Source organism: Anser anser (assembly GCF_964211835.1).
Source record: "Anser anser genome assembly, chromosome: 3".
Taxonomy (NCBI): Eukaryota; Metazoa; Chordata; class Aves; order Anseriformes; family Anatidae; genus Anser; species Anser anser.
The window spans coordinates 41612405-41684493 of NC_139722.1; the positions used below are offsets into that span (position 1 = coordinate 41612405).

Below are 72089 nucleotides of genomic sequence, written 5' to 3' on the forward strand. Positions count from 1 at the left end.
AGCCTCTGAACTGCCTAAGTCTACACTTTCAGACTTTGCCACATACCTAAATACATATTAATGGGAATATGCACAACTGTTTCTGACAGTGCTGAGAAGATGAGGCAGCTCTGTACTGCCCTTCCTATTTCCAGCATGACAATATTACGATAGCATTTTTTTTTCAGTGTTTAATTAATTAATTGTGCTGAAGGAGGTTATTGGCCAACAGATGACCCAAACACTCTTGAGATTGCAATTTAATAAACATTAGTATGGCTACAGATGTACAGTATAGATATATGGAAGAATCATATAATGTTACATTAAGACCATTAAGCACAAGAAGCCAAACACCTGAGGGATGAATTCAGCAACGATAAAGGGAAAGGAGATGCAGCTAAGCCTATAACCATGACTTACCTCATTATATTCATATAATTGGTATTTCATTTTATAATTGTTATTTTAAAATTGTGTAGAAGGCAAAACTTGTAAAATCTGTTATGTTAATTGCAGACTATAATGGCTTTCTTGCCATGATTTTTGTTTGATTTCATGTTATTAACAGAGTTATATCCTACATAGACATCAGGTTAAATTCTGCAGTCATAAATTTACTAACTATACAGAAGCACTATTAGATGTGAGTCAACACAAAGTTTATACCACTTTGTAAAAATAATTTGAACTTCATAGGCATTTATTAAGGTAATTTTAAAACATATATGTAAGAGGAATAACATGGGAATTCATGACTAGTTTCAGAAAGTGCTAGAATCAAAATTAAAAGTAACATTTGGACTTCTGAGTGAATCCAAATAATAATAATAATAATAATAATAATAATAATAATAATAATAGTGAGTATACATATGAAGATTAACAAGAGCAAGTGTAGAGTCCTGCACCCACAAAGGAACAACCGCATGTATCAGTACAGGCTGGGGGACAACCTGCTGGAGAAGAGCTCTGTGGAGAAGGACCTGGGGGTCCTGGTGGACGGCAGGTTGACCATGAATGAGGCAGTGGGCCCTGGTGGCCAAGAAGGCCAATGGGATCCTGGCATGCATTAAAAGGAGCGTGGCCAGCAGGTCAAGGGAGGTGATCCTCCCTCCTCCTCTACTCTACCCTGGTCAGGCCTCACCTGGAGTACTGTGTCCAGTTCTGGGATCCCCAGTACAAAAAAAAACCAAACCAAACCAAACCAAAACAAAACAAAACAAAACAAAAACAGAAAAAAAACAGGAATCTCCTGAAAAGAGCCCAGCGGAGGGCAACAAAAATGATACGGAGCCTGGAGCATCTTCCCTATGAGGAAAGGCTGAGAGACCTGGGTCTATTCAGCCTTGAGAAGAGAAGACCGAGAGGGGATCTTATCAATGTTTACAAATATCTTAAGTGTGGGAGACAGAGGGATTTGGCCAACCTCCTTTCAGTGGTTTGTGGGGACAGGACAAGGGGTAATGGCCATGGATCACAGGAAGTTCCATACCAACATGCGAAAGAACTTCTTCAAGGTAAGGGTGACGGAGCACTGGAACAGGCTGCCCAGGGAGGTTGTTGAGTCTCCTTCTCTGGAGATATTTCAAGGCCTGTCTGGACGCCTACCTGGGCAGCCTGCTCTAAGGAACCTGCTTTGGCAGGGGGTTTGGACCCAATGATCTCTTGAGGTCCCTTCCAACCCCTACAATTCTGTGACTCTGTGATATCACAACTCTGGCTTATTAAAATGTTTTCTGACATTTGCGGCTCATTTGATTACCTCATAGCTTCTATCTTTGATGAACCAAAATAGTTAGACAATATGTGTCAGTTCTGCAATGTGACTAGTACCTGTACTAAAAGCCTGGTGGACTCAGGGTTTGGGTCTCTACCATTCTATATCAAAGTCCTCCAATTTAGGTATTTGTTCAGTTCAGCTGATGCTGCTGAAGACATGTCTCCAAATGAAGTTCTAACAGGAAGCATAAAATAATGAAATACTCATTATTTTAACACATTCCATTCAAGTTACATAATTGCCCTAAGTATACATGACTGAATGAGGATTTTGGTAAGGATCTCAATATTAATCTTATTTTGCTTTTAGTGTGTTGAGTATTTTAAATGAGCCACCTTGTTAAATTCCTTATATTTAACACACTTTAGTCCTATTCCTTCTATTTTTGTACTGGGTTTTCTAAATTCAATGTTTAAGGCTTGATTCTGTTGCCTAAACATAGGGGGCTTGAGGATATCCTATGTAGTTTCCTTTGCTATTCTTGAATCAGCCCCTTTGTGGACTTCTCAGATGTCCTTAGCATCTCAAATGGCTTATTTTTAAGCAACCTGATTGAGCCATTGGAGTGAGATTTAAAGTTTGTATTTTTGTCCAAGTCTAAAGAAACAGTTTAGTTAATTTCATAGTCAGTATAAAAAGATAGGGACTTCTTATATTAGGATGCCAAAGCATATGGAATAGATTGTATTCTCAACATATTTATCTCTCTTTATTGGCTATTCAGTGTGCCCTAATGTTTATCTCAGAGTATGCATGAAATCAATTTGACCAAACAGCCACATATATCTGTATAGAAAGAAATTTATAGTCCCTTTACTACTGATGAAATAGCATGGGATCTTTGAATATGCAGGTGGTCACATCCTAATTTAGACAGTGACAGCTCACTGTATTAAATATAAAGAGAAAAAACAGCACTTTTTATATGTCAATTTTGTGTTGCAGAAGAATAACTTTAGTTGAGTTCTGAAGTGTCTAAATTTTAGATTCCTTCAGTAAGTTGTAGCAGTTCCCACTCTAAACCAGTGTTTTATTTTTGGTAGTACTGAGCTCACTAAGTATTAAGAGAGAATGTTGATAAAGGTAATATTATATTCAGCAGCAATCTGAAGATTTGGACATTCTTGTCCCAGTTTGCTCAAGATTAAGTTTAATGAATTTTCAACGTGTAGAAGTACATGGAAAATCAAATTTTCTTTTATAACCATCATAATAATTGCATAATGTTCTGACCTAAGCAGGTTTTTAAAAAGAAGCAGAGACTGGAGACCAGCCACATATTGTAATGATGCCTAAAGAGAAAAAAAAAAAAATAAATCCTAACTGTAGATGCTATTTGACTAGCATCTGCCAACAAACAAACCAACCAAACAAAAACAACAGTAAAACCTATATGGTTTTCTTTAGTAACATTGCAACTGGTAAAAATAGAGAAAAGCATAAAATATTGAAACTCCCGTTCTGCAGCTCTGATCTTTTAGAGACATTATTAAATTGTCCTATTATTATTCATAAATACTTGATTTTGTAATGTTTGCTTTTCAAATTTCTGTCTTTCATATTTCCATTAATTTTGAGGGAACTGTAAAGATATTATCTCAGAGGCAGCAGTTTAAAGGAAGAAGAAAGAATAGTAAAAAGAAGAATCAATCTAAAACCTCCCCTCCCAGCCCCCTTTTATTTATTTATTTTTACTTAATCTGGAAAGTGGATATGAGCTATATGGCTCTTCCAGATTCCAAATCATTTAGCCTAGTTCTCGTTATTTACTATCCCTAAGATTACTGACCGATTACCATTTGATACCATGGGTATCAAATAAATGAAGGTGACCTTAGAATCATGTCAGATATACCTGGGATAGCTAATAATTGTCAAAATACAGTTTTGTAAAGTTTAACTGAGCTCATACTTGAACATATTTAAGCTAACATGCAATATTGATAATTTTACAATTTTATCTTTCTACTGCACAAAATTGGAATAATAATTTTAAAAGGTGTTTAATTTTGACTCATCTTTCATTGTGACACATCATACAGTATTACAGAAGTGAAGTGAATTTTTCTTATATCAAAGAAAATGATAAAATTCCACAGATATTTTCAAATGGAATTTGCCTGTATTAAAAAAAAAAAAAAAAAAAAAAAAAGTAAATATCAGGGTTTCCTTTCACTATCCACAGTATGTGAATCAGCAGTGAAACTTTCTTGTTCCACTGCCGTGGCAGGTTTTCTGATCTGGAAAATTATTTTGAGCCAATAACTATGAACCATTACTAAGATTTACATCACAACTAGAAATGATCAGTAAAGTATTGTACTGCCAGGATTCATTTCTTAATTAAGTCCTGTCAGACACTTCTCAAAAATAATCTTACCTCATACTTTGATAAAAGTTGACATGGGGGAAACAGGAACAACTATGTAAATAATTCAAATAAGTATTCATTTTATAAAAACAAAACAGATTTTTAAGGAAAAAAATAATTTATTTGAGATAATTTCTTTGTGGCATTGACTTTTGAGAATGGTACTCAAAAATGAGTAATGGCAAACAATGTATACGAATATTAATCCCAGTTAAAGTCACAAATTGTATCCAAAGTGTGTTTTGTTTGAAAGAGTGATTTAATGTAAATATCTTTATTTTATAGTTATAACTGTTTCAGGAAGAGGAATATCAACTGGAATTTCAGCCTTCAAGAACAATAAAGGCTGCACAATGAATTGATACAGAGTCATAACAGGAGATGATTTTGTTGATTTTGATTGACAACTAAGGATAGAAGCTAACCTAATAGATCATTACTAAAGGGTGTACAGTGGATCTTAGGAAAAATGGGGGGAAAGGTTTTTATTTAATGTACATTAACATTTTACTAAGTGGTCAAACCTTTCAAAGAGTAATTAATACATGAAGAAGACTGTTTCTAGATATATTAAATGAAATAAGGAAGCGTTTCTTTTACCAGTTTCTCTATTAATGCTATTATTATTTACTTCTAACAGTTACCTGATTTGTTTGGAAATAATTGTATTTGAATTTTATTTTTAGTACCATAGCATATGTTAATATCTGAAAGCACTTGAACTATATATGTGGTATCACCAACAGGTAGACCTCTCTAGATGTGATGTGGGTATGTAACAGGACATAGAAATAAACTTTACACAGTGTTTTGAAGGGGAAAAACAAAACAGAACAAAACAAAACACAAATTTAAGCAATGGCACATGGAGCACATAACCTTTGTACTTTATTTTTCCTTATTAGGTATCCTATTGTTGTGGTTTAACCCGGCTGGCAGCTAAACACCACACAGCCGTTCGCTCACCCTCCCCCCTCCCTCTCTGGGATGGGGGAGAGAAACGGGAAAGTGAAGCCTGTGAGTTGAGATAAAGACAGTTTATTAAGACAGGAAAATAATAATAACAATAATAATAATAATAGTGATAATGGTAATAGTATTAACAATAATAATGTGTAAGAAAACAAGTGATGCACAATGCAATTGCTCACCACCCGCTGACCGATGCCCAGCCTATTCCCGAGCAGCCGGCCCCCCCACCCCGGCCAGCCACCCCTATATATTGTTTAGCATGACGTCAGATGGTATGGAATACCCCTTTGGCCAGTTTGGGTCAGCTGTCCTGGGTCTGTCCCCTCCCAGCTCCTGCTGCACCCCCAGCCTGCTCGCTGGCAGGACAGAGCAAGAAGCCGAAAAGTCCTTGGCCTGGTGTAAACACTGCTCTGCAACAATTAAAACATCAGCATGTTATCAGCGCTCTTCTCATCCTAATCCAAAACACAGCACCCTACCAGCTACTATGAGCTACTTAACTCTGTCCTAACTGGAACCAGGACACCTATGTAAGCTAGTTCTCAGTTTAACAGCTAGCTAAACATCTAGCCTTAACTAAATACCTAATTTTATAGGATAAAGATAAGATCAATACCATCCTTAAAATATGTAAAGGATGGACAACAAGAATTCAGTCCATAACATCTCAGCTAGCACACACACACAATGAATTTAGGACCTGTTCCCAGAATCAGACTTCTGATAATCTGAACCTCAGATTTTTAGAAATCTTTCTTACAGATAAGCAATCCTAATCAAAAGGGTCCACAACTGATTTCTCCATAAGCAAATAAAACAGCCAGGGAAGGGTTGAAAGAAACTGTGGATGGACATCAGTACCAGTGTACAGATTCTCCTCAAAGACATAGAAAACACCATGAACCACTATTCTGGAAGTGTTTCTGAAAGCAGAAGTGCACGTGTAGTAAATGCAAAAATGTCTTCTCAGACGCTGGGCAGTGGAGCCAGCTTGCTTCAGAGTTGAGTGCATACAAAATACATTTTTCAGAGTTATTTTTTTTTTTTTTTCCTGAACACTAGTCATCAATGGTCAATTAATGGTCAAATTCTGTCTCGTATCATATACAAATGTTCTTCAATCGGTGATACTGGAAAATTTTGGAGTTCTTTCCAGACCACTGTTAAATAAACCTATTGCCTGTTTGGTACTATGGCCAAAATATATTAATAAAATAAATGAATAAGCTCTGTATAAATCAGAAATCAATTAGAAATTGTAGTTTCCATGGACAGATTTTGTGGTCACAGACCTCTAGCACAGACAGTCAAGCGTCAGCAAACAAGTATTGTTTATGTCCACAGCATGAGAACATCTGAAGCTCATAAATAGCTTTACAAAAGCTACTACAGATTTTCATGTTAGTGCCATAATTAAAGTGATTCACATTTAATTTTTATCTCATTGTTTATTTTATTCCGTTTGGGCTAGATTCTGTCGTTCTTATTTGGAATGAACAGTAAACTACATCCTGAATCATCTCTGTTAAGTCACTAACACTAGTCAATGAATAAAGCATTACTTGGAGAGAACATGATCCACAGACAAAGGAACATTAGTATACTCAATATGTTATTGATATTTTTATATATTTGATATTCCTGCTACCCATAATATTTCTTTTGGTGAAGAATATGGGAAGACCAGTTTGAAGTTTTGGACCACTTTTATTTTTGTGTGTCAACTGGTCTTAATGACAAAGCCCTGGAGCACCCCACAATTCTCCAAGCAGTGGAGCTTTTCATTCTCATTTGAAGACAGTTGGCCTCATGATGTGAACAACTGCTCTGCAGAGTAAATTGTGGCAACACACTCTAGGCTGCTGCTGTATCACAAAAATATTTGAAAGGAAATTAACATTTTTAAAAGACCCTTGCAAGTAAGAAATATCAGAACACCAGACTCTCACATTGATGAACATACAGTCTTTACACGTATCAAGTAGTAGTAAAGATATAAAGTTTCAATTTATATATTTTATTCCATTTTCTCCCTGCAATGGCAAACACCATCTCTGTAGTACTGTCATGTTGCCTGACCTCACCTCCAATGGCCATACACTTTCTTTTTTCACTGAAGTTCTAGAGAATCCCTGCTCAGCCAATCTGGCCTTCTTCCCCTCCTGCTTGACTTCTGATATTTTGGAATTACCTGCTCCTGTGTTCTTAAGAGGTGGTACTTAAAAAGTGACCAACACTGATGAACCCTAATGTCTTCAAAAGCAGTTTCTCAGGGGACCTTACTAACTAGCTCCAGCTCCCTGAGCAGCCTAAGATCTGTTCTCCCCATATCCAGGGTTGATGTTTTTCTGGCAGTTTTCCTTCTGCCACCAAACATTTGAAACTTGACTCTTTCATGGTCATTACGGTCAAGATGGCCACCAATTAGCACTTAACCCATGAGATCCTATCTGTTTACAAGCAACAAATCTGTCTGGGAGGGCACCTTTATTGGTCAGCTCCCTTAGCACCTGTACCAGAAGTTATGTTCAATGTGTTTTAAGAATTTCTTGGACTTGTTTGTATCAGCTGTGTGGTAATAGTTAACATCTGGCAAGTCAAGTCGCCAATAAGGTCAAGGTATCTAGAGACATCTTTTAGCTCCTTAAAGAGTAATTTATCCATGTTATTATCCTGGCTGGGTGACCTATCGTAGACTCCCACAACAACAACCACATTACTTGCTTTTCCCTTAACTCTTACCCATGCTCTCAACCATGTCATCACCATCTGCAAGCTCTGTACAGTCCAGTCCCTCCATTATATACAGCATCCCCCACCTTGCCTGCCCTGCCTATCCCTTCTGAAGAGCCTATAACTGTCCATCATAACTTACATTTATATAATATATAACCACTACAAAACCATTACAAGCTTTTTGCCTGATATGTACCTCATTTATTAGGAATTAAATCTCCTTAATCATAAGGAAAAACCTTTTTACAAATAAGTAATCATCTTCTTGTATCTATATATGACATATATAGACTTGCCAAAGACTTACAGAGGTGATTGGCTCTGGGGCAGATGCATTATGCAGCAGAGCAGGGGATCATGGTGTGCACAGTGTTTCCTGCATGGAGGCAACTCGAGGCAGCCAAGGGAGCCACCAACATCCAGCATCCCTTGCAAGAGCAGCTGATGAGGCTTGGGCAGAGCCAGGAGTCCCCTTCCTTCAGCACGTTCAAAGGCAGCCCCTAGGAAGCACAAGCGACCAGGAGCACAACGAACAGAGCAGGCACACAAGGTGTGTCATGGCAGTTTGCATAGCAGTTAGCACAGGGAGGGTGTGAAGAAAGGACAGGAGGCAGACCTCTCTCTACTTTCTATTCTGGGAGCAACATGGAGCTTCTTTCTAGTGAGGCAAAAGTGGTGCCCACCCCCTGCACCTGCCAGGCTGAGACTGAAACCCAGATGGAGGGACCATCACTCCCACAGCAGACACCTCTACCCCGACAGACCTCCCAGGGACTGAAAGAGCTGCTCAGACTTTCAGTTGCAGAGAACTCCAGAATCTGGAGGTCCACCCAGGGCCTGAAGGCAGAACTGGGTGTTGTGGGTGCAAGTGTGACCAGATAGACACATGCTTTGAAGAAGTTGCTGTGTTGTGAGAGGAGCTCATCAGGCTGTGATGCATTCAGGAATCTGAGTGAGAGATTGATGTGTGGTATCATGCACTGGTGCAGGCTGAGCAACAGCCCTGCCTTAAGTCCTGGCAAGGGGGTGGTAAGGTGGCTTCCAACCCAAAACCAGCAGAATTGATGGACTCACAAGACAAGGGAGGCTAAACCCTCATTTCTGCTTGGAGCAGGGTGAGGAATCTCCCCCTTGTCCCTGAAGTGGCCCTACACAACAGATATGATGCTCTGGGGCTCAAAAATGGAGAGGGTGTCAATAACAACAATGGTAATGGTCAAGACCTAGAAAAAGGCAACTGTATAAAGGTGGACAGGTAAACCACTTGTATAAGAACCAGTGCCATAAAAAAAAAAAAAAAAAAAAAAAAAAAAGGTATGAGGGTGTTGGTAATAGGAAATTCTTCTCTGAGGGACACTGAGGCATTCGTTTGCTGCCCAGACAATCTCTCAAGACAGGTTTGCTACCTGCCCAGGGCCCATATTCGTGACATCACAAAGAGGCTACTGAATTTGGTCAAGCTGGAGGACTATCACCCATAGCCCAGCTGAAGAGCCTCTCTACACCAATGCATGCAACGGGAAACAAGCAAGAGGAGTTGGAAGCCATGTTGCAATTAGAAAACTACGATCTAATTGCTATCATGGAAACATGGTGGGATAAATCACACAACTGGAACATTGGAATGGAGGGCTACAAGATTTACAGGAGAAACAGGCAGGGAAGGAACGGTGGGGTTGCCCTCCATGTTAAGAAATGAATATATTGTGAAGAATTCCCTCTAAGAAACAGCCAAGAGAAGGCTGAGAGCCTGTGGGTAAAACTTAAGGACCAAACAACCAAAGGACATCTTGTGGCTGAGGTCTACTATAGGCTGCCCAATCAAGGGCGAGCCTGTTGATGAGGCCTTCTTGCTCCAATTACAAGAAGCATCACTCTCACAGGCTCTCATTCTCCTAGGGGATTTCAACCACACGGATGTCTGCTGGGAAAGCTACGCAGCAGGAAGTAAGCAATGCAGAAGAATCCTGGAGTCCATTGAGAACTTCCTCGTCTAGGTATTAGACAAACCAACCAGATGAGAAGCGTTACTGGACTTGATGCTCACCAGTGAAGAAGAGCTCATTAAAAAAGTTAAGATTGGAGGAAACCTGGGTTGCAGTGACCACACCCTGGTTGCATTTGTGATCTCAAAGAATATGGGCCTGAGAAAAGTCAGGACTCTGAACTTTAGAAGAGCAAACTGCCAGCTGTTTTTTCTTAGACAGGATATTTTCTTCGTTTTTCTTTCCAGGATATTTTTCTTAGAGCACAAGAGTTCTCTATTCCCATATGTAATAAATCAAGCAGGGAAGGTAGGAAACCTGCATGACCCAGAGAGTAGTGGTCAATGGTTCTATGTCTAGGTGAAGGCTGGTGATGAGCAGTGTCCCTCAAGGGTCTATCTTGGAACACGTGCTTATCAATATCATCATCAATGATATAGACAATGGGATTGAATGCACCTTCAGCAAGCTTGCAGATGCCAACAAGCTGAGTGCTGCAGCTGATACAACAGAAAGAAGGGATGCCATCCAAAGGGACCTGGACAAGCTAGATAAGTGGGCCCAAATGAACTGCATGAAATTCAACAAGTCCAAGTGCAAGGTGCTGTACCTGGGTTGGGACAATCCCAGACATGAGTACAGACTGAGAGAAGAACACATTGAGAGCAGCCCTGTGGAGAAAGACTTGGGTGTTCTGGGGGACAAAAGGCTCGACATGAACCAGCAGTGCGTGCTTGCCGCGCTTGCAGCCCGGAAGGCCAGCTGCATCCTGGGCTTCATCAACAGAGGAGTGGCCAGCAGGTCAAGGGAAGTGATTGTCCCCTTCTACTCTGCCCTCATGAGACCCCATCTAGAGTACTGCAATCAGGTTTGGGGCCCCCAGCAAAAGAAAGATGTGGACCTGTTAGAGAGAGTCCAGAGGAGGGCCACAAAGATGATCAGATTTTTTTCTCCTGTGAAGAAAGGCTGAGAGAACTGGGGAAGTTCAGCCTGGAGAAGAGCAGGCCCCGGGGAGACCTCATTGCAGCCTTTCAATATTTAAAGGTAAACTAAAAGGAACTAAATTAAATAATATTATGATGCCAGGCTTAAAAAGAAATGAAAAAGAACAATACAAGCATTGCCACAAGACATGATTACTCATATGTTTTCCTGAGTTCAAAAATCAATTAGACAAATGAATAGAAGAAAAAAAAAATCACTGTTTTTAAAGGATGTTCATGAGATGCAGGTTGTTTGAAGCTAGGGAGCTTCTCCATGTGCCTAACCTGTGCTCTTTCCCAAGACATTTACTTAGCAACTGGCGGATACTACAGACAGGCTGCTGAGCTAACGGGGTTTTCTGACTAATCAAGGATAGTCATTTTTATATTCTCATAAAAATAATACATGAGGTTGAAGCAGAGGTTAAATGTTTTTAAGCTTCAAAAAACTTACGGTACATCTGTGTTTTCTACTTAAGAAAAATCATAAAACCTACCAAGCAAAAGAAATATATATCTAAATTTGAGAAACCCTCATACAGAAGACTAAAATAATAGGTAGCCCCATATTTATGAATGGTTTAATGACATCTAAAAGTTTGTGACTATGTTTTTTGATTTTTCTTGAGTAGTTAGTTTCAACAGCTGTGAGCATATTATGCATTTATTATATAAGTTACTCTTACTTAACTTCAGCATTCATAATAGCAGCAAACAGCTGAGCATAACTAAAATTAATTCAAGATTAAAACAAAAACAAAAACAAAAACAAACTTGGCCTTTAATAAAAATGGAAAAATATAATAATTTTTAAATTAAAAACAAAACAAAATAAAACATTATGTTGGGATGGAGAAAGTGAAAAATTGAAATAAACGTTTGAAAAATGATGGCATAATTAGTACTTGAAATAATTGTTTGAAAATATGGAAAACAAAAAGGAATTCATTGTGCTATTTCTTGATTTATTTTTTCTGTCCCCCTGTCTCCCCCCCCGCCCCCCCCCCCCCCGCAAAGATTGATTTTTTATGGCTCTTCTTTCCCTTGAGAAAACTCAGAAATCTAAAAGACATTCCGTACCTACAGAAGATATGAGAATGAACAAGATGTCTAATAGTATTGAGTAAAAACAGTTTCTAGCATGAAAGAATATGACTCTTGAGGGAAACCAGAAGGAAAAAAAAAAAAAAAAAAAAGCTGTAAGAATTAAAAAGGCTCTTCCACTCATGCCACTCATGAAACAGGAACATTTTAATGAAATGTTGACTGTATCTTCATATCTCAAGTATTGAAAAAGAAAAATCACAAAACACTGAAAATAAATAATGCTGTCAGGAAGGAGATAAAATAATTGCAATTGAGTGGCCAGAAACTTCAAAGTAACCAATGCAGGGGCCTCAGCTGAACAATTTTACATTAGCTCAAAACAAAACAAAACAGATAAATGTCTGAGTCAAACAATTATGTCAAAAATTGACAAGTGAAAGGTAGATGATATGCATTACATATCTTCAAATTAGTTTAAGTCACACTCTTTTGTCCAAGATAATTGGATGCATCATCATCATTCATGCTTGTAATAAGATACATACAAATTAGAAATAATGTGACGAATCATCTGCTGGTGAATATCAACATAACTCCATTTACTGAAATGGAGATGTATTGAATTCAGTTAATTGCATGTCCTGGTTTATACCAGCTGAAATCACTATATATTAATGATTTCACTAATATATCTTAACTATTATTACTGCATTAGTAGTATTATCTGAGAATCCACCAGTTGGGATAAAATGATAGACAACATATAATATTCTACATTTGAACACTGTACTTATTAAAGGAAACAGATGTTTTACTACAAAATTTTCATGGAATGTAATCATTCAATAATTCATTACAATTGTTTCTTCCTCATGGCATATTTCATATTCTATTGGAATTCTCATGGAGTATAATACACAGTCAGAAAAATCACATCATTTTAAATATATAAAAAAAATTAAGACAAGATAAAATATTTGATCACAATTTTAACAGACAAATAATAAGGATCTAACAATATATAAAGTGGGAATATTTTTACAACAAAATATCAAGAATGAAGTGATTTTAAATAATCTTTTTGTGTGTGTATTCTGATTTTACTAGAAATTGTGTCTTAGTATCATTTACTTCAAGTACTTAAAGTGGTTGTTAAATTTAGATGTTGACAAAGATTTAGAAGATCTAAGTTAAAGAGTAATCAGGTTTTTAATCTGGGTATGCTGAATCGCCTTCTGGAAGATTCCCACAATGTTAAAAAAGAGCCTCAAAATTACATAACCTGTAGTGGGTTTATGTGGCAAGGTTTTGGTAACTGGGGGGGGGGGGGGGCGCTCGGGGGGGGGGGGCGCTTTTGGGGGGGGGGGCGGGCATTGGGGTGGGTTCTGCGAGAAGAATCCAGAAGCTGACCCATGTTAGATAAGGGTCCTGATGCTGGCCAGAGCCCAGCCAATAAGTGATGTTGTTTTGTGCCTCTGTGAGAGCATATTTAAGAAAGGAAAAAAACCTTCTGTGGAACAGCAGCTGGGAGAGAGAGAGGAGTGAGAAACAGCCCTGAAGACCCCAAGGTCAGTGCAGCAGGAGGGCAGGAGGTGCTCCAGGCACACAGCAGCAGTTCCCCTGCGGCCTGTGGAGAGGCCCCTGGTGGAGCAGGCTGTCCCCCTGCAGCCCATGGGTCCCACACGGAGCAGATCTCCACGCTGCAGCCCGTGGAGGAGCCCCCGGTGGAGCAGGTGGATGTGGCCTGGAGGAGGCTGCGGCCCATGGAGAGCCCCCGCAGGAGCAGGCCCCGGGCCGGAGCTGCAGCCCGTGGAGAGGAGCCCACGCAGGAGCAGGGGGTCTGGGGGGAGCTGCTGCCCGTGGGGGACCCGTGCTGGAGCAGTTTGCTCCTGGGGGATGGATGGACCCTGTGGTACGGGGCCGTGTGGGAGCAGTTCTTGAAGAGCTGCTGCCTGTGGGCAGCCCCCGCAGGCTCAGTTCGGGCAGGATGGCATCCCGTGGGCGGGACCCCATGTGGAGCAGGGGCAGAGAGTGACCGTGAAGGAAGGGCAGGGATGAAGTACGATAGACTGACTGCAACCCCTATTTCCCTGTTCACCTGTGCCGCTCGGGGGGGGGGGGGGGAGCATATGGAAGAGGGTGGATGGGGGAAGGCGTTTTTCATTTCTTTCGTTTCTCACTTCTTTAACTTGTTAGTGATAGCCAATAAATCTTGTTGTCTCCCTACTCTTAGCCTATTTTCCCTGTTGCGATCTCCCTGTCCTTATCTCAACCCTTGAGCCCTTTGCATTGTATTTTCTCCCCCTTCCCCTTTGAGGAGAGGGAGTGAGAGTGCAGCCATGGTGGAAATCGGCTGCCCACCTGAGTAAAACCACCACATAACCTTACCCAAAGAAGTATTCTAGTTAGTGCTAGGCACCTCACCTCACTAAGGAGGCTAGGAGCTTCATACTTACTTATTTCTTACTTATTTTATATGTCTCTATATCTGTGCAGAAAAAAATAAAAATAAGAATTAATAATAATAATAATAAAACAAAACCAACCAACCAACAAACCAAAAAAAAGCATGTTCAGAAACTGATTAAGACAAGCCTGAATTATGTATTATGAAGTTATCAAATCTGAAAGTGCTTCCCAATTGCTATGTGAGGGCATATCCCATTTACATTCAAATTTCATAACATGAGTTCCCAGATATACAGGAGTTTACCAGTTGTTTCTTTGCATGCCATCATTTTGTAGGCTTCTACATGGTATGTAAACCTGTAGTACACTTCAGCTGGCAATTCTGGAAGTAACCTGAATCTGTGTGAGTATAAACAGACTAGTTGGATGTGGAGTTTAAATGGGCTAGTTTGTCTCGTGTAATAGGTTGCAACCTATTTTAATTACATACATAAAAATCTGAGCTTTATTGTGCATTTACCAAAAAAAAAAAAAAAGGAAAAAAAAAAAGAAAAAAGGAAAAAAAATTCCCAGATTTCACTTGAGTGAATTGAGTCCCACTGTGTTCAGGATTAATTTTTACTCCCTTATGTAGAGTGAGTCTCAGGTTTTTGTGCAGCCTTAGTGCCACAGGCCATCTCAGGGTGTGAAAGGTGCATATGTTTTTTTTCTTTTTTCTGGAACTTCAGTTCAAGGGAAACTACAGCTTCCAGATAATTCTGGCTTAGCGTTCAAAACACTGCAATTCACTTTCCTGGTTGTTTTGCATGCAGTATTTGAGACAGCAAGATCTATCATTTTAAATAAATTAACAACTAACATAAACAAGGAAAAGGAATGGAAGAAAAGCTGCATTGTCCACCACCGAATTTTATATCTTAAAAACAACAGTGACAACAAAAACGACCCTTAACACACAGTGTTTGAGGATTTAGGGATCCTAACAGGATTGACAGGATCCTAACAGGAATCAAGACAGGAATTTACCAAGGTCTTTCTAATACTTTGATAAAACACTGTGTGAGCAGTGTGTACATTTGAAAGGTGTGTGGAGGAGAGAAAAGAGTGAAAAGAGAAGAATGTGAACACAGGAACACAAGAGTTCTCATGCTGCTCAAACTGAGAAAACATCAATGAGAATTTGTGCCACTGAAAGCGGCAATGGCAGCTAGTAGCAGTATCAGATAACTACTTCTTGTTAAGCAATACAACAGTGGAGAGTTTGTAGATTTCTGAAATCTTTATTAGCAATGATCCTTCACAAGCAAACCACTTGCTGATAACTTTGTAGAACCTTAAATAACTTGTAAGACCAAGAATAGACTGCAGACTCAGTCAGAAGCTCTTAATGAAAGCAGTTTAGATCAAAAGCAGAAGAATTTTGCTATTTCATTGTCACTGTATTTCTTTTGCTTCTGCTGCTTTCAACAAAAGTTTATGAAGTGTTTTTATTTAGGTGAGAAATGTTCAATTGTAATCTTAAGCATTCTATTCTATTCTATTCTATTCATTCCATTCCATTCCATTCCATTCCATTCCATTTGCACTTGCAGCCTAGGAAGCCAACCATATTTTGGGCTGCATCAGAAGAATAGTGGCCAGCAGGTCAAGGAAGATAACTTTATTTAGGAAAATATTGAGAAGGTAATTTTATTTTGGAAAATTAATTAGGAAAAAAAGATATCTGAACATTTGACAGCTTAACCTGGGATGTTTTCATTTTAGTTCAGATAGTGAAATGTTATTTCATCACATAGCATCAATGTTATAGATGTTGATGAAGGTCCTTAAGGAAGTACAAGAGTACAAGTTGATGAAGTTTCAAGATCATTAAATTGTGTACTAATATAGTACAGCTGACTATAAGAGCTCTAGGAGAAAATGTGCTTAATTTGAAGCCAGGAAGGAAATCAGAAGTCATATCAACATCTTGGTAACAAGGAAAATGTCCAGTGATCTCACCTGGAGTCATTGCATATTTCTACAGAAATGAAAAGAAATATTGGAAAACAAAAGTACCTTTTTAATTACTCTATCAGTGTATATATATATATATTTGTATTATAGTTCACAGTGTTCATATAGTTCGTGAGTTCTGAACTTTTCCCTTCTTTAATGTGTCTGCAGCACTGTTTCAGAAGGGATAGGTCCAGAAAATGTCATAGTGCCCTTCTCACATTATTTAGTTTCATATTTGTGGAAAGATTTTATAGTATTTGTGAGCTGAGATGCATATGATCCATTCAAATAACAGGAAATACCTTCTCATGTTTTTGAGAGTACTGTTGAGTTGGGGGCACTTCTTAATGATTACATTAGGAGCAATAGTTGTGTTTAGTCCAGAAAATATGGTTATGATTAGAAAATGGAAGTTGATACTGAAACTGATTCCTTTCACTTTGACTCATCCAGCTGTGATAACATCACTAGTGAAAGAAGGGGAATTGCACTCCCACTGCTCAGTAATTCTAGTCATGTCTCCGCTATTTGTTCTCTTGGGGTTATTTTCACCATTTCATTATGATTTGGGGAACAGAAAGTTTGTTCCTTAGCTGTTGCTTCTGCAATTGTTGCTAATCCTTCTGACTGTAAACTTCAGCTGACAGGTGAAATATTATTTTCCTGTTTCAGAAAAATTTCAAAATATAAAATTGGTATGAAAAAATCAAAATCTCTTTCATGCATTCAAAAGAGAAAAAAAAAAAAAGCTCAGCTCAGCTGAGTGAATACATTTTGTTTACAGTAGATTCATGATGTTTCCACTTATTTTGACTGTTTTAAATGATCCATACAGAGCTTAACATTCAAAATGAAAAGTCGTGGTGAAGAGAAAAAACATATTTTTGTATATTTATTGACATCATTCATATTCATTTTTTAATTGAATGTTTTTTTTAAGGCATGAAATCTTCTGAAGTACATCCTTCAGGAAAAAAAGTATAAACTAGACTTTTTAAAAAATAATTTTATCGCTTTAAAGCTTGAAAAGAGATTTGCCAATTTAGTTTTAATGTTGCCTTCATTTTTTCTACTAATCTTTTTATGATGAACTGTAATCTGTATTCCAGTACTTTCTGTTACTTTTTTTCTTACTCAATCTGAGTGTAACTTCTGAAGGAAGTCAGAAATTCAAGAAGAGAAATGTTAGGAGAAACTAGGTAAACTAATTTTAAAACAGAATGGAAGGAGATTAGGGTTGCAAACAACAGAGCTTTGTGTCCTTCCTTGCAGACTCCATCAGTCATTAATGCTTCTGAGGGAGTTCAATTCAGAGTCCTACAGCTAAACAAATGGATACAGAGTGCACTTCAAAAGTTTCATTAGAAACAATTACAGCATCTAGTTAGTCTCACCAATCGACATTTTAATGCTGTATAAAAAAGCTGTACTTAATTCAACAACAACAACAACAACAAGATAGAAATGGGACAAAACTAAAATTCCTGGAAGAAAGCAGAAGTGAAACTTTTGAAAGGCTATCTTAACTGTAGAATTAGCTTTTGATCAGCTGAAGTATTTTGAAGCTATTCAGAATTACTCATAACTCCTGTGTGATTTCACCTTTTTTTTTTGTGTGTGTAATTTTCCACCCTAAATGAGGTGGAACTATATATAGTCAATAAAGAAGTGTAAAGGAGATGCAAGGTTTTAGAGATGGCAAGGTAGGTGCAGGAAACGGCTAGGTATGGGAAATGTAGCTGAACATAATGTTGGAAAGCAATTTCGATACATTCTGAGTGGTATGCCAAAACTAGTTGATATTAACGACAGATAGCTACAAAATATACAGTGTATTTATGTATATATGGGTATACACCCATCTTCTAACTGATCTTTTTTTTTTTTTTTTAGAGGGAACTAAAAATGATTCTATAACAGGGTTGCATGTGTGATTATGTTGTATTAATAAAGAATGAGATAGGCAACTTGAAGGCTGTCTAAGTCAAGCAATGAACTAGGCATCCCCAAATATGCAAGAACAGGATGATGTCATAGGCCTTGAAAGTGCAAGGATAGGGCAATACCAGATATCCCAGACCTATAAACACTGTTAAAAAATGGCCAATTACTGTTTAATAAAGGAATGCAGCTTTGAGAATAGAGCAGAACCAACTTTATGAATAACATAGAGAGCAATGAAATGTATCCAGCCTATGTAATACTTAGATGTAATGTAAAATTTTAAGATAAAGAATAGAAAAAAAAAATATGAAAGAAGAAAGCTAACCGTTAGTAAATTTAAGAACTAAACTCAAGGACACCTAAGAGCAAAGAACAAGACCCCATCACCAAAACATTGGGATGCTTATGACTTGCCATAACAACACACTAAAAATATTAGGCATAACCTCAGGAAAGATAGTAGATACTATAACTTTATGTGTCAGTTGTAACTGTAACTTAATTTGGAAGGGCTGTAATTGGATACTTTGGACTATAAGTGTTAGTACAATTGTAAGGAGACTAATGTTAACTCTGATTAGACTGTTAAGATTTTAATTAGAAGTCTTAGTTTCAAATATAAGATGTGCATCATAAGATGTGCCCACATAAATGCATAAGGTGTTTCATCTAATTGCTCACTGTTTAATTGTAAATTGAATGGAAGAATAACTTAGGAAAAAAGAAAGAAAGAAAGAAAGAAATATCACATTGTTAAGATTCTGATCTTTTTGCTTTGTTTTTATCTTTGCACACTTTTTAGAAATATTAAATAAAAGTGTGATTTATATATGCCACATCATGTATATGTTTCATGCTTTAAAATTTTGAATTTATTTAGGATATTACTATAGAGACAACTGTGTTTTAATTTACACAGTAGTAATGCTTAGTTTTTTCAACTGTACATCTTTTCCTCTGACACCTGATTTTGGCTAAGTGTCCTTGTTTTTAGCATGAATAGTTTGTCAGACTTTACACTAAAAACCTGAAAAAAAAATGAAAAAAAAAAAGTTGGATGAAAATTCATGTGGCTTTTATAAAGACTGACTGTACAAGTAGTTGCAGGTATTTACCTTTGAGGAATTAGTTCATTATATATAATATTGGTTATAAAAATATTGTTTAGAAGGAAGTGCTCAAAGCATTCCAAGTCTTGACAGAAAAATGTTAATACTAATTTGTTAATTTGTTAACGTTTGTTAACTAAATGTTAATAGTAATAACTAATAAGATCTAAGTTGAAATACATCCGGTTCTGAGCATGAACATTTCCAGAAACATAAACTCAGACTGGAGTCTTAGAATTCATATCACTAGTATAAAGTACATTCTATAATTTATATAATATTTATATATATGAGAGAAAGAAAAGAGATCAGTGAAGATATGATTTCTCTCTATGACCACACCGGGGAAATAAAACTCAGAGATGTTCCGATCCACTGAAACATTCATCTATCTATCTCTATCTATCTATCTATCTATCTATCTAATTAGAATTCCATTAAAAGAGAGAGAAAGGTCCTAAACAGCTTTTTGGAAGAGTTGTTTAATGACAGTAGTCAGAAATACACAGATAATTTAATGATATAAATTGATATATTTTTGAGTTAAATAATGTGACAAAAGTTAGAGTTTGAAATCAGAGGGTTTCACCAGACCATCCATGCTAGCACCTACTCAGTTAATTTCCACTTGTAAGTCAGAGAATCACACAGAAAATTTCCCATCCATAAGAAAAAGTAAAATTATCAATGCATTATCATATTAAACATCCATTTTGACTCTAACAGAAGAATTGAATACCATCTTTTTCTGCTCCCATTGTACTGAAGCTCATGAGACCAGATCTGCTGACTCTGTTCTAGAAGAAAAAGTAGGCCAGTACAGAAGTAAGGAAAAATAAAAGGGAGATATAAAATGATAAGGTCAAGCACAGAGTAGAGACGGACAAATGCAGAGCCTTCTTAATAAGAGGAAAGACTTCAGAAGAAACTAAAATGGTATGGAAATGGTCTGGAGGATGAGCAATATATTATCGATCTATTATTATGATTTTTTATCAGCTGTTTTTTTTTGGTGTTTTATTTATTTATTTATTTATTTGTTGTTGTTGTTGTTGTTCTCCTGATTCAGGTTAGGAAGCTGAGCAGCACGATGCCATCTTCTTAGAGATATTCAGTTATCTTAATAATGAATATTCCAAAAGACGTATTTTGGAATAGATTTTTCTAATCTGGCTATGAAGAGTTAACATCTTTCTTGAATGTTTACTACTTTTTATTTATGTTAAATATAAAAGGTCTCTTTAGCTTTGTCTGAGATGTCTTCTGTGACCAAGTTTTACTTTTATTAGGAAACTAAATCCTTTTTGTTTGTTTGTTTGTTTGTTTTTCAATCAAACATATTTGAAACAAATATATTTTGATTTTTTGATTACAATAGTCAGAAGCACATTTTCCAAATTAAATAAATAAAAAAATAAAGCAAGTAAGTAATTCTGTGAAAAAATATTGAGTTGAAAATTCCATTCTCTTTGGAAACTTTACCATGCAACTGTGATCAACTTTATCTTGAATTGCCCGGGATTTAAGCTTCAGCCTTTAAAAGTTTTTCTTAAAAGTACAAAAGTTCTTTTAGCATTCATGAGAAAATTAAGTTAATTTTGTTAAAATGAAAAAAATATTTCATCACTTTCTCCTACTAAGTGCATAAATACAAACTAAAATAATAGAAAAATAGATTAAAAAAAACATAATAAAAAGAGAAAAATACAGATTTTAAAATTAAGCTTGAATGACAACAGCAGCAGCTCTTGAGTAAGGAATGTATATTGTCTTTTATCGCTGAACTGGAGTTTCATTTGGAATTAAGGAAGTATATATCCATTAAGTAATTAAGAAAGTATATGGCTATTACAAAAAGAGATATGAAGGGATTTTTTAGACACTCTCGGTCAGGATGAGCTTTGAATATATAATCAATGTAAAAAATGAAACTGAAAACTAGATACTTTCCCCTAACTAAAATACTGTTATAAATTGCTATAATCGTGTAAGATCTTATAACTGAAGATTATCTGTTACTTTTTAGTTTCTGTGTTGCAAACATACTCTGTCCATAGCAATCTCCATCTACTACCCAGTACCTCCTCAGTATTATTTAGTTTTTAACACAATAGTTGCTTATTTGAGGTCTGACTGTCTGCCATCAGAGCACTAAATATAGGTTTGTTGTTGTTGTTGTTTTATTTACTAAATGATGAGTGATATTTGTTACTATGTCAAATGGTGCATTCTTACTTCTGCCTTGAAGGATATTTATACCAATACTGAATATTTCAGTTAATTAGAAGTCATGTGAATCCATAAAATTTGAATATAATTTTACTGTAGTCCTGTTATAACCGCTAATAAACGGTTTAGCTAACTATTCTGTCTGAATTTGTTTAGACTGTGTAAAGATTCACTAGAACTATGGAAGCACTATTGAATGTCTTTTAGAAAATCCACACCAAATATTGGCTGGATGAAAGTGATATGGTGATATCAATTGGTACTGTCCATGATCCCTTGCCAGCTTTCTTGTGTGGCCCCATAGAATGCATCAGTAGCGTGCAGTACCCAGGCAATATTATGTTGAACAGTTCCATCTGAAGAAAATGCAGGAAGCCACAGAACTTTGAATGCAATAGGAAAAAAATGTTATTTAAGTACTAATAAATTTCCTTAAATGAAAGAAAGAAAGAAAGAAAGGCAGAAAGAAAGGCAGAAAGAAAGAAAGAAAGAAAGAAAGAAAAAAACTGATGGTTTTATGACAGTTGCTTTTTATTCATGATTAAAAAATATGATCTAGACAGCAATACTGACATGTTGATTTCAAAATTCCATCTTGTGTTGACATAAACTGAGGAAGTGAATTTGTATGACCACTGTCCAAAAGAAGTAAGGAAATAATTTCCTGGAAACATTTGAAAGAAGAACATTGGCAACTGCATGTTTGGAAATGTGGCAATAATGATTCAGCACAAGTAACTGGATATTGATGTTGCTAAGCACCCACCTGCAGGTGCAGGAATAGGTTGGCCAACATGGAGTTATTTGAATCATTTCTAAATACAATTTGGCAAAAGAAAAGATGGTATGAGGAAATCAGGATTTCTAAAGATACATATACACCATGGAAAAAAAGGCAAACAAATAAAACCAAAAAAAAGAAGAAAATAAATAAAAAATAAAAAACAACAGCAGGATACTAAGTGCCACATTATAAACTGATTTCTGTTCAAATGATAGACAGATTTTGAAAATGTTAGCATAAAGATATCTTTGACTATTAAACTGTTCTAAGATATGTATATATATTTAAGTTTTCCAAAAAAGTTCTAAACAAAACATGAGGTTTGTAATGAGACAGTATTTTTTTTTCATTTTTTTCTTCATAAAACACTAATTTGAAAGAAAATATTACTATACCATAAGAACAAAGTATTATTAATAAATTTATTCTATTTTTAAATAAATATGTATTCAAAAATATACACTGCAAACATGAAAAATGGAGGAATTATACTGAGTCCATGAAATGTCAATAATTGAAAACATTTACAAAACAACTTCTATACTAGAAACAATATTTAAAAATAAATCATGAAGTTGATGTCCTAGAAGTCAGCAAACACTATTAAGAAGCAAGTTGGTTTAAGAACTATGAGTCATAACAATAGAGCAATAACATCCTGTCAGATAATATTTCAAGTCGTGACTATACTGCTCTTCTCCAGGTCTTCCTTTCCACAGTATATTTTGCATTTCTTAGATATGTTTTGGCATGGTACTCTCAGTCACAGATTTTCCCTTCTGCTTCTGCTTTCTCTTCTCTAGTCTGGCCTTTGGCTCCACTATTGTTCTCTTGGACATGATTTTGGTCCCTTGGTCTCCCTGATCCACTTTCTTAGCCTCTTTATATCTTTCTACATTATTGGCTTTTTTTTCTTTCTTTTGTGATGTTGCACAGTTTCCCACATGGCTTTGATTAATGCACTCTTCCTTGTGTTTGCATAAGTAGGAGTAAGCTAAAGAATTCCACAAAATGTTTTTAGAAAGAACTTAAAAAGAAATGTTTTATCTCCTCAAGAACTCTTTAATTTCTGATGGATTTGGTTTTAAAATGTTGGTCCAGATTCACAGTGAAGACAAAATGTTCTCCCTGCCCCCAATCCCCAAGAGCCTGTGCTGTGTTGCACTTGAAGAATTTAACACAATGAAACACAATTGAGTTGGTTATTTATCTTGCCCTACAGAATCTCCTCTTCCAATGCCATGATGCAATCTGCTTTAACCTGTGTCTGGGCACTAATAGATTTCTACTATATGAAGACTACTGTCAGCCTGACTCCAGTAACTAACCTCTGAAAGGGTGGGAGCTATTCTTCTTTTCTCACTATGCTGCTTATTTTTTGGACTGTAGAAATTGTATCTAAGTCACAACAAAGAGGATCATTTGTCTCTAGCGTGTGTATAAAATGTTCTCTACTTCCCACATTTCTTTTCACCTTTAAGGCTTAATCTTCTAGTGTAGATTAGGTGAAATGATAATTAGCAATGAGAAAAGTTAGTACCTCTGACTGAATATATTTTCATGGAGGAAAGAGGTAGGAGAGCTAAAATAAAGTCTTCCAAATGTGTGTGTTCTTATTTATGAAATTAGCAATTGCATTATCTAATTGTAGTATATTTTTTTCTTTTTCAGGATCACAGTCAGTTGGAAAAGAGTAAAAAGATCCATCCCAGCATGAACATGGCATCTCCTCAGAGCTGAACTTTCAGAACTTCATGAGAAGAGGCACAAAAGGGTCAGTAAGACACACAAAAAGAAGTGCATCCTTGTGGAAGGAAACAGACAGTAACTTGCTAATTCGTCCCATCTGATTTGAGGCATCTAACTGATATACTTAGGAGTATAGTCAATCTTGTAAGGTTAAAAGATGGAGATATTTGAAGGAGACACCTAGATACTCTGAGAGGAAAGTTCAGATCTTAGACTAAAATGCTTTCTAGAGGGCTGTGTGTCTCCCTTTGATCAAGGAAAACAGAAATGTTAGAACCTTACCTTGGGCACCTTCCTCATTTTAAAGTTCAGTGGACTGAATATTGTTCGAAAAGTCCATGCAATCAATTGGCACACATGCAGAGGATATACTTTTGCATGCTCTTGAGCAATTCATTCAGAAATTTGGTAAATCATTTTATCATTAAAATAAATAAACAATTTTTTTTTAATCACTATTAAAAGCAGTATGCCTACCTCCAAAATCATTAGAAGAGGCAGGTTGATTCAGTATTGGGTGAAAAAGGAAAGGAGTGAGTGTCTTACACATAAGAAAATGCTTATACGTATTGAGAAAGACACAGAAGTAAGTGTGGAATGTGAATCTGGGTTTTTAGGTGCAAGAAGAGAGCATTAGAAATGATTTAATGTTTGCCATTTGTTTAAAGTATTGAAAGATAAATCAAAATGTTTATACTGAAGAAACGCTAAATAGAGATTCAGTAGTTCCACTCTGAGAGATAAGTATGTTGTGGACTAAATCTTCCATATCATCTTAAGAACTATCATGGGACACAGTTTAAAAACTTGTCCAAGGTCTTTCAAAACCTGGCTGCTGCCCAGACTTTTGAGGTGTTTTACGGACAGTGGTGAATATTGTCAGCTTCTTTATATCGTTGTCTGGAAGTGATTGCTGTACTCAGAATAGATAAGGTAATTGGCACCATGCTAAAGTAAGATTAGAAAAGGCAGACCCATAGTGCTCTGGGTGATGTTGTGAGGGCAATAATTCTGAAAGAATACAAACAATCAAACAAAATAACAACAACAACAACAAGTTCACGTAAATGCAGGCTGTTTATCATTTAAGGCAGTGACAGTAAAAAACCTCCAAGTAAGCAAACACAGAATCATTGAATCATTAAAGTTGGAAAAGACCTCCAAGATCATCTGGTCCAACCTTTAACCTAGTACTGACAAGTCCACCACTAAACCATGCTACTAAGTTCAACAAGTCACAAAGGCATTTCAAGTGTAGAGGCAGTTCTCCAGAAAAAAAAAGAGAGAGACATTGTTTTCCCACCACCAAAGGACTGCTCCTGAGAAACAGTAAACAGTTTCTTTATAAGCAAGTTTTCGCTTGACATTATGTCTTTCCTCACAAGGTTCTACGATCACTTTATAGTTCCCTCATTTTGGTTTCTCAACTCTGTTCTATGCAAATCTGCTGACAAATATCTAGAATTAACCTGTATTTTTACACAGATAGGATTGCAGACATTAGACAAACTTTTCCAATGAGAGGAGAAAGTTTGTGATCTACTGGGAGAATCAGCCATGCTTATAGTACCAGTCATCCTGTTCAGATTTGGGTTGAAACATGAAGCCTGTTTCCTCAAAGGAGCTTTTTTACGCTGTTCAGACTTAATCTTTGAAGTCAGTTTCCAGTCATTGAGTGTAGAGGAGGACTGGAGCACTCCAGACAGTGTGAAAACTTCCATAATACTACTGCTCATAAACCTGAGATGAATCTTGAAAAACACATTGAGATAGATATGATATTCTTTATTAATGATTGCATTTCAGGAATGATTGTTCAGCAAAAGTGTGGAGTATGAAAGCATGTCACCAGCTTAGGTCCCAAATTAGGATGTCTGTGTTCATTTAAGTTTGTGCCTTTACTGAGAACGGTAGTCCTGAGCTTGCTTTTGTGAATCCAGTTTTGGTATCAAGGTATCACAGGATTTTAAAACTATACAAATTATCCATGAACAACAGAGCTGACTGTCTAAAGCTGTCAGGCAAATGAACTTAACAGGCAATCAGTAATTTAAAAATGGAATTTAAATCTGTAAAGTAGATAGAAATTAGAAGAAATACATATAAAAATCTACCAAGAGATTGTATCTTATGTTTAGCAATTAATGCTCAGGGAGAAAATAAATTCAGTTGTTTTTTGTTTGTTTGTTTTTGTTTTGTTTTCTTTCAGACATTACAAGTTTTATATGTATATATATTTGTATATATTGGAGTTTAATGTTTAATTAGAAAAGCAAGAAACTCCTCAAATAAATTCCTCACCAGCAGGTCCAGAGAATTGATCCTTCCCCTCTGCTGGACATTGGTGAGGCTGCACTTTTGGCGTATTGTGTCCAGTTCTGGGCTCCCCAGTACAAGAGAGAAAGAGAGACACGGACATACTGGAAAAAGTTAATGTAATGACACCGAGATGGTGAAGGGACTGGAGCCTTTCTCCTATGAGGAGAGGCTGAGAACAGAGCTGGGATTGTTCAGTCTGGAGAAGAGGAGGCTCAGGGGAATCTTATGTCTATAAATACCTGAAGGGAAGATATAATGAAGACAGAGCCATGCTCTTTTCAGCAGTGCCCAGTGGCAGGACAAGAGGCAATGGGCACAAACTGGAACACAAAAGGTTCAGTCTAAACTTCCAAAAGCACTTCCAAAAAGTGTGGGTTATGGAGCACTGGAACAGGTAGTGCAGAGAGGTTATGGAGTTTCCTTCCTTGGAGATCTTCCAAAGCCGTCCAGTTGCCCGTGGTACTGGGCAACCCGCTCTAGGTGTCCCTGCTTGATTAGAAGGTTGGACCAGATGACCTCCAAAGTTTCCTTCCAATCATAAACCTTCAATGACTGTGAAAGCTTTAACATTTTTCCTTTTTCTATATAAAGCATGTTTGGAGGAGTAGCTCAGATAAAAGTGTACACTGTCAACATGCCTCTGGGCAGATGAATCCTATCTGAAATAACTGTTATAGAGGTCATGATAGAATGAGAAAAGATTATTAGTCAGATGTGCCAGTGGTGAGTTGTTGATAATCTAGGAAGAACTTTCTTTTTAGTGACACTGTCAGTGTGAGGAAACTGAGATTGTGTTAAGAAAAAGGAGATGTAGCTGACTAAATGCTTTTATGGACGTGTGTCATGTTGAAGTCTTTGGATTTTTTTGACGGTGGTGAAGGGGATGATGAGGACGATGCCTTTGCTTAGATATTTTGATTTAACAAACTGTGTGTTAACTAATATCAAGTGTGGTTGATATTTATTACCAATTTCAAAAATACCTCTCTTTACCCTCACTATCCAATCTGTGGTAATAAGTCAGTACATATTCAAGGTGCTTCAGAAAGTTAAAAAATGCTACCAAAATATGTTCAACAAGACATAGTACGCAGAGGGGTGAGAAAAATCATCTGTCCCTCTTCAGAGCAGGAATCAATACGTAAATCCCATCTTTGGGGATCCAGATCCTGGAATTCTGTAGAAGAATCCCAAGAAGGTGGGACTCATTCTTCTGAAGTGGAAGCTGTAGCTGATGCGGACAAATAGGTTATAAAGAAAAGATGAAAAAGAGTAACAGCAGTTATATTTTGAGCCGTGCTGCATTTTATGAGGAGACTGATGCCACAACTATAAGGTCCTTGTGGGCTTTAAAAAGGAGAATGTTTTGCTTTTGTTGTGGATATAAATAGGTTTAGAAACAGTTTAATACATTGTCCTGGTTCCAGTTAGGACAGAGTTAATTTTCCCTCATAGTAGCTGGTAGGGTGCTATGTTTTGGATTAGGATGAGAAGAGCGCTGATAACATGCTGATGTTTTAATTGTTGCAGAGCAGTGTTTACACCAGGCCAAGGACTTTTCGGCTTCTCGCTCTGTCCTGCCAGCGAGCAGGCTAGGGGTGCAGCAGGAGCTGGGAGGGGACAGACCCAGGACAGCTGACCCAAACTGGCCAAAGGGGTATTCCATACCATCTGACGTCATGCTAAACAATATATAGGGGTGGCTGGCTGGGGTGGGGGGGCCGGCTGCTCGGGAATAGGCTGGGCATCGGTCAGCGGGTGGTGAGCAATTGCATTGTGCATCACTTGTTTCTTACACATTATTATTATTAATACTATTATCATTATCACTATTATTATTATTGTTATTATTATATTCCTTATATTCCTTATATTATTATATTCCTGTCTTAATAAACTGTCTTTATCTCAACTCACCGGCTTCACTTTCCCGTTTCTCTCCCCCATCCCAGAGAGGGAGGGGGGAGGGTGAGCGAACGGCTGTGTGGTGTTTAGCTGCCAGCCAGGTTAAACCACAACATACATAGAAACAGTTTATTCCCATCAAAAGAGAAGGACTTTGTACTTATGTCAGACTAAGGAAATGTTTTTATAAAAACTGAAAACCCTCCAGAGATCAGATGCCTCAATATTTAGAAAGCAACTAAGTGAAAATTTTCAGGAATACAGGTTTGGATCTGAGCTTCTGAATTACATTAAAGTCACAGTTTTTATTATTTGTATTGTATTGTATTGTATTTTATTTTATTTTACTTTATTTTATTCCTTTTTCTTTGATTCAGTACTTGCTAATTTGCAATAATGAAATAAGTTATTCTGTCTAAAAACATCATAAATATTAAAGCATCAGCAATCACTTAAAAAAAAAAAGTTCCTCTTACAGAATGAGAAATAATGAATGTACCATGAACCTATCAACTGACAAGGTGTATTGTCTTGGAATGTCTTTGACACAAACATGACTAGAAAAGGCTTTTTCCTAACTGAAAGGTTTTTATATCCTTTTTATAACTGAGACAACTGTGTTGCTAACAGGAAGAGATTCCAGAAAATACCTTTTTAATGACAATAGAATGAAAGTATTAGAACAGTGTTTAATTCTGTTGTCTCAGAAATCATAACCCTAAGGACATATGAATCAACTGTACCTCCAACAGCCTTTAACAGAGAAATGGAGAAGAATGAGTGGAAGCTTCTTAGCTTTTGTTGTTGTTTGTTTCTTTGTCCTTTTCTGAAACATGGATATAGAATTACTTGATGTGGATTATTAAAAAAAAAAAAAAAAAATATGTTCATATCACAATATTTACTTCATTTAGGCTTGATAATACAAACCTTGCAGGCAGCCTAAAGCAGTATCTTAAATGTTAACTAAGGAAACTGAGATGAAAGCTTAAACATAAAATTTGATGGCAGAAAATGTTAGAAATGTTGCCATTGTTGAAATTTTTAGGTTGAAAGGATAAAATCATCAGAGGATCTTAAAATCACTGGACTCCTGAGACAAAAAGGGTACTTAAATTGTTTGTTATTCTTAACACCAACTAATGTTCTGGAAGGAAAGTAAAAAAGAAAAAAATATATATATAATTAAGAAGCAAGTAAAAAGGAAAGGACTCAGCTGGACTGTAGAGCAACATAAGCAGAAAAGTGGTAATAGGTCAAGTTGATCTAGCAATAGGACAAAATTATTCTCAATTATGTCTTCACGTTTTTGGTTTATAAAATTTATCTTTAAAAATTGATATTTTTTTCATAATAAAATAAAATAAAATAGAAAAAAATAGAATAAAATAACAGAATAAAATAGAATAAAATAAAATAGAATAAAATAGAATAAAATAGAATAAAATAGAATAAAATAAAATAAAATAAAATAAATCTTCTACTTTGTCAAGTTCAGTAATAAAAATAAGCAACATGATGATCTTATAATGCAGGGAATAAGATTTGACAGGGGCTGCAGGCTCCCTGATTTGATAAAACAATAAAAAAGAATAAAATAATTTCTTGGTCACATCCATTATGAGCCTATTAGCATTTTCATTTTAAATAGTAATCTGAACTATTAAAAAACTTTACACTAGTTTTAAAAATTCTTTTCCAAAAACACTAGGAAATTAAACCTTTTAAGAAATGAGCAGTGAATACTAATTAATACTAGAGAAACTAGGCCATGAAGCAGTTTTGCTAATGACAGACAGGAAATTATTGTTATAGAAATGGCTAGAGTCTATTTTTCTGATATTAAGTCCCTATTTTAAACTCTTAAAAAAAGCTAAATACATTATATAGGTAAAAATTACCAGCAGCTGCAGAAGATCATTGAGAAAACTGAATTTGTAGAAGACAAAGGAATTTAAAGATTGTAAACATTTTTAAATGCTAATGAATTATCTTTTAAAATGCTAATGAATTAATAACTGGTAAGAAAATGTAATTAAAACAGCAAATATAAGAAAAGCTTTGGAAAATCTTAGGCCTTATCTATGTGATTTAGAGGATTTTAGACTTTAACGATTTTTAGACACTTTAACAATTAAAGAGCTTGTCATTTTAAGGTTAGACTCTTTGAGGGATTTAATTGCAACCTTTGGATTTGGATTTAGAACCTCAATCCATGGTGTTTTCAGTCAGCTGGTACTCAAACTACTTGGATATGCAAGTTCCCAGTACCATCCCTACTGCTTGTCACAAATGTCGTTTAACAGCTGAACTGCTAGGAGGCATCTGCATCTTTAAGCTCTTTCCAACTAATACTAGTTGGAGACACTACTAGTTGGAAATACTACTAATAATACTAATACTAGTTGATAGTAGCAACTGTTCTCATGAATGATCACCAAACTGGTCCTTGTGTATAACCCATTAACTATAACCTAAATCTTTCTTGTAGGCCCCCTTCAGACGCCAGAAGGCTATAGTGTATCCCCACAGCCTTCTCTTCTCCAGGCAGAACAATCCCAACTCCGTCCCCAACTCCCCAGTCCCAAATCTTATTACAAGACAATAATTTTTCCTCAGTGTTGTTAAGGCTATGTCTATCAATTAGCAATGTAGATTTCCCAGGGTGGCAGAATACATAAGAAAAGGATGTTGCATTCCTGAGGCTCAGACACCTTTGTGGATTTAGCTCTTAAAACTTTAGGGTTGTTATAATTCACTGAAATGTAGCAAACATGGTGCTTATACCCTAAGTGAATATAGCAGTGATATGGAGGTGCTCTTGTGAATACAGTGACTGTATTTATACCCAGAATAAAAGAATAAAGAAATAATTGATGGTCATAAACCACTCAGACAACAGTGTATAAAAAATTCAAAAATGAAAAGGATGACACTTAGTGAAGTGAGTAGCTTAAATGCATTTCATCCAGAGGTGCTTAATAAAGAGACGGGTCAAAATATTGAACAGACTACCAAAACGGGCAATATGGAAAGAGCTATAAATCGCTCTTGAGATGCAGAAAGAACGAACTCTGGAAAAACTTTCAGAAAGGGATAAAATGCAAGAGTGCATAGATTAATGGGATCAAAATGACAAGATAAAACTTGATAGATATTTGTTTGGTGTTATTATAAGCTGTTCTCAAGAGTCAATTAGTTTTCCTCTGGTCATTAACCATTTTAATGTGTTTGGGTGCCATACTGGAATTTGAGATTCCCGTGGAAGATCTCAGACTGTTATTTCTATAGAAAAAAAAAATAAAAAAAAAATATATATATACATTGCTTAGCAACATTTTCAAGTCAGAGTATCTGCATATCAACAGGGAGTTGGGCAACACAGAAAGAAAGTTTGAAATTATTTTTCTTTGTCTTTTTTTTTTTAAAATATATATATAAAGAAATGATAAAGAAAAGTCAGACTTCTTGAATTCATTGTCCCTTAAAAAATAGAAACCTTGTCTTCTAACAATTATATGCAAACCGACAGGAACTGAGGGAATAAGAATTTTTATCTAACATTAGTAAAAAATCTCTGCAATTCAGGAAGGAAAGGGGTATTCCAATATGCAGATGTCTTTGATTACACTCTCATTTGCTTTTATGCCAATCAGGTTATATTTTCTTCCCCTGGGAAGATTATTTTAAACCAATTCTTCTTATTGACCATTACTGATGCTTTCAAAGACACCTGCTCCTTTTCCTTCAGATCTCCAGAGAGTTGCTCTTCCTTGTGGTAACCCTGGTCTTTCTAGAGTGGAACGGAGTAGCAGACTGTAACTTGCAGGATCGATTCCCTTTGTTGGATTTTCTGCGGTGTTTTACTATTTGGAAATAGAAGATGGGGGTCTTTCTTCCCTATAAATAACATCTATTTATTAAATGTTCAAAAGAATAAAAAGAATGGTGATAACATAAACATATTTTTTATCTTTTCAATGACCTCATATTGCTCTAAGGTAATCAAAGACTGATTCTAGTAGCAATAAATGACAAACAAATTTTACATTCCTTCATCAGCAACCCTCTCACTTCTTCTCCAAGCATTTGTTATTTTTCACCTGTTCATGCAGAACAGTCAACAGCCTATGTACTGTTTCAGAAAAGAATGTCCCTTTCCTAATGAGGGCTGCATTTCTAGCACTTGGTATTTTTATTAAAAGCCACACATATATATACACACCCATCTGAAATTCCTATTTCTAGAAAGAGTCTGGGCTGAGCAATCAAAAGTGATCTGTAATAGTTGTTTCACTGTGGGACTGAAGGATACCTGTGTCTTTGTTGTACTAAGTTGTCCTCTTTGTCCTATACCACACAATGGAAATGTGAAAATGTTAGTGTTTTCTCCTTCAGCAGCAGAAGTGTCTTGAAATTGTCTTGACATATTCAAGAACACAGTCAAACAGTGATTTTCTAAAGGATGTCTCTCCTTGTCCTATTTTGAGTTCTTTCTTTCTGATTTTTAATTTCAATGCCTTTTACTGAGACCTCCATAATATACATGGACTCTTGGTCATGGAAACATTCATTAGTTTCTTAGAAATAGGTCTAGATTGATCTGGAATGTAACCTGGAAGTGTAAATTCCTTAAGAGTAATAGTGTCTTCACAAAACAGATGGGCTTGCAAGGGACCTCTGGAGATCATCTAGTCCCTGCGCAGAGCAGGATCGGCTACTAAAGGTTGCTTTCAAAAGTCTTGTCTTTTGAGTATCTCCAAGGATGAGAGTCCACAACCCATCAGGGCAACCTGTTCTAGTGGTTGACATTCCAAACAGGAAAAAAGCTTCTTATGTCCACATGGAATTTCTTGTATTTTCTCCATGCTTATTGCTTCTGGTCTTTCACTGAATATCACTGAGATGAGTCTGACTCTATCTTCTTTACAGTTTCCCATCAGGTATATATATTGATAGGATCACCCTTAAGCCTTCTCTTCTCCAGGCTGAACAGTCCCAACGCTCAGCCTTTCCTCATGTGGCAGTTACTCCAGTCCCTAAAGCATATTTGTGGCCCATTCTGGATTCACTCCACTAACTCCTTGCCTCTCTTGCAATGGAGAGACCAGAACTGGATACAGCATTCTATGTGTTTCAAAACATTTTACATGTTTCTCAACATATTTCTTCCTTCTTGAAAGAAGGAAGATCACACTACTTGATCTGCTGGCAATAGTCTTCCTAAGGCAGACCAGGATGCTGTTGTTTTACAAGGGCACATCACTGAAATAAGTTCAATTTTTTGTCCACCAGGACTCTCAAGTCATTTTCTGCCAAGCAGTTTTTCACCCAACCAGACCCCAGCCTGTACTGGTGCACATGGTTATTCTTTCCCAAGTGTGGGACTTTGCATTTCTGTTTACTAAACTTTATGAGATTCTGGTTGCTTCATTTCTTCAGCCTTTCAAGATTCTTCTGAATAGCAACACAGACATTACACCATCTGTAACCCTTTGGGAGATATAGTCTGTGCACATTATCCTGCACATTTAGCTTGCTAGCCTAGTCTGTCATTTCCTCATTGGATTTTTGGTTGTCATCTCCCTTCTTGTTTATTCCTAGTTTAAAGCTCCTTGACTGGTGGGTCATCTTATTGGCAAAGACTAATGCTTCTGATTTGTCCTATGTCTGTTGTCCATTGATTTATATCTAAAATGTGATACAAAAGTCTGATAGTAAGTATATAAGGTAGTAAAAAGGGAACATTTCTCCAGACTTACTTTTTAATCAGGAGTTCCATATTTCTGATCTCTCAAAGCTATCTTACTGTTCCCCCCCAAAAAAAAAAAAAGAAACCCTTAACTCACTGCTCACTGTCCCTAGTCCAATATAATGCATGTTCTTGGACTCAGCCACATTTTGTGGTGATTGCTCCTATAGTCTTTCAAGAGTGTGGTGGTTTTACTCAGGTGGGCGGCCGAGCTCCACCACAACCGCTCTCTCACTCCCCCTCCTCAAAGAGGAACGGGGAGAAAATACAATGAAAAGGGCTCAAGGGTTGAGATAAGGACAAGGAGATCGCACAGTTAATTATCATGACGGACAAAACAGACTCAGCATAGGGAGATAGTTAGATTTATTACCTATTACTAAGGAGCTAGAGAAGTGAGAAACAAAGGAAAGAAACCAAAAGCACCTTCCCCTCCATCCACCATCTTCCACCTCGGCCCCCCGAGTGGCGCAGGGGAACGGGGGAATGGGGGTTATAGTCAGTCTATAGCGCTTCTTCTCCGCCACCCCTTCTCAGTCACTCTTGTCCCCTGTGCTGTGGGGTCCCTCCCACAGGATGCAGTCCTTGCTGAACTGATCGGGCGTGGGCTGCCCACAGGCAGCAGCTCTTCAAGAACTGCTCCAGATATGGGTCCATACCACAGGGTCCATCCCTCAGGAGCAAACTGCTCTAACCTGAAGCAGCAGCTTCTGCCAGGTCACCTGCTCCTGCGTGGTCTCCTCTCCATGGGCTACAGGTCTGGCCCGGAATCTGCTCTGGCAGGGGTCTTCCACAGGCCACAGCCTCCATCAGTGCAGGGCCATCTGCTCCACTGGGGGTCCTTCACAGGCCGCAGTCTCCATCAGTGCAGGTCCACCTGCTCCACTGTGGTCTCCTCCACGGGCTGCAGCGTGGAACCCTGCTCCACCGTGGTACTCCATGGGCTGCAGGGGGACAGCCTGCTTCACCATGGTCCTCACCACAGGCCGCAGGGGACTTCTGCTCCGGCGCCTGGAGCACTTCTCCCCCTCCTTCTTCACTGGCCTTGGCGCCTGCAAGGCTGTTCCTCACTCCTCTCACTCTCCCAGCTGCTGTGTGGCGCAGCGTTTTTTTTCCCTGTCTTAAATATGTTCTCACAGAGGTGCAAAACAACATCACCTATTGGCTCAGCTCTGGTCAGCAGTGGGGCCCTTACAAAACATGGGGCAGCTTCTAGATCCTTCTCACAGAAGCCACCCCTATGGCCCCCTGCTACGAAAACCTTGCCACGTAAACCCACTACAAAGAGTTCCTTCCTAAAATCACAGTATGACTCTATCTCTGTTCTTTCACTGGATAATAAAAGGAATTACTTGTATGTGTTTATTGCATGCATACATAATAGATATGACACAATATGAATTATAATATAATAAATTGTTAATATATAGCAATATGTGTATATTATGATATGTATGTATGAAATTGTAATATGAATATATAGGTACATAGATCTTGATACAAACATGTAAGGCATTGGCGTCCATCAGTGCTGGTCAATCTTTAAGCACTGCCTCCTAAAAGCACAAGATCAGGCGATTCCAAAATATCAGAAGGCAGGCAGCTGGGGCAGAAGGCCAGCCTGGCTGACTAGGGATCTTCTACTGGAGCTTAGGCGAAAAAAGAAAGCGTACAGCCGCTGGAAGGAGGCTCAGGTGACAAGGAAGGAATACAGGGATGCTGTTCGTGTTTGTAGGGAGAAAATTCGTGTAGCCAAAGCCCAACTAGAGATGAAGCTGGCCATGTCTGTGGGAGACAATAAAAAAGGTTTTTTTAAATATGTGAACAGAAAAAGGAGAACCAAAGAAAACATAGGTCTGCTACTAGATGGGAAGGGTCTCCACATAGACAATGACATAGGCAAAGCAGAGACGTTTAACGCCTTCTTTGCCTCTGTCTTCAACACTGATGATGGGCTTCGGGACCCAGGGTACCCTGAGCTGGAGGACCATGACGGTGGGAGTGACAGACTCCCAACCGACCCTGAACATGTGCGGGATTTGCTGCTCCACCTGGATCCATACAAGTCCATGGGTCCGGATGGGATTCATCCCAGGGTGCTTAAAGAGCTGGCAGATGTCATCGTGGGAACTCTCAATTATTTTTCAATGGTCTTGGGAATCGGGAGAGGTCCCATTGGACTGGAAGCTGGCAAATGTTGTGCCAATTTTCAAGAAGGGTAAGAAAGAAGACCGTAGCAATTACAGGCCTGTCAGTCTCACGTCAGTGCATGGTAAAATTATGGAGAGGATGATCCTTGAAGTTATTGAAACGCACCTGTGGGACAATGCAGTCATTGATCCCAGCCAACATGGGTTCGCGAGGGGTAGGTCCTGCCTAACAAATTTGATTTCCTTTTATGATAAGATCACCCATCTAGTCGATCAAGGGAAACCAGCTGATGTGATCTTTTGACACGGTTTCCCATAGGATCGTACTGAACAAAATGTCCAGCATACAGCTAAACAAAAACATCATACGATGGGTGAGCAATTGGCTGATGGGCAGGGCTCAAAGGGTTGTGGTAAATGGGGCCGCATCTGGCTGGCGGATGGTCACTAGTGGGGTCCCTCAAGGCTCCATTTTAGGGCCAGTCCTCTTCAATGTTTTTATAAATGATTTGGATGTAGGACTAGAAGGTGTTTTGACCAAATTTGCCGACGACACCAAACTTGGAGGAGTTGTGGACTCGGATGAGGGTGGAAAGGCCTTGCAGAGAGATTGGGACAGATTGGAGAGTTGGGCAATCCACAGCCACATGAAGTTTAACAAAAGCAAGTGCCGGGTCCTGCACCTGGGATGGGGCAACTCTGGCTATGCGTACAGACTGGGCGACGAGATGCTGGAGAGCAGCCCCACAGAGAGGGATCTGGGGGTTGTGGTTGACAGCAAGTTGAATATGATCCAGCAGTGTGCCCTGGCAGCCAGGAGGGACAGCCATATCCTGGGATGCGTCAAGCACAGCATCGCTAGTCGGTCGAGGGAAGTGAGTGTCCCACTCTACTCTGCGGTGGTGCGGCTTCACCTCGAGTACTGTATGTGGTTCTGGGCACCACAATACAAAAAGGACATGAAACTGTTGGAGAGTGGCCAGAGGAGGGCGATGAAGATGGTGAAGAGCCTAGAGGGGAAGACATATGAGGAGCAGCTGAGGTCACTTGGCCTGTTCAGCCTGGAGAAGAGGAGGCTGAGGGAGGACCTCATCGCAGTCTACAGCTTCCTCGCGAGGGGGAGAGGAAGGGGTAGGCACCGACCTATTCTCTGTTATCACCAGTGACAGGACTTGCGGGAATGGTGTCAAGCTGAGGCAGGGGAAGTTTAGGCTGGATATCAGGAAGAGGTTCTTCACCGAGAGGGTGGTCGCACACTGGAACAGGCTCCCCAGTGAAGTAGTCACTGCACCAAGCCAGTCTGAATTTAAGAAGAGATTGGACTGTGCACTTAGTCACATGGTCTGAACTTTTGGGCAGACCTGTGCGGTGCCAGGAGTTGGACTTGATGATCCTTATGGGTCCCTTCCAACTCGGGATATTCTATGATTCTATGTACAAATGTAACCAACTAACTCTTGGAAAGCCAAATTTGTAAGATAAGTTTTGAATTTATCTTTAAATACTGTTAGATTCAATAATTATTTTTCTGTGTTGAGAATGTACTGTTACTGTAACTAAGCCTAACATTCTATTAATGAGAAAGCTATGACTTAATTGATGATTAACATACTTTTTATTTATTTGTCATTACAGAGTGCAGCTGTTCCTCAGATAGGAATTTCTGAAGTGTCTGAGGTTGATCCCACTGAAAAAAAATATTCTTTTTGTTAAATAGTAAACTGGAATAGAGAGAAAAACATAACAGGTGATCTGTTTGCATCAACCTGTGAAGCTTAAGAAGATTATCTGCTTCATCCAAGAACAATATTTTCAGGATGCCTTTGTATTTCCAACCTGGATGTCATTGATGCAAGAATTACCGTGACATGCAAGATCTATCCCTGATAAAATGAGGTATCACTCTGTTAGTTGCCTAGGAAGGTATATTTTTCCCACAGTGCCATTTGCCTTTCAGTAACACTGGAGTCAAGGGTAATGATATAGTTTAAAATGATTTGGTTAAGGGTTTCCTCAGTAAATGGGAAATATGAAAGAGAGATTTTTCAGTGACTTACATATTTCAGCCAGCAGCCTGATAATAGTCTTGCTTGTGTTTGACTTACCTCACATGAAAATGTCAACAACTAAATAGACTAGAGCTGCCTCATCCACTTTGTGCTATAGGGCTATAAAGACAGACCCTATTTGCCATCTGTCATTGTGTTCATCTCAGACTGCTCCAAGTTTAGGGTTGCACCAGCTCTGATTTAGTTTCCAGACAAACTGTAACATAAACAGGGCAGTTTCCCATTCCCATTTTAAAGGTACCTTAGTTTCAACATTGTCAGCATTCCAAAAGCAGTTTCTACTGTCTCTAGTAGACAGGGATTTCCGAAAAAGTTCAGTCAGTGTACACGATGAATTAAGTGTCTCTAATTCTGAATAAACAGTATTTCCTGTGTAGGAAAGTATGTACTAGAATCTAAAGGCACCAAAGTATGTCCGTATAAGCAAATCACGTGTGGCCTAACTTCTTAAGTCAAAAGGGAAGCAAGAGATGAAATGATGATAGGGCATGACGGCTCTTGAAAAAGAAAGCAATTAGCTTGACAAAGACAACAATTAGTTTGTATCCTATGTAATGGAAGACAAGCTTGAAAAGTTGGTTTTAACAGAACAATGATAACCTGAAAAGTCAAAGAGACAGCAGAAAATAATGAAAAAAATCACTAGTATGACAACATAACATACAACAAATAAGATTTCTGATCAGAAAGTCATTAAATATAATAGTTATAATGAGGTACATTGGTATGAGTCAGAGACTTCAAATTATTTTTATAAGGGGTTATTACTTACATATATTGCTAATAGTAAAGAAATTATGACTACGTGATTACTTGGGTGGGGGAGTGAGTGGGGCTTTTTCACCAGCAAACATTGTTTGTCCACAGGAGAATTGCTAGTAGATTGCTTAGTGACTGATCTGATCACATGCTGCAGGCATCCTTCCTTCTTTCAAACTGATAAAAGTAAAATGACTAAGCTACTTTATCAATGGGAGAGAGATACCCTGATTAAGAAAATAAAGGGAAAAGAAAACATGAACATAAATGTGGAAAGGTGGAAGTGAGAAGTAACAGAAACAACCTAGTAGTATTAATATAAATGGTTATGACTAATTCTGTTCATTACCCTGACTCAAATGTACCTGTGCTCTCATGGAAATCTGACTACCTACACAGCCATACCAACACTTAGGAAAGCAAAAATCTAAGTATCATAACGTGCATTTATTTAAAAATGTTTGATGACTCTGAGATACAGGATTTGCCAGGGAATCTCTGCTTTCTGTATCTGACCATACTTTATCATGCATAATTATTACTTTTTTGTGTTAAAAAATCTTTTTTAATTACCTCTTATTTATACGCAGAGCCATTTATACACATATTCATTTGTACATATAAATAAAGTACTTCTATTTCTACTTTCCAATACAGGATCAGTTATAATTTGTATTAAATAAATAATAAGGACTGTTATTTGCATAATGTGCATCTTAGCTACTAAGTAGGTGTTTAGCATATTGAATACTGTACAAATAGCGTTTTTTAATTTTTATATAGAAAGATTGAGTATCAGATCAGTTATTGAATTGAAAGAAGAGAGTGATATGTAATGGAAGGCAGTAAGGATAGCTTTTCATTGACTGACTGAATCTGTTTCTATATTAAAAAAATTTCTGTTTACTACTCTGAAACTTAAGAGTTATAACTATAGTTCTCCAGTCTGGCCTATGATTAATGAGTTCTATCCTCAGCTGTATTAAAGAATGGAATGAAAACTTAATGGCCAAAGAACACATATATCTTCAAATATAACAAATAAAACTAAGAGATAAAAGGTGTCCAAGTTGTTCACAATTCCCTTGATGCTGATATTTTTAGAAAATTAAGTACACGCACACATACACAATCAATAGTTGTACATCTTGTAAGACATTCAACCAGCTCTCATTCTCATAGCTCAGATAGTTAAGTAAAGGTTGGAATACAGATACTCTGTGTGTCACTAAGTTAAAATAATACAATGAACTAAGGAGAAATAGAACATAAGCTGAAATCCCAAAGAGGAAGGTGAAAAAGGGAGAAGCAAAATGAGCATTTGTTCAGGATGGATCTATAGTTGAAATTGTAAGAGAAAAATCATATTGCTAACTTGAGATATTTATCTTAGAAGTAAGCTTCTCTATTCTCCTTTGTTGTTATGGAACATTTCTATATATACTTATACACACACTAGACTATTTAAGGTTGCTGTGATGGGAGTGTTTAGAAGACAGACACATCAAGCTGGGCATTAACTTTGAAACAAAATTTTGCTAAATTCATCTATTAAGAGCATACATTGTGCTCGTGTTGAACTGTTACACATGATCTTCTGCAAATAAAAAAACTCCTGGTCTTTACATTTATGTCCCAAATTAGTTCTTGGTATACAATATCATGGATCTGCTGTGATGTAGTCAGTGAAGATAGGAAAAGCCCTTGATAGTTTTTAGTCACTGAGGTTGAGGCTCTTCTGTCAGAACTGTAGAGGGCTGTCTTCTTTCTTATTTTCCTTGGTTATACTTGATGGGTGCATGCTATTGCCCCCCTCCCCAGAAGGGAATGTACCACTTCCTCCTGAAAGTTCTTATTTGTATGTTTGTTTTTGCTTTGTTTTGCCTGTTTCTGTGGGCCAAACTTTTACATATTGAAAGGAGGAAATGTAGCTTTCTCTGACTGAATGACATTCTTCTATGACATTTAGAGTCCATTAAAATAGCAATAAAATCGAATGCTGAATGTTTGAAGTAAAAGAAAAGAACACATCACCCTGGAAGAAGTAAAACCAAGAGTGAAATGGACAAAGGTACTCTTCATATTAGTCTTCTGGGTTGGCTGGGATTATTTATGTTTGTTTTTCCACATTTGCTCTTTGCTCAAAACATTGCTCAGTGATACAGATTGGTTACCATGGGCCATGATGCTAATGATGGAAAAGGCCAGGCAACCCCCATGCTCACGTTAGCCTTTGCAGTCTTTCTAGCCTAAAGGTAGAACTTTTAAAATTGTATAGCCCCCTTTTGAACTCTTACATATAACAAAAAAAAATGTTCAAGAAACAGTGACATTATTACAATTAAGATATCTTCAATCATAAATATAGTTTGTTTTTCAGTCATAAATATAGTTTGGAGATGTTTTTTGTTTATAAAACAAAAAACACAAACGGTGTTTTACAAACCACCAAAAATAATAAATGTTTTTCAGAGGGAGAAAACCAAGCACACAAAACTTAACTAAGTAGCCCAAAGTCACTTACAGAGCTAGAATCTGAAATAAGAACTCCTAGACACAGGTCAATGAACAGTGGTGCAACCTGCCTCTATTTTAGTATGGTAATCAAGATGATATGACTCCCTTAAGAGTTCCATTTTAATTTGCCCTGCATGGATAAAAAGCAATTTAAACTGAGAAATAACACATGTCTTATTTCATATAAATAAAAAATGGAATATAAAGAAGGTCAGAGAAATGACTCAAGCAAAGAAAAAAATTGTCGCTGAAACAGAGGTGAGCTTTCAATCCAGAAAATGTTGCTATTGTCTTATTGATTCCACAAAATGGGGGGGGGGGGGGCAGGATTCAGAAAGGATAAAACTATTGCTTTACATTTCCAGAAAACTTAAACAAAAAAAAAAAAAAAAAGAAAAAGTCTTTATTCTTCCAGTCTTAAAATAGATGCATCATTTAATAAATAGTTATCTTGTCATTTAAATAGCAACCTCTTGAGTATATTTTAGCTCCAAATTACTCTCCTAAAATACGCTAGATGATAAACTTTGTTCCATATATTCCAAAGAACAATTAGTTAAGCTGAAAATATACTTACATGCATGAAATGTGAATGGATTTCCAATCTATGATTTTACTATGTGGAGAAACAAAAATAATTATAATAAAAAAAATCTGTAGGAGAAAAGAAAGTGTAAAAGGAAAGGGAAAAAATAAGAAAGAAAAAAGAAAAAAATAGAAAAAAGGAAAAATGGAAAAAAAAAAAAGTAAGATGAAGAATCAGAACCACTCAGTCATGAACACTGAATTAACCATGCTATTCAGAAAAGCAGAGAGGCTAAACTATGGATGATATGGACTGGAATGATTAACAGGGAGCTGGGAACAAAAATGGAGAAAAGTAAGATGTGAATGGGAGGTAAGCTGGAAAAGTAAGTTTTTACACATTATGAACACACACAAAAAATTATGCTTTCTAGAGTATTTAAAACATCACAGGTGTGTAAGCACTAAGATTTCTCAGCCTTGCTTTAGCTCTATGAAACTAAAATATGGCAAAAAGGATCATAATTTTATATATTTTCTTCTAGAAAAATCTCCTAAGTACAGTGGAAAAATAAAGCTGTTTCAAAAACTTCTTAGACATGTTAAGGCTGAAATAACTGGCATATTGTTTGAAAATAAACATGGAATCAATCAAATAAACAGGTATTTTGTTTTGCTTTGTTTTCACATTATTACCAGATAATTTTATGAGAGAAATTAGTGAGAAAACGTAATAGTATTCCTTCCCTAGTAGCTATTCATCATCTAGTGAATATGTGAGGCCATAGTGATTCACAGGACACCAAACACAAATTAAAGTCTTCATGCTGAATACCTGGGAGCTGCACATATTCAGGAATTTAGGAGATCAGAATGCCAAAATACAGAATGTGGGTGCTTAGTTTCAGACACAAAGACTAAGTATTTGTTCAAGATCATACCAATTAAGAATCATTTCTTAAAAAGATGATCATAAATTAAGCAAGAAAGCTAGACCATGAGCAAAGAAGCCAGCAAGCAATCTACTAGGTTCTGGCTTGTGCCTGAGAAGCACATATTAAGACTGAAATCATGAATGAGTTTACCTTGTGGGTAGGAAAAAAAAAAAATGCAGCAGGTTTTAAAATTACTCAAATACAGTAAAGTCAGTATTTAAAATAGCTCATTATCTAATCCATAAAATCTCTCTCAGTCTTTCAAATAAGCTGATAATGTCCTTTTGTCTAGCAGAATCAGACTACTTTCAGTATTGCAGGGATTTAAGTGCACTTGGCATTCAGTAGAATCAGACAGAGGATATTAGGGGACAAGAAAAAAATATTTTTATGACAGTCTCTTACATAAGGCTTTGCAAATTTGACTTTCTGGATTACCATATTCAACTTTCTTGAATGAGGGGAATTATCTCCTCTTTAAGTTAACACATCATGAGCACTAGGAATAATATATTTGTTATGGTAGCAGTGCATTGAAATGGCTTATGCTACGTTTATCTTACAGCAGTAAATTAATGTCTATAGCTGTTTAACTGGAAAATTAAGTGTGCTAATTTCCTGAAGAAGGACTTAAGGTGACATTTTTGATTCTAGTATGGATAGTGGAGAAAGAAAATAGCTTATGTAACCTTATTCTCAGATGCCTTGATTTTCAGGAATGGAACAGTTTGAAATCCTTCCATGACTTATCATCTTTCAGGGGAAGATAACTGTTATTCCAAGACAGTCTTTAGATTTACCTCTGTGCAGACTCAAAGGCTCACAGTAAAAATAATACCTTCTTCTTCTACTTTCACAGAATCACAGAATCATCTAGGTTGGAAGACACCTCCAAGATCACCTAGTCCAACCTCTGACCTAACACTAACAAGTTCTCCACTAAACCATATCACTAAGTTCAACATCTAAACATCTTTTAAAGACCTCCAGGGATGGTGACTCAACCACTTCCCTGGGCAGCCCATTCCAATGCCTAACAACACTTTCAGTAAAGAAGTTTTTCCTAATATCCAACCTAAACCTCCCCTGGCGCAACTTTAGCCCATTCCCCCTTGTCCTATCACCAGGCACGTGGGAGAATAGACCAATCCCCACCTTGCTACAGCCTCCTTTAAGGTAGCTGTAGAGAGCGATAAGGTCTCCCCTGAGCCTCCTCTTCTCCAGGCTAAACAACCCCATCTCCCTCAGCCGCTCCTCATAAGCCTTGTTCTCCAGACCTCTCACCAGCTTCGTCGCCCTTCTCTGGACTCTCTCGAGCACCTCCATGTCCTTCCTGTAGTGAGGGTCCCACACAGAGTAGTTTTGGTGCACATAGAGACATACCAAAGAATCATAGAATCATTTAGGTTGGAAAAGACCTCTAAGATCATCTAGTCCAATCTGTAACCTAGCACTGCCAAGTCCATCATTAAACCACATCACTATGCTCTATATCTACATGTCTTTTGAAGACCTTCGGGGATGGTAACTCAACTGCGTCCTTGGGCATCCTGTTCCAATATTTCACAACCCTTTCAGTGAAGAAATTTTTTACTAATATCCAACCTAAACCTCCCCTTCCACAACTTAAGGCCATTTCCTCTTTTCTTATCACTTGGTGTTTGGGAGAAGAGAGCAGTCCCCATCTCTCTACAGCCTCCTAATATCAGTCATATGGCAAGAGAAGACAAAGCTAATATTACAATAATCAAGCTGAAAGAAAAAAAAAAATCTTGCAAAACATCTTCTTAGCAACATTCAAATAATTCAGTTGTTTTAAAACTTCCCTCATAATAAATAAAAATCACTGAGAAAAAATGCTAATTGATTCATTTAAGCATATTCTATCCTTTTAATCAAATTTAATATATATTACACAATGACAATCCATAGAAGCTATAAAACTCACTAGAAGAAAAAAAAATCCAATACTTATAAAATATTAAATAAAAAGCACTTAAGTTAACTAATGTTCTGTGTAACAGAAGTCACATAAATAGCCAAGTTATAAAAGTTTCTGTTATTGAAACAGGTTCTACTGCAAGAGGTTTAAAGTATAAAATAACATGAAAATCTCATGGAGACTTTATTTAGATGTGTGATGACTGTGATGCTTCTCTTGCACTTAGGCAAATGAAGAACAACCTTACCAATAAGTGCAGCATCAGAATCAAGGCCAGTAATACTTTTCAGAAATGATTGACTTGTTCATTTGGAATATTGCATATTGGAATACTTCCACTCTCCTTTGCTACCACATTTTTTTTCTCTTCATGCACACTTGACAGTCTCCTACACCCACCATCTTCCCACTCATCATTCACTGTCTTAAGAAACAGATAAATTTTACAAGAATTAGCAACGTCCTACACGTAGGTTTCTCTAATATGACGTCTAACTTCATTTTGCTCTTATTCCTACATGTTCTTGTATTTATTTGATGTTAATATTATCCCCAGGATCCTTAGATTAAGGAAATCTTTTTTGTTTCAACTAGAACAGGTTGTACTGCCAGTAACACTGAAATGAAAGCAAGAACCATTCTTTCAGCGGCTTTACAAGAACATTCATCTTCTAAATGGCCTGGGGAATCTGAAAAGGCAAGTAGCGTATACTACTACTGTAGTGTAGCCCTTCAAGTAAGAGGTCAGTGGTCTTAGTCCAGCTAAACAACTCCTGAAGACAAGAAAATTGAGAAAGGAACATATGAGATTACTACCTTATGTCTGTATTGCCAGTCCTCCTTTTCTGCCAGCATTTATGAGTCTTATTCCTTACTATTCACACATATTAACATTCCAAGACAAGACATTATTCTAAGGTCCCTAAAAGCCCTAGGAGCATGCTAAATTCAACTGAGGATGAATAACACGAATATGCATGTAAGTGTGTTTCTGTGCATACATGTGCATGTATACATATAAATGTAACAAATTAGGTGTATGCTACTGGTAGATAATCATAAGGGTTTGCGTTCTACAGCCATTCTCCTCATGCCTAAGGAAGTCAGGATAATGCAAAAGGCTGAAGGCATTATATCCCAGCCAACATGGGTTCGCGAGGGGTAGGTCCTGCCTAACAAATTTGATTTCCTTTTATGATAAGATCACCCATCTAGTCGATCAAGGGAAACCAGCTGATGTGATCTTTTGACACGGTTTCCCATAGGATCGTACTGAACAAAATGTCCAGCATACAGCTAAACAAAAACATCATACGATGGGTGAGCAATTGGCTGACGGGCAGGGCTCAAAGGGTTGTGGTAAATGGGGCCGCATCTGGCTGGCGGATGGTCACTAGTGGGGTCCCTCAAGGCTCCATTTTAGGGCCAGTCCTCTTCAATGTTTTTATAAATGATTTGGATGTAGGACTAGAAGGTGTTTTGACCAAATTTGCCGACGACACCAAACTTGGAGGAGTTGTGGACTCGGATGAGGGTGGAAAGGCCTTGCAGAGAGATTGGGACAGATTGGAGAGCTGGGCAATCCACAACCACATGAAGTTTAACAAAAGCAAGTGCCGGGTCCTGCACCTGGGATGGGGCAACTCTGGCTATGCGTACAGACTGGGCGACGAGATGCTGGAGAGCAGCCCCACAGAGAGGGATCTGGGGGTTGTGGTTGACAGCAAGTTGAATATGATCCAGCAGTGTGCCCTGGCAGCCAGGAGGGACAGCCATATCCTGGGATGCGTCAAGCACAGCATCGCTAGTCGGTCGAGGGAAGTGAGTGTCCCACTCTACTCTGCGGTGGTGCGGCTTCACCTCGAGTACTGTGTGTGGTTCTGGGCACCACAATACAAAAAGGACATGAAACTGTTGGAGAGTGTCCAGAGGAGGGCAACGAAGATGGTGAAGAGCCTAGAGGGGAAGACATATGAGGAGCAGCTGAGGTCACAGTATCACAGTATCACAGTATCACAGATTTCTAGGTTGGAAGAGACCTCAAGATCATCGAGTCCAACCTCCGACCTAACACTAAGTACTCCACTAAACCATAACGCTAAGCTCTACATCTAAACGTCTTTTAAAGACCTCCAGGAAAGGTGACTCCACCACCTCCCTGGGCAGCCCGTTCCAATGCTTAATAACCCTTTTGGTAAAGAAGTACTTCCTAACATCCAACCTAAAACTCCCCTGTCGCACCTTTCGCCCATTCCCCCTCGTCCTGTCACCAGGCATGTGGGAGAACAGACCAACCCCCACCTCTCTACAGCCTCCTTTAAGGTAACTGTAGAGAGCAATAAGGCCGCCCCTGAGCCTCCTCTTCTCCAGGCTGAACAAGCCCAGCTCCCTCAGCCGCTCCTCGTAAGCCTTGTTCTCCAGACCCCTCACCACCTTCGTCGCCCTTCTCTGGACTCTCTCGAGCACCTCCATGTCCTTCTTGTAGCGAGGGGCCCAAAACTGAACACAGTACTCGAGGTGCGGCCTCACCAGAGCCGAGTACAGGGGGACAATCACTTCCCTAGACCTGCTGGCCACACTGCTTCTTATATAAGCCAGGATGCTGTTGGCCTTCTTGGCCACCTGAGCACACTGCTGGCTCATATTCAGCTGCATATCAACCAGTACTCCCAGGTCCTTCTCTGCCAGGCAGCTTTCCAACCACTCATCTCCCAGCCTGTAGCTCTGCTTGGGGTTGTTGCGCCCCAGATGCAGGACCCGGCACTTGGCCTTGTTGAACTTCATACATCTGACCTCAGCCCATCGCTCCAGCCTATCCAGATCCTCCTGCAGAGCCTTCCTGCCCTCGAGCAGATCGACACACGCACTTAGCTTGGTGTCATCTGCAAACTTACTGAGGGTGCACTGGACGCCCTCATCCAGATCATCGATAAAGATATTAAAGAGGACCGGCCCCAGTACTGAGCCCTGGGGGACACCACTAGTGACCAGCCTCCAACCAGATTTGACTCCATTCACCACAACTCTTTGGGCCCGGCTATCCAGCCAGTTTCTAACCCAGCGAAGCGTACGCCAGTCCAAGCCACGAGCAGCCAGTTTCTTGAGGAGAATGTTGTGGGGAACGGTATCAAAAGCCTTACTGAGGTCAAGGTAAACCACATCCACAGCCTTTCCCTCATCCACCAAGCGCGTCACTTGGTCATAGAAGGAGATCAGGTTCGTCAAGCAGGACCTGCCTTTCATAAACCCATGCTGACTGGGCCTGATCGCCTGCTTGCCCTGTAAGTGCTGCGTGATGACCCTCAAGATAATCTGCTCCATGAGCTTTCCTGGCACTGAGGTCAAACTGACAGGCCTATAGTTCCCCGGGTCTGCCCTCCGGCCCTTCTTATAGATGGGCGTCACATTGGCTAGCCGCCAGTCAACTGGGACCTCCCCCGATAGCCAGGACTGCCGATAAATGATGGAAAGCGGCTCGGCCAGCTCCTCCGCCAGTTCTTTCAGTACCCTCGGGTGCATCCCATCCGGCCCCATCGACTTGCGCACATCCAAGCTCCGTAGCAGGTCGCCAACCATTTCCTCATGGATAGCGAAGGCCACGTCCTGCTCCCCATCCCCTTCCACCAGCTCAGGGCACTGGGTATCCAGAGAACAACCGGTATTGCCGCTAAAGACTGAGGCAAAGGCGGCATTAAGCACCTCAGCCTTTTCCTCATCCTTAGTAACTAGGTTTCCCCTCGCATCCAATAAAGGATGGAGGTTCTCCTTAGTCCTCCGTTTCGCGTTGATATATTTGTAAAAGGATTTTTTGTTGTCTTTAACGGCAGTAGCCAGGTTGAGCTCCAGATGAGCTTTGGCCTTTCTAATTTTCTCCCTGCACAGCCTCGCTACATCCTTGTAGTCCTCCTCAGTGGCCCGCCCTTTTTTCCAAAGATTATAAACCCTCTTTTTTCTGCTAAGCACAAGCCGCAACTCTCTGTTGAGCCAGGCCGGTCTTCTTCCACGCCGGCTCATCTTTGGGCACGTGGGGACGGACCGCTCCTGTGCCATCACGATTTCCTTCTTGAGGAGCGCCCAGCCTTCCTGGACTCCTCTGCCCTTCAGAACCGCCTCCCAAGGGACTCGGCCAACTAGCGTCCTGAGCAGCTCAAAGTCAGCCCTCCGGAAGTCCAAGACAGCAGTTTTACTGGTCCCCTTCCTGGCCTTGCCAAGAATAGAGAACTCTACCATTTCGTGGTTACTCTGCCCAAGACAGCTTCTGACCACCACATCTCCCACCAGTCCTTCTCTGTTTGTGAAGAGAAGGTCTAGCGGGGCACCACCCCTGGTAGGTTCACTTACCAGCTGCATCAGGAAGCTATCTCCCACGCTCTCCAGAAACCTCCTAGACTGCTTCCTCTGTGCCGTGTTGTGTTTCCAGGATATGTCCGGGAAGTTGAAGTCCCCCACGAGGACAAGCGCCGACGATTTTGCAACTTCTGTCAGTTGCCTATAAAACTCCTCATCCATCTCCTCATCCTGGTTCGGCGGTCTATAACAGACCCCGACCAGGATGCTAGCCTTGCCGGCCTTCCCGCGGATCCTAACCCACAGGGATTCAACCTTATCATTCCCAGCCTCAAGTTCCACAACACCAAAAGATTCTCTAATGTAGAGAGCCACGCCACCACCCCTTCTGCGCTGCCTGTCCCTTCTGAAGAGCCTATAGCCAGACATTGCAGCACTCCAGTCGTGGGAGCGGTCCCACCACGTCTCGGTGATGGCAACCAAGTCGTAGCCTGCCTGCCGCATGATGGCTTCCAGCTCCTCCTGTTTGTTACCCATGCTGCGTGCATTAGTGTAGATGCACTTCAGCTGGGCCATCGCCTTCTTCCCCGGCCTAGCCATTCACAGATTCACAGATTCACAGATTTCTCTAGGTTGGAAGAGACCTCAAGATCATCGAGTCCAACCTCCGACCTAACACTAAGTACTCCACTAAACCATATCCCTAAGCTCTACATCTAAACGTCTTTTAAAGACCTCCAGGGATGGTGACTCCACCACCTCCCTGGGCAGCCCGTTCCAATGCCTAACAACCCTTTCGGTAAAGAAGTACTTCCTAACATCCAACCTAAAACTCCCCTGTCGCAACTTTAGCCCATTCCCCCTCGTCCTGTCACCAGGCACGTGGGAGAATAGACCAACCCCCACCTCTCTACAGCCTCCTTTCAGGTAACTGTAGAGAGCAATAAGGCCGCCCCTGAGCCTCCTCTTCTCCAGGCTGAACAAGCCCAGCTCCCTCAGCCGCTCCTCGTAAGACTTGTTCTCCAGACCCCTCACCAGCTTGGTCGCCCTTCTCTGGACTCGCTCGAGCACGTCCATGTCCTTCCTGTAGCGAGGGGCCCAAAACTGAACACAGTACTCGAGGTGCGGCCTCACCAGAGCCGAGTACAGGGGCACAATCACTTCCCTCGACCTGCTGGCCACACTGCTTCTTATACAGGCCAGGATGCCGTTGGCCTTCTTGGCCACCTGAGCACACTGCTGGCTCATATTCAGCCGACTATCCACCAATACTCCCAGGTCCTTCTCGGCCAGGCAGCTTTCCAGCCACTCATCTCCCAGCCTGTAGCTCTGCTTGGGGTTGTTGCAGCCCAGGTGCAGGACCCGGCACTTGGCCTTGTTGAACTTCATGCAGTTGACCCCAGCCCATCGCTCCAGCCTATCCAGATCCTCCTGCAGAGCCTTCCTGCCCTCGAGCAGATCGACACACGCACATTGTTTCCCCCAGCACAGCTCCAACAAGCCTTGTTTGAGCCCCGTCCCCCTTCTTACCTAGTTTAAGGTCACTTGGCCTGTTCAGCCTGGAGAAGAGGAGGCTGAGGGAGGACCTCATCGCAGTCTACAGCTTCCTCGCGAGGGGGAGGGGAGGGGAGGCACCGACCTATTCTCTGTTATCACCAGTGACAGGACCTGCAGGAATGGTGTCAAGCTGAGGCAGGGGAAGTTTAGGCTGGATATCAGGAAGAGGTTCTTCACCGAGAGGGTGGTCGCACACTGGAACAGGCTCCCCAGTGAAGTAGTCACTGCACCAAGCCTGTCTGAATTTAAGAAGAGATTGGACTGTGCACTTAGTCACATGGTCTAAACTTTTGGGCAGACCTGTGCGGTGCCAGGAGTTGGACTTGATGATCCTTATGGGTCCCTTCCAACTTGGGATATTCTGATTCTGTGATTCTATGAACTTCACATTATCTTCCCAGCTGTGAGGAAAGCAGAGTGAGTACAAAACAATTCATCAACTACTTCTTTGGTACTCTGTTTTGCCAGTCATCCCCATGTCACTGTCTCTTTTGCATTTGTCAAATATCTAGACAGTCTAAAAATTACATGGTAACATATCATGATAAATTAGTATTAATTACCATAGTTGTATGAGATAATAATTTGTAGAAGGAGAAGGCAGTTCAACTTCAAAGAAACCTAGGATTCCTGCTTTTCAGACTGTCTGCATTGAACAATACAACTGGTTTGAAACAATGCAAGACAGAAAATAAGCTAATAAAAATGCAATTCAATTTATTCATCTTATGTCAAAGTTGATTTGTCCAGTACTTTCCAGTTCTTATCCAAAAACTGGAGTATATAGGAAAACTAAATAACTTTATAAGCTATAGTATATCACATTTATTTCACTAGGAAGATTCAAAAGGGGACAAAAAAATCAGAAATAAAATTTCAGATTAAAATCAATGTAGATGAATGTAAAATGATGCATGTAAATTCATGTGTGCACACATACACAGACACAAGAAACAAACATGCACAAGAAATCAAAATTTGACAAAATTGAATCGACTGAATTTGAATTGATTGAAGTTGTTTTAGAACAGTTCTGAGTTGACTGTTCTAAATCAGAGCAGGATCTTGGGTTATGAAAAATAGTTCTATGAAAACATAAGCTGTAAGCACATCAGGAAGCAGAAAAGCTAACCAGATGTAGGAATTGCACAGGAAAATTATTGTTTCATTGGGAAGAAAAATGTATGGCTCATCCGTATCTTGAATATTGATTTCACTTATGGACCTCTTATCTCAAAAGATTATATAGAACTAAGAAAATTTTCAGAGATGGCAACCAGGAGGATTGGCAGAATGGAAAAGCATACATATGAATAAAAATACAAATAGTTCAAGACTCTTGAATGTGGAAAAGTTCTAACTAGAGGAAAGGATAATTAGAGGAAGATATAATAAAGCCCCACAAATGTATGAGCAGCATCAAGACTGTGTATGGTGACTAATCATTCACTGCATTGTATGCCACAGGTACTAGAAAGCTCTGACTAGAAAGCTATTTAGATCCGAGTTCAAAAAAAGTAACAGGAAGCAGTTCTTCAAGAGTCGAAGAAGACCTGTGCAATTTATTGACAAGCCTGGAGAAATTTACACAGATTCAGGAGAAAGGAAGATAAGTTCATGTTAAAGGAAAAACAGAATCAGATATTTCCTTTGAAGAAAACAGTTGGAGATTGAGAGAGCATTAAGAAGAAGAATATAGCTACCCAGGTTTTACTCCTCTATAGACAAAATTAATTTAAGAACATTGACACAGACAAAGTAATGGATCAGGGGTTTTTCTTACCCCTTGTGTTCTAACTTTTCTCTGAAAAGGACAGTTCAGTTGGAAACAAAATCAAAAAGGATTTTTGTAAATTTTTGTAGCATTAATAACTGTTAATGTTGATAAGGCCATAAAGGATGAGGGCTACTTTTATGCTCAGAAACTTTCAAGAAAGAAAATATCAGAGGTTAAGATCTTCAAGGTAGTTCCGGTGTGACTAGCTGAGGTGAAGAACTAGATTACCATGAAGACTGGAGTTATACTCACTCTGTGAGTAAGACATTTCTAATGTTTCAAGCCAATAAAGGGCCTGTGTAGAGAAACTAAAAGCAACAGCTGCATTTCCTTTAAAAAGTTGTCAGATCCATGGCGTCATTTTGTATTCCAAGTGTATTGTTTAGTTAATTAAAGTTTGTTAAATCCTTTTTTCCCTTTAAACATTTAGAGCTTCAGATGAGTCCTTACAATGAGGATCATAATATATTTATGCCTCAGTAGGATTAAAAAAAAAAAAAGAAAAAAAAACCACAAAAAACAACATTAATTATTTTTAGTAATGAAGTGGAAGAAAAAATAAACAGTGCATTAATTACATTTTCAGATAATAAATTAGGAGGTGTTACCAAAAAAAAAAAAAAAGTGAGAAATCAGAAATATAAAAAGACGTGAAAAACTAAGAATTGAAGTATGGGCTGGAAATAACTAAATAAGCTTCAGCCTGCAAACCGGCACACGAGTATCTCGGAATTAATAATCCAGATCTTCTTAGATGTGAGATAACATATCAGTAACACTGATACAGTAACTCTGAGTAGGACTTTAGGCTTTAAATGAACAGTATGTTGGAAAAAATAAAAAATAAAAAAAAAAAAAGGAGATTTGAGTTGTTTATATAAAAACGTAATGTGATGGAGGAAAAGACTAAAAAACAGGCTTTTTAACCTTCTGTAATATACAAACCAACCAAATCAGAAGCCAAATTAACATCTCTTTCCATACGATGTGTGACCATATATATAGAATACTTATGCACTTCTAGGCACTTTGTTATCCAGATTACATGAGGAACTGGAGGGAATTCAGGGAAGGACAATCACTTTGATTAGGCATCTGAAGGGAATAATTTATGGGGAAAGTTAAAAACTATTATAGGCATTTATTGGCTAAACAATAAATTAAAATGCTAGGTATTCAGTTGATGTAAATATAGCCGTTTGTAAATTAAATTGTGAATAAAATTTCCTTATGTACTTTGCAGGTTGCATTTCTTTTCACTCTTTTATAGATATTAAGGTGGGAGGGTTTTTTTTTGTTTGTTTTGGTTTGGTGTGTTTGTTTTGATTTCTCAAGAGTATGTGAAAAAGGATAACTTTTAAAAATATTTATGCAAAAAAAAAGTGAGAACTTTTTCACTGGTAGTGATCTTGTACTTATTTGGGAAGTAACTTTTAAGTATTTCAAAAAGGGTTATTTGAAAAATTAAAAATTACAAAATTACAAATTACAAACCCAAAACCCTTGAGTTCTATCTCTAGTCACCAGAGAGCAGAGCTCAACACCCGCCCCTCCGCTTCCCTCATGAAGAAACTGTAGGCCACCATAAGGCCTCCCTTCAGTCTCCTCTTCTCTAAGCTGGACAGTCCAAGGGACTTCAGCCACATGAGAATACATTCCCCTCTAGTGCATTCACCATCTTTGTTGCTTTCTTTTGAACACTCTCTAATAGTTTTATGTTCGTCTTACATTGCAGCACCCAAAACTGTACACTCAAGGTGAGGCTGCACCAGCATACAGTAGAGCTAGACAATCACTTCCCTCGGCTTGCTAGGTATGCTGTGCTAGATGTACTCCATGAATATTGGTGCGATTGAAGTGAATCTTTATGTTTATAAATTTGTGGAGACTAAAGAGAGAAAGAAAAAATATTGCGATATCTTTCAAATGATAAATTGCACTGTGCAACTAGCAATGAATAGAAAGCAAAAGGTAATGTACTAAAATGATTATCTGGGAAAAAAATTTAAAAAAAGGAAAAGGTGGCAAGCTATCTATCAAAGTATTATCACTAGCAATGACGGAACATTTTGCAAATGCTTTAAGCAGATATTGAATTACAAGAGCTATGATCTAAGACTATGAAATTTGCAGTACCTACTCACTTGCTCCAGTCCCAAAGGTCACGTCATGCAATCACTAAACTTACAAACAGATCTGACGTTCCCCTCATGAGTCTTCTGGAGATTTTAGTACTCACATTTTCCTAGTCAACTCTGTATTTCAGTATTTATCCTGAATACCCTAAAATTCAGACTGCAATCAGTGTTCTGTATTAGACAGACTGAACTCCTAAGCTGGTGCCTATATTTTTCAATATCAAAGTTAGTTGTACTTCTCTGGTCGCATGCATCTTTGTCAAATTTTTACCCATTTCTGTCCTCTAGCTTTTTTTTTTTTTTTATATATGATCACTGACCTTATTTTCTGTTTTTAAATTTTATTTCTTTAATTAATTTTGTTTACTGATATGTGAATCAGAATATTATCTTAATTTAAACAATGTTTTCCCATCTCTATTCAAAATATAATTTGCCAAAACAAATGAGTTGATTCAGATTCATGTTTTCTGACTATTCAAGGTATTTTGTTTAAACGAAGTTTAATCCTTCCTAGCACCCTCTTTACTTCTTAATATCATGAGGAAGTTGCAGTATTGTATGTTTCCATATCATATTTATATCAACAAAAGATGATGGCATAGTGTCTCTTTCAAATGCACACACATATATTGGCAAAGTAACAATGTCTCAGCAAGATCAAGAAGATGGGGAATTGTGATATGAGGGAATAATAAAAATAAGCTCCTACTCAAATCCAAATATGTGAAATAATAGCAAAAGGATTACTGAAAATTACTTCTCCCCCCCTATTTTTTTTATAATTTGGCATACCCCACAACTGCATTTTTTAGATCTAAATATAAGACATATTGGTTTTCAGTGGAGTAGTTATTATCTGTGCAACTATACAGAAATGACAGAAGTTGCACACATGTTGAATTTGGACCTTTGGATTTTATCTCATTTTATCTGAACAGTAAATCTGCAAAAAGGATTAGCCTTCAATTTTAATGTAATACTGTAAAGTATCATAAGATGGCTCAGCGTGATAAAGTACTGTATAAATTTAAGTGGCTGTTCTCAGGATAACTCTGTGGTAAGTGACCACCAGTTACAGGCCAGTATCTGATTTGTTATAGCTTTTTCTTCTAGCAACTGGTTTATAGCTTCAGATAGTATAAACACTGGTGAATACAAAGGGAGAAGCTTTATACTTTTCAGATGTTTTAGGTATCTACTGCATTCATAAACATTTTTTTCTCATCTTTCATCACAGATAACTGTGAATGCTCTCTTTTTCCATTAGCAATTGGTGTTTACTTAGGCTGAAATAAAGAAGAGTGGCTTTTTTGTACTGAATTACCAAGGTAAAATAAAAGTCAAACATCACAGACTTCTCCCATGTTTCTTGATGTATCACCAATCCGAGTGGAAGGTAGATAGTATGACAATTCCACATTATTTCATTTGACTTTCCTTTTCAAACTTGTTTTCTGGAGTGTTAGAATAAATAGCAAGATGATGAAATACTGTGTTATATTGAAGCCTAAGTATCAGCTGAAAAGGGAAGGGAAGGGAAGGGAAGGGAAGGGAAGGGAAGGGAAGGGAAGGGAAGGGAAGGGAAGGGAAGGGAAGGGAAGGGAAGGGAAGGGAAGGGAAGGGAAGGGAAGGGAAGGGAAGGGAAGGGAAGGGAAGGGAAGGGAAGGGAAGGGAAGGGAAGGGAAGGGGAGGGGAGGGGAGGGGAGGGGAGGGGAGGGGAGGGGAGGGGAGGGGAGGGGAGGGGAGGGGAGGGGAGGGGAGGGGAGGGGAGGGGAGGGGAGGGGAGGGGAGGGGAGGGGAGGGGAGGGGAGGGAAGGGAAGGGAAGGGAAGGGAAGGGAAGGGAAGGGAAGGGAAGGGAAGGGAAGGGAAGGGAAGGGAAGGGAAGGGAAGGGAAGGGAAGGGAAGGGAAGGGAAGGGAAGGGAAGGGAAGGGAAGGGAAGGGAAGGGAAGGGAAGGGAAGGGAAGGGAAGGGAAGGGAAGACACCAAACAGTACATTTTATGGTTACCACTAGAGCTATGATTTCTTGTTCTAAAAATACTCAGAAGCAGTGTGCATTTATTAATAATATTTTATATCACCTTCTAGTAACATGACTCTGTATTAGTTAAAGGCCATAATGTGTCTAATTACTAACGTGCTTGTAATAAACAACAGTTGGTCCTACAAAATTAATTTCTTCTCTAAATACACATTTGCTTCACTACTATGTAAGTGAAAGCCTGTTAATGAAATTATTTTTAATTTTTGAACTTAATTTTCATCATCAATAATTTCCTTACAGCATTATGGTTTCTGTACAATCCCACGAGAATGATGTTATAGTTTTAATATTATCCAAGAGCTTAGTACGAAGTGTTATAAAAGACTTGGACTATCAAAATGAGTTTAGTATGGAGTTTGGGTTCCTTGAATGTCATTTCCACATAACCTTGAAAATGACAAATGAGGATTTGAAGAACATTAATAATGTATGGGAAATGCAATCTATTTTCTGGCTCCACAGTCATAATTAGGTTCTGATAGAGCCGTCTGTACCAATTTACCAAGACACTTTTATTAAAAAAAATAAATAAATAATAAATAAAAAAAAACCACTTCTGAGAGTATTTATCAGTAGTAGTGAGGAGACATCAAGGCCAAGTTTAGAAGTAAAATGATTTGGAAGGAGACATAAGTTAGGTGCCTTTATATTCAGCTACTGTCATTAGACATTTGAGCCTAAACTACTTTGAACTAAAGCAAGTTGTATTATAATTTGTGCAGAAAGAAACAGATTCTACAACACATCTGAGACCCCCATGAACCTAGGTCTATATAACCTAAATAATTAGAAACAGAAAACAAGTAGCAATAATTTCTGTGCTAAGATTTTGTATTTAGTTGGTAAACAAGAAAACACTAGTACTGAAGATGTTTTATTGTGAAGCGCTCCAGAGCTGTGCCTTTGCATTTTATATTACAATTACTGAAGTCAAACTCGTTTGTTTTTATGTTATGAAAACATTTTCTAGAAAGAATAATTACATATTGAGATTTTTTCCCTACATTCCTTACATAATTGATTATGCTTAAGAGAAATACTGTATTACAGCACTAAAGACTGAGTAGGATGTTATTTGGAAACAAGAAAGGACAAAACCTGAAAATATGAATATAACATCTGCAGTTATGATTGACTATTATAAGCCTTAATAATTATTGTTTTAATATTTTCTTTAAAAAAAGGATTCCTATAGATTGTTACATATTTGCACACTGTAATTTTGGGTGGATCACAAAAGCAGCTAATATTAAATCTTGTTTTCCTGATTTGCTATGACTTTAACTCAGAAATGATAATGCAAGCCACTAACCAATGGAGTGTATTGAGCTGTACTCTTGCAGCAAATGCTTATGCAGGAGAAGCCACGAATCATTGGAATTCTTTGAACTCCAAGGCTTAAAAATCATGAGTCATCTACTTCCCTTTTCCTCACTCAGTTGTATCACTGGATAACAGTATAGAAAAGTGTTTTGGGCCTTTGGGGGGTTGGGGAGAGCTTTATATTCTGGCATCAGAAACACTGGGATGCACATTTTAATGATTTTGTCCTTAAGGGTTTGAAAAAAAATCTTATGGCAATAAAAGTTGAGATCTCAAGCAGTCACTGGTTGCATTTGCTAAAGCTGTAAGTATTGGATGATTAAGTAGTAAATTCATTGTGTTGGTATTTATATCCACAGTTAATATGCTCACAGGCAGGAATAGGTAAGCACATACACATGCATGAAACATTAGATATTTGTGCGTGCACAAATCAGGCCCTCAGGAGACAGAATGTCTATTTCCTTCATAGATGAAAACCCTCTTTCAAGAAGTTAACAAATTGTAATGGAAACTTCTATGCCATCTAAAAAGTACCTTACTCTCCCTTCTGTGCAAGGCAACACTTTTCAGATTTACTTGTCTCCCCTGGATATACATTCAGATCATTTCACAGCAAAAGTAAATTAATAGTGTAGGCGGGGATCTGAAATGACACAATGGTTTTATTCAGTGTAAAGACTGAGAGATTACAAAGCATTGCAGGATAGGGAATAATTGCTAAACACATGTGCAATCAGTGTCTTGGACAACCCAATGTATACAACAGCATGAAGGATACAATCTGTACCAGTCCTGAACAAAGACGTTTCAGATAATAATCATAACAGTGGGGCTCTGAGCTCTCAAGATCAATGTTGCATTGTTATCAGACTCTTGAAGAAAAGAAGTTGAAGTCTGCTCCAATTCTTCCAGAATATTTTTATGTATTTTAGTCAATACCCACATTAAAAGCAAAATGTATCTGAAGTGCAGGTGATTCAGTTTGTGTAAGTATGGTTAAACCAGTGAAATCCATTTCATGTGGTAACAGGACAAGGGGTGACAGCTTTAAACTAAAAGACTGTAAATTTAGATTAGATATTCAGAAGAAATTCTTTACTATGAGGATGGCGAGGCACTGGAACAGGTTGCTCAGAGAAGCTACAGATACCCCATCCCTGAAAGTGTTCAAGGACAGGTTAGATGAGGCTTTGAGTAACCTGGACTGGTGGAAAGTGTCACTGCCAATGGCAGAGAGGCTGGAAATGAATGATCTTTAAGGTCCCTTCCAACCCAAACCATTCTATGATTCTGTGATTACATGATCAGTTGACAAAACTACAATATTCAGCCGCATAAATAGTCTTGTGCTGGGGGGAAGCAGGTTTTACCCTGCTGGGCAGCTAATCTCCACCACAACTGCTCATTCACCCCCCCTCCTCAAAGAACACGGGGGAAAAATATGATGGAAAGGACTCAAGGGTTGCCTCAGTCTTTAGCGGCAAAACCAGTTGTTCTCTGGATACCCAGTACCCTGAGCTGGTGGAAGCGGATGGGGAGCAGGATGTGGCCCTCACTATCCACAAGGAAATGGTTGGCGACCTGCTACAGCACTTGGATGTACGCAAGTCAATGGGGTCGGATGGGATCCACTTGAGGGTACTGAGAGAACTGGCGGAGGAGCTGGCCAAGCCGCTTTCCATCATTTATCGGCAGTCCTGGCTATCAGGGGAGGTCCCAGTCGACTGGCGGCTAGCAAAGGTGACGCCCATCTACAAGAAGGGCCGGAGGGTAGACCCGGGGAACTATAGGCCTGTTAGTTTGACGTCAGTGCCAGGAAAGCTCATGGAGCAGATTTTCTTGAGTGTCATCACGCAGCACTTACAGGGCAAGCAGGCGATCAGGCCCAGTCAGCATGGGTTTATGAAAGGCAGGTCCTGCTTGACGAACCTGATCTCCTTCTATGACCAAGTGACGCGCTTGGTGGATGAGGGAAAGGCTGTGGATGTGGTTTACCTTGACCTCAGTAAGGCTTTTGATACCGTTCCCCACAACATTCTCCTCAAGAAACTGGCTGCTCGTGGCTTGGACTGGCGTACGCTTCGTTGGGTTAAAAACTGTCTGGGTAGCCGGGACCAAAGAGTTGTGGTGAATGGAGTCAAATCTGATTGGAGGCTGGTCACTAGTGGAGTCCCCCAGGGCTCAGTACTGGGGCCAGTCCTCTTCAATATCTATCAATGATCTGGATGAGGGGATCGAGTGCACCCTCAGTAAGTTTGCAGATGACACCAAGTTAGGTGCGTGTGTCAATCTGCTCGAGGGTAGGAAGGCTCTGCAGGAGGATCTGGATAGGCTGGAGCGATGGGCTGAGGTCAACTGCATGAAGTTCAACAAGGCCAAGTGCCGGGTCCTGCACCTGGGGCGCAACAACCCCAAGCAGAGCTACAGGCTGGGAGATGAGTGGTTGGAAAGCTGCCTGGCAGACAAGGACCTGGGAGTACTGGTTGATAGGCAGCTGAATATGAGCCAGCAGTGTGCTCAGGTGGCCAAGAAGGCCAACAGCATCCTGGCTTATATAAGAAGCAGTGTGGCCAGCAGGTCTAGGGAAGTGATTGTCCCCCTGTACTCGGCTCTGGTGAGGCCGCACCTCGAGTACTGTGTTCAGTTTTGGGTCCCTTTCTACAAGAAGGACATGGAGGTGCTCGAGAGAGTCCAGAGAAGGGCGACGAAGCTGGTGAGGGGTCTGGAGAACAAGTCTTACGAGGAGCGGCTGAGGGAGCTGGGCTTGTTCAGCCTGGAGAAGAGGAGGCTCAGGGGCGACCTTATTGCTCTCTATAGGTACCTTAAAGGAGGCTGTAGCGAAGTAGGGGTTTGTCTATTCTCCCACATGCCTGGTGACAGGATGAGGGGGAATGGGCTAAAGTTGCACCAGGGGAGGTTTAGGTTGGATATTTGGAAAAACTTATTTACCGAAAGGGTTGTTAGGCATTGGAATGGGCTGCCCAGGGAAGTGGTTGAGTCACCATCCCTGGAGGTCTTTAAGAGACGTTTAGATGTTGAACTTAGTGATATGGTTTAGTGGAGAACTTGTTAGTGTTAGGGCAGAGGTTGGACTAGGTGATCTTGGAGGTGTCTTCCAACCTAGACAATTCTGTGATTCTGTTGAGATACAGATAGGGAGATCACTCACCAATTATCATCATGGGCAAACCAGACTCAACATAAGGAGATTAGGGAGATTAACATAATTTACTGCCTATCCCTAACAGACTAGAGCAGCGAGAAACTAGAAGCAAACCATAAACATCTCCCCTTCCCCCTCCCCTCCATCTACCCTCTTCTATATCTTCCCTACAAGCGGCACAGGGAAATGGGGAATGGGGGCTGTGGTGAGTCCCTAATGCTTTGTCTCTGCCACTCCTTCATGGTCACTCACTGCCCCTGCTCCACATGGAGTCCCTCCCACAGGATGCCGACCTTCCCGAACTGATCCTGTGGGGGCTGCCCACAGGCAGCGGCTCTTCAAAAACTGCTCCCACATGGCTCTGTATCGCGGGGCACATCCATCTGTTAGGAGCAAACTGCTCCAGCACGGGTCCCCCATGGGCGGCAGCTCCCCCCAGACCCCCTGCTCCTGCGTGGGCTCCTCTCCATGGGCTGCAGCTCTGGCCCGGGGCCTGCTCCTGCGGGGGCTCTCCATGGGCCGCAACCTCCTCCAGGCCACATCCACCTGCTCCACCGGGGGCTCCTCCACGGGCTGCAGCGTGGAGATCTGCTCCGTGTGGGACCCATGGGCTGCAGGGGGACAGCCTGCTCCACCAGGGGCCTTTCCACAGGCCACAGGGGGACTTCTGCTCCGTGCCCGGAGCACCTCCTGCCCTCCTTCTGCGCTGACCTTGGTGTCTGCAGGGCTGGTTCTCACTCCTCACTCTCCTAGCTGTTGTTGTGCAGCAGTTTTTACCCTTCCTTAAATCTGGTCCTCCACAGGCCCAACCCTCATTGCTCACTGGCTGGGCTCTGGACAGTGGCACGTCCTTTTTGGAGCCAGCTGGAACTGGCTTTTATCTAACAGGGCAGCTTCTGGACTCTTCTCATAGACACCACCCTTGCAGCCTCTCTGCTATCAAACCCTTGCCATTATAAACCCAATACAAGAGGGAATCAACAAATAAGCAACTGAATGAAAGAATGATATTATTTGATAGTTGAAGGTGGTTTTGTTTTTGTTTTCCCTTGACAAAAAACAGCGTAGAAAGATAAATTCTTTAAATAGAATGATATATTCTATTATGGAATTACTTTATAATTGGGAATTTTTAAACCTTTAGAAGTTAGAAGAAAATCACAAGTATTTCAAACATTTTTTTATGAAAGGATTCAGAAGCAAAGGTTTCAATAATTTCTCAGCAAAATGCAGCTCAAAATGAAATCATGGATAACTTTATTCTTGAACTTGTATATTATAATCAATAAATTAATGGAAAAAAAATCTACTGGGATTTTCTGATGGGACTATATTAAGATTTAGAAAAGGATTAATGTTTAAATACTAGAAAAGAAGTAGAAAAAGTGTGGTGAAATTAAGTCAGGAAGTCTTCGAAAATAATTTCAAGCAGGTGAAGGGAAGAAAAAAAAAAAAGAGGTGGAGGGAGTTGAAAGAAGAAAAGCGGAAGGAAACAATAACTCCTATTAGAAACTTTGATTAGGTACCAGCAGTGGAAGCTGGAAAAGCATGTTTTTAGGGAAGATTCACCACCTTTTTTCAATTCAGAAAATAAAGAGGACAACTGCAGCAGAGATTGAGAATAGCTCCTGGAATTGAAATTCAGACATCCCCAATCTCTACATTTTGTCTGTGGACAGTTAAGAGCTTCTGACTGGGTTTCACTCAGCAGGCTGAACAACTACTTCAGAATGAAAAACTCTCTTCCACAGAGCAAACAACTTTGCAGTCAGGGTGCCCCTGTTAGCAGGACTCTCAAATAAGACTCATTTCTTAATTCTGAGGCCTGTGTCACCCCAACTCACTGCTGCAGTGAACCTAGGCCTCTTCAAAGGGGTGACAAGTTTTTATGTATGGGGACATTAGGAGCATTGATATGGGATAGACAGGATAAAAGGGAGAAGAGAAAGCTGCAGCAGGAATCATTGAGAGTGCTTCTTTGTGTGGGTTCTCATGTTGTACCAATTTATTATAGAGGTTTCTTCTGACATTCAGGTCAATTTAATTTTGACATTACCAGGTGAGGAGGAATTAAAATGGGTGACATCAAAGGTCATCATATCAGTTGTCTCCTTTGTTACAGGGACCATTTAGCATCCATTGAAACAAAAAATCCAGTGAATTGAAAACAACTGAGAACATGGTATATTATTATAATGTTAAAAAACAAAGCCTAAAAACTACAATGCCTAACAAACACTCTAATCCATTGCTTTTTAAACTGTTCTGTGTCTTTAAGGAACAGAAAAGGAAGATCTTCAGGAACATAGTTGCCATTAGATGAGCTAGTCAATATATTCCATAACTTCTGCTCTGTGTTTTGCTACTTGTAATCATAAAGAACTATTCCTGTGTGAACCTTTCATTCATCTCCAGCTAGGCTGTCAAAGGTATGATATCTTTTTCTTTTTCTTTATATTTTATTTTATTTTATTTTATTTTATTTTATTTTATTTTATTTTATTTATTTTATTTTTAATTTATTTTTAATTTATTTTACCGGGTACTCAGGCAACAATGTGATCCAGCACACGTTATACTAATCAGTAAGTTTATAATTATTGAGAAATCAACTGAAGTACAACCTTCATTCAGAACTATTTATGATGAGTTTGCTCCCCAGCTACTCTCTTATAATAAATCTGTTTTCCTATCAAACAGATTCAAACTAGATTTCTTCTCTGCATTAAAAATGATGATTATGGTAAGAATGTAACTGGTAGAATAATCTTAAACTTGTGCTGCCAGTTCAATATAGGTGCTGTAAAGAGATTCCAGTCAGTCCTTGGCAACTTGCTTATACATTATACATCTAAAATCTTGATTTCTCTTGTTAGGTGGACTTATATGTCACTAACAAACTTTGATATGATTGACAGCTTGCACTAGAACATTGAGGTTATTTATATATCTATATGATTGATTTTTCACATGAAATAAATGTAATCTGAGCATACTAGAGGTTCATGTGGGTAATGTGTACAAAAAATTAATGGTAATTGAATTTGTACCAATATCTCTCATAGGCTCATTTGAACATTAGTTCTTTTTCTTAGTGCTTAGAAGCCAACCTTTAAATTTCAAAAATAAATGTATGTATGCCAGTTGTGCTAAATATAGCTTCCATTGCAGCACCTCAAATTTACAAATGTGGCTCCTGTAAAGCAAGAAGTTACTAAAACCATCACCTTACTGGTGTAAGACTGAGGTGTCTGGAGCCTGTCCAGTCACAGTTCTAGGAGTGCTATGGTTGCCTGTTCAGTGCACAAGTAGAGTTAGGGGCATAAGGCAGCTGGACTCCATGTAACATGGCCATGGCCCTTTTCATCTGAAAAGATGTCTAGTACTTCTCAGGCAACATAAATGATTTAGACATTTCCTCTTCCAGCTGGTGTTTAGCCTGAGATAGTGCAGATATAAATACACAGACTGTGTTGACTTTGACACCTGGAAAGGTTAATGTAGCTATGGAGTAAAAAATAAACAAATAAATAAATAAATAAATAAATATCCTAAATAAGATAAAAAGGTAATGGAAAAAAAAAAAAAAAGTAGAAGTTGTGGGAATTGAAGCCTAAGCTTACTGTCTAACTTCTGGGCCATTCTTCTTTTATGGCAATGATGCTATTGTAAGAGCATATTCTCTGTTCATATGCAGACATAAGCACGTATCCAGTCTGAAGCAAGCTGAAACCAACAGAAAGACTCTCAGGGGGTTCACTGAGTTCTAGTTCCATTTTAATACACATTTCAAATGGAAACCACAATTTAGAGTTGTGTTTCAGGCAGCAGAAGTCATGCAATAGCATTAGAAACTGTTTCAGCTCATGATGAAGCAGTTAATAAGCCTTGAAGGATATAAGATACATTCAGAAGAATCAAAGCAATGATACTTAGCTGAGTCATCAAAGACTTTTCCCCTCATCTAGTCTAGCATCTGTTAAAATGAAGATATTTCAATCTATTCCATTAATGACTGATTAATGATGTATGGATTTTCCCTACCTGCTGAAAATATGCCCACAGTCACCAACCTTTTCATGACTGCTTATTTTATTTTATTACAGTGTCCCAGAAGACTTTTCTTTATATTGCACATAGAAAATATCTACATCAATTTTTTTTGCAACCTCAATGAGTATTGTAAGGTCATCTTTGTAAATTTCTTTCACATTTTTCACATACAATTTTATTTCTGTTTTCATGTTTCTGTTTCTTTTTAATCCTATAATTATAATAATAATTATTATTATTATTTTACTTTAACCTCTGATTGTTTTTTACAAGCGAATTCCTACCCATTTTTCTTTCTTAGCAATCACTGTACACGGTATATTACATTGAAAATATTAAATTTATTCCAATCACATTTACTGCAAACTCCATACAGATAAATGCACAATGATATATTTTCTTTTGTCACATACTTTAGGAAAAATATGTCTCCACATTAAAAAAAAAATAATCTAGCATTTTATTCTTTCAATAAACACAGAAGGAGATGCTTGGGGGGGGTTCTGATGGATGAAAAGCTCAACATGAGTTGGCAGTGTGTGCTTGCACCCCAGAAGGCTAACTGTATCCTGGGCTGCATTAAAAGAGGAGTAGCCAGCAGGCTGAGGGAGGTGATTGTCCCCCTCTACTCAGCCCTTGTGAGACCCCACTTGGGGTGCTGTGTCCAGGTCTACAGCCCCCAACACAAGGAGGATGTGAAGCTGTTAAAACGGGTCCAGAGGAGGGCCACAAAGTTGATCAAGGGGCCGGAGCACATCTCATGAATACAGGCTGAGAGAGCTGGGGATGTTCAGCCTAAAGAAGAGAAGGCTCCGGCGTGACTTCGTTGCAGCCTATCAATACTTAAAGGGGTCTTATAAAAAGGATGGAGAAAGACTCTTTACTTGGGTAGATAATTATAGGAATAGAGGGAATGGTTTTAAACTAAAAGAGGGGAGATTTAGATTAGAGGTTAGAAGGAAATTTTTCACTTGGAGGGTGGTGAGGCACAGGAACAGATTGCCCAGAAAGGCTGTGGATGCCCCATCCCTGGAGGTGTTCAAGACCGGGTTAGGTGAGGCCCTGAGCAGCCTGATCTAGTGGGTGGCATACCTGCCCATGGCAGGAGGGTTGGAACTAGATGATCTTTGAGGTCCCTTCCAACCCAGGCCATTCTATGTTTCTAAGGACAGTAGAGGAAAAGGCAAACAAACAAACAAAACTTATGTTTCTTTACAGTAAAATTTATTTATTTATTTAGAGAAACACAGAATAAACAGTTGTGATATTTCTAAAAGACAGACTAAACAAAACATTTTGCCTTTTTTTTTTTCCCTTAAATATTTATTTATTTATTTATTAGGATGTTGGCTAAAATTTAAGCAAATAGTTGTGTTTCTGACACACTGAACATCTCTGGTTTGGTTGTTTGTTTTTCTCACTGCAAAGAAGAAAGAAATATTATCTTGTATCTTCTCTAAAATGAAAAATCCAAATCTCAGCTGTACTGTTAAACTTAAACACCACTCTAAATCAAGTCAGGATTTAGCAGAATGTGCCCTGTTGAGGATCTGGGATGAACTGAATTACAATATAACAAATATTGTACTTAATGTTAAAGCAATCACAATCGGGTAAAAAATTTGTGAACTCAACAGTTTTTGTGGCTGCTGAACTGAGCATGAATGCACATTCATGTGGCACTGGCATTAAGCCAGTGATATGATACCATATATGATACCATAACCATTTAATCACTATTTCTACATCTTTGGGGAGGGAGAGAGTCTGTAGATTTATGTATGAGATGTCCACACTTTGGAATTACTTTTCATTCATCTTTGCACAATTATAAATAATGTGAAGGAAAGATTACACATCACCAGTTTGGTGAGATTTTTGAGTGAATCTAGACCAAGTCATAAAAACACAGCATATCCTGAGTCAGAAGGGACCAATGAGTATCACTGAATCCAACTCTTGACTCCACACAAGGCATCTAAAGTGCTATAATAGGAAATGTTGTGTGGGTTAGTTAATTAACAAAAAAGTTAAAATATCAACATTACGAGTCATATGAATTAAGCTTCAAAAAACATTTTCTGAAGGGCTTCTGCTATGCAATCACAGAAATTAATGTAAATCTATAAAAGAATTAATGTAAGTAGAATTAATGTAAATCTGTAATAGAATCACATGAAGATCACTTAACAATGTATTTCCTGTAAATATATTAGAACTGCATGGTTTCCCTCCAATCCATGAATAATAATCAATCAATCAATCAATCAATCAATCTTAACATTCTAATGTAAACTGAAGCCTGTGGCTTGGACAGGTACACACTTTGATGGATTAAAAACTGGCTGGACAGCCAGGCCCAGAGAGTAGTTGTGAATGGAGTGAAATCCATCTGGCAAATGTTCACGAGTGGTGTTCCCCAGGGATTGGCATTGAGGCCCATTCTATTTAATATTGTTATTGATGATTTAGGTGAGGGAATTGAGTGCATCCTCAATAAGTTTGCAGATGACACCAAGTTGGGGGGAAGCATCAATCTGCTGGAGGGTAGAAAAGCCCTGCAGAGGGACCTGGACAGGATGGGTTGATGGGCAGGGGCCAATGGGACGAGGTTGTACATGGCTAAGTGCTGGGTCCTGCACTTTGGTCACAACAATCCCATGCAGTGCTACAGGCTTGGGGCAGAGTGGCTGGAAAGCTGTGCAGAGAAAAAGGATCTGGGGGTGTTGGTCGATGCTCACCAGAAAATAAGCCGGCAGTGTGCCCAGGTGGCCAAGAAGGCCAAAGGCATTCTGGTTTTTATCAGGAATAGTGTAGCCAGCAGGATCAGGGAGGTGATCGTTCCCCTGTACTCTGCTCTGGTGAGGCTGCACCTCAAGTACTGCGTTCAGTTTTGGACCCCTCGCTACAAAAAGGACATCGAGGCCCTGGAGTATGGCCAGAGAAGGGCTACGAAGCTGGTGAAGGGTCTGGAACACAAGTCCTATGAGGACCAGCTGAGGGAACTGGGGTTGTTTAGTGTGGAGAAGAGGATGCTCAGGGTAGACTTTATTGCTCTCTACAACTACCTGAAAGGAAGTTGTGAGGAGCTGGGGGTCGGTCTCTTCTCAAAGATAACTAGCAATAGTACTAGAGGGAATGGCCTCAAGTTGTGCCAGGGGAGGTTTAAGCTGGAAATGTGGTTTTACCTTGCTAGGTAGTTGAACTCCATCACAACTTCTCTCTCAATCCCCTCCTCAGAAGAGGAGGGGAAGAAGAAAAGAAAAAAAAAGTCACGGGTTGAGATAAGAATAATTTAATTAAAGGGAAAAAATAATCATTAAGGTAAAATTGTTATATTAAGGGAAAATTAAATAATTTAACTAAAGGGAAAAGGAAGGGGGCGGGGGGGGGGGGAGGGGCGGAGGGAGTGTCAAACAAAGACCATGTGGAAGCACAGAGAGAGAGGAAAGAAATTGCTCTCTACTTTCCACTAATGAGTGATGCTTGACCATGTCCCTGAGGCAGGGCCTCAATACGCATAGCTGTTGTTCTGGAGGACTGTGGTGTAAGGAGCACACAGACACCAAGGTTCTTTTAAGGATCAATAACTTCAACTACCTTTATTGAGGACATAACTTCAACTCCTTATCGAGGACAGGCTCCCTTCTTATATTATCTACAGCAGTACTTTTCCACTAACTATTCATTGGTCAGCAATATTCATTGCCCAGCAGCCTCAAACATCCAGGAACTTCCATGGCTTAACAGCTGGAGAGCAAGCAGTCTGAGACAGCAAGGCGTCTCCTGAATCACCCTTTTTTGTTCCTTCTAAACTTTTTACATTCCTCATGGCCTCATCGTTAAGAGTCCAATGTTATCACCAACCATGGAGCTTGTCGACCCCCATGGCAATACTCCAACAGAAGACAGATGTTTTAATAACGAGAGCCCACGCCTCCCCACTCCTTCCCCTTTCCCACCTTTTATTGCTGAGTGTGACATCACATGGCATGGAATATCCCTTTGGTTGGTTTAGGTCAGCTGCCCTGGTGATGTCCTCTCCTCACCTCTTACCCACCCCCAACCTGCTGGCCCTTGGGGAAGGGTTGGAGGGAGTCCTGATGGGGTGCCAATATTGCTCAGCAGGAGAAAATACACTGGTGTGATACCAGTGCTGTTCTAGTTACAAGTGCAGAGCACAGCACTGTATGGGCTGCTGTAGAGAAAGTTAACTCCATCCCTGCCAGATTCAGTACAGGAAATTAGGAGGCATTTCTTCTCAGAAAGAGTAGTTAAGCATTGGAATGGGTTGCCCAAGGAGGTGGTGGAGTCACTGCCCCTGGGGGTGTATAAGAAAAGGTTGGATGTGGTGCTTAGGGACATGGTTTAGTGGGTGATATTGGTGGTAGGGGGATGATTGAACTAAATGATCTTGCAGGTCTTTTCCAACCCTAATGATTCTATGATCCTAAATCATTGAAATAAAAATTATAGGTTTGTAGGTAGTTTTCTTTAGGCATGCACAAATCTTTGTCTACTACGCAGCACATATAAAGTAAGAAGCAATCTTTTTACTGTTGTATTCTCAAGATACTTTCAGAATAATAAAATAGCAAAGTAAGAAAAATTAGCTGTAAGTAAACAAGTTGTTATTTAAGCATACTTCTTTAATAAAGTGTAATTGTAAGAAAGTGTCATCTGAATAATAGATAAAAATAAACTGAAAGTATGACAGTGCATTCCAGGAATCACAAGCTGTGGGGACTCTATCCAAACTGATAATAGATAACTGGAGGGGTGCAAATTTGAGGAGAAGGAACTGTCTGGGTGGTCTGATGTGAGTTGATTTCAAGAGATCTATTATCCTAAAAGGGATATGAAGTATCCAAGGAGAAAAGAATGTGTAAATATTACATGCGAGTAGAGTGCTGCAGACAGTGAATCCATAGGGAAACAAGAAGAAACAAAGGAAGTGTAAACATTAATGCTGATTGCATTGTACCATGGAAAGACAGAGACCAATAACATCAACAGAGACTGTGGAATATCTATTTTACTATCTGCAATGAAGCCTTACTTCTGTGGTCAGAAGGGACCATCCTCATGATCTAGTCTTTCCTCCTAACTATAAAATTCAGCTCAATAATTGCTGAAGTAGGCCTATTCCCTCTGACTGAAGTGTAATTTTAATTAGTTTTTAATATTGAATGAATAAACTGTTCATCAGTTTGGGGGGGGGGGGGGGAGGGAAGAAAAAAGAAAAAAAAAAAAGATAAAAACAAATATTCATGTTAGTGTTCACATCCTCCCTGGAAGAAATTATTTGAATTTAAAATTATAATGGTTGATTTGGCATTCTGCACAAATGAAGAACGGAAACCCTTACTGGGCAGGAGATGGAGGGAAGACGAAAGAAAAGAACCTTCAGAATTAGATCTGTCCTGGAGCAAAAGTTCCAGTTTTCTATTTCAGGAACAACACTCTTTTTCTCTGACACTCATTCTGGCTTCTTGTGTCATATCAAATGTCAGTTGAGGTGCTTCTATGACACTAGTAAACTGAGGGTTCAATAAAAATAGAGGAGAGCAGGAGAGCAGAGATGATGGCAGGAATAAAAGGAGAGCAGGGAAAAAAAGAGAGAAGAGTTCTTCAACAGGAATAAACCTGAGCATATCAACACCAGCTATTATTAAAATAACTGGTAATCCTAAAATTCGAGATTCAGAGAACATTTATTGTCTTGGTAAGCTTAGTATGCTCCAGTAGTCACTGCTGAAAACAAACATACTCCAATTTGAGCTTTTCTATTGTCACCTATGTGCCTTTGTCTGGTGAGTTAAAGGGCTCTATAGAATTTCCTTGCTTTATTAAAAAGCTTTAATGTGATAGCAAGCATGAAAACAATAAAATGCAACCATAGGTGTTTTTTTTTTTTTGAATACAACAGAGTCCAGGGAAATAAAACTTTTGGCAAAAAAAGGAAGTAGGAATTTTGATCAAGGTACCCTCTCAACAGAATTGTGCAATTTTATTTGTTATTTTTGCTGTTTTCAAAATGATATCATTATCCTAGATTGTTGTTATGCACAAAACCAAAACATTTTTGTAAAAAATGGGGTTATCTTCCTCCCCCAGAAAAAATGCATTTAAAAAAATAATGCTATTCTAAGAAAAAACAAAAAAATCTATTTCAAATAAATTATTTCAGTCATTCAACACCACTAGGGAGCTATTGTGAAATTCTAAATTCAAGTAACGAGGAATTCAAGCAACTTTATGTTTTGTTCATCATTATTAAAGGAAGTTAATGATTTAAAGAAAATAAATGCAAACATTCTAAAGCACTACAATACTTAAAGTTTTGTAGGTAAATCATAAGGGGTTAAATATAGAATATTAATATTCCAAAAGTGAAGTGAATTTTCATATGTTGAATATGTAGGACTTTTTATTTTATCACATTAAATATACTTTTATGCTACATAAATACAATAATTGGTGGCACGTATTTGGTGAACTGATATGCAATTTTGATGACTTTGCCTGATTAAACTTGCTTAACACCTATTTTTGGACTTCAAAGGTAATTCTTTGATGATCTCTATGCAATCCTACCCTTTGATTACTACGTGCGTATATTCATTCTTACATGGTTCATGTTGTAAGACCCTGCACTGTTTTTCTTCTGAGATAAGGGGATAAATTCAATGCATTTTATGATCTGAAATTTTGTGAGAAGGTTTTTTCTTTCCTCTCTGTTTAATTTAAATTTCTGACTCGGTAAAAAAAGTTTCAGGACTCCCTTATT

The 72089-nt window shown here is 38.9% G+C and overlaps 1 long non-coding RNA gene across 4 annotated transcripts; it reads left to right on the forward strand.

Moving 5' to 3' along the window:
* The first annotated feature begins 13227 nt into the window (after window positions 1-13227).
* Window positions 13228-45906, forward strand: LOC310896129. 4 transcript variants are annotated; one of them, XR_014581207.1, is made up of 6 exons: window positions 13228-13424; window positions 24001-24103; window positions 37840-38100; window positions 41002-41103; window positions 42620-42737; window positions 45546-45906. It is a non-coding gene; the product is annotated as an uncharacterized lncRNA (long non-coding RNA). The 4 variants fall into 4 exon arrangements; XR_014581209.1 differs by lacking the exon at window positions 45546-45906 and adding an exon at window positions 43869-43887; XR_014581208.1 differs by lacking the exon at window positions 42620-42737 and having other exon boundaries at window positions 45546-45564.
* Window positions 45907-72089: the final 26183 nt, after the last annotated feature.